Source organism: Haemaphysalis longicornis, unplaced genomic scaffold, assembly GCF_048455015.1.
Source record: "Haemaphysalis longicornis isolate Haplotype H1 unplaced genomic scaffold, Haemaphysalis longicornis Haplotype H1 scaffold_1, whole genome shotgun sequence".
Taxonomy (NCBI): domain Eukaryota; kingdom Metazoa; phylum Arthropoda; class Arachnida; order Ixodida; family Ixodidae; genus Haemaphysalis; species Haemaphysalis longicornis.
The window spans coordinates 405,742,508-405,814,429 of NW_027526203.1; the positions used below are offsets into that span (position 1 = coordinate 405,742,508).

At 46.6% G+C, this 71,922-nt stretch overlaps 2 protein-coding genes across 2 annotated transcripts in view; both read right to left on the reverse strand.

Annotated features, from left to right (window-relative positions):
- Positions 1-14,678: 14,678 nt before the first annotated feature.
- LOC144161257 (uncharacterized) lies at positions 14,679-29,975 on the reverse strand. Its single transcript, XM_077692099.1, has 9 exons — positions 29,915-29,975; positions 28,756-28,861; positions 28,324-28,457; positions 24,886-25,024; positions 19,491-19,639; positions 18,525-18,642; positions 17,421-17,608; positions 15,276-15,387; positions 14,679-15,004 (listed from the first exon to the last, which is right to left on the reverse strand). The coding sequence occupies exons 1-9, from the start codon at positions 29,973-29,975 to the stop codon at positions 14,812-14,814; spliced, it is 1,200 nt and encodes a 399-aa protein (XP_077548225.1). The 3' UTR covers positions 14,679-14,811.
- Positions 29,976-49,499: 19,524 nt separating this feature from the next.
- Positions 49,500-71,922, reverse strand: part of LOC144161273 (uncharacterized) — a 22,501-nt gene continuing 78 nt past the window's right edge. Inside the window, exons 2-11 of the mRNA XM_077692100.1 lie at positions 65,727-65,877; positions 63,962-64,116; positions 59,058-59,283; positions 55,783-55,925; positions 55,537-55,645; positions 54,636-54,778; positions 54,430-54,556; positions 50,783-54,339; positions 50,287-50,428; positions 49,500-49,695 (exon numbers count right to left, since the gene is read on the reverse strand). Coding sequence (XP_077548226.1) covers positions 49,500-49,695; positions 50,287-50,428; positions 50,783-54,339; positions 54,430-54,556; positions 54,636-54,778; positions 55,537-55,645; positions 55,783-55,925; positions 59,058-59,283; positions 63,962-64,116; positions 65,727-65,877 — 4,949 coding nt within the window. The remainder of the gene's footprint in view (positions 49,696-50,286; positions 50,429-50,782; positions 54,340-54,429; positions 54,557-54,635; positions 54,779-55,536; positions 55,646-55,782; positions 55,926-59,057; positions 59,284-63,961; positions 64,117-65,726; positions 65,878-71,922) is intronic.

Below are 71,922 nucleotides of genomic sequence, written 5' to 3' on the forward strand. Positions count from 1 at the left end.
GCTGGGATTCGAACCCACAGCGCTGCATCGTACATCGTACGTCGTGTATCGTACAAGTGACAGATTACACCTATGGAGCGTCGTGGTAATTGCTGCCGTTAGCTGTAATTTTTTAAATGCTTTACGTTCGCCGGACGTAACTCAAAACATTGGCCTAAAGTTCCGTCGGACATAACTCTAGAAACTGGCGTAAAGTTGCGTCAGACGCAGCTCTAGTTTTCAATGTTGGGTTCCGTCGGACGTAACTTTAGTTTTCAATTCTGGGTTCCGTTGGACGTAACTCTAGACACTGCGAAAAAATTAACATACGTGCTAACAAGAGGGCTCGTGCCTACATTTATTCACAGTAAAGAAGCAAAAGCTCGTTGTCATGAAAGCGTTCTGAGCCTTGGTGATAAGTGCATCAGTCAAGCCCGTGTGTGTTTACACAGAAAAGAGTTCTTGTTTCTGGATTGGGAGTAAAAGTAGGCACGAGCACTCTTGTTACTTTTTTTTTTTTATTGAGGTTCTTCCTTTGCATGGTAATGTGTGCAGTCGAGAAAAACTTTGTTGTATAAAAGTGTTCGTCTTTTTTCAACAAAGACCAATTCATATATTCGGCACTCATTCGGTGTTTCTTTTCCTTCTGTTTTTGTTAAAAGCTGCACTGTTTCAACACCATGCAAGTGATGGGATAGCTTGATTTTTTAGCTGAGAAAAACCAAAAAAGCAAGTACAATAATAATTTGCGCATGTGCCGCATTCAGTCAATTCAAAATGCAGACATGAAAAAAAAAATATGCCTGCAAGGTAGGCAACAAAATGCTTTCGCACAGCCAGCCAATGTGAAAAGGAGCATTGTATTTTACATAATAATCAATTTATTATGATCAATCAGGATGCTTTCAATTTCTAAACACTTTTTACTGTTTTACTTGCTGGTGCTACACCTGGGCTATTAGATGGGCCGTACTGGAGGGCTACGTATGAATTTAGTTCACTTGGGGATCTTTAACGTGAGCTGAAATCTCAACACAAGAGCGCTTTCATGTCTTGTCTCCAACATAGAATGGCTGCAGCAACTGGGATAGGACATGCATCCTTTTATTCAGCCTTCTAGCAGCACAGCTGCTTAGCTTTTAGTTCTGCCGTCGAGTGCCATTAGCGAACTCAGCCCATCCGAGCGCACACGAGCGTGTGCCTCATGAGGAGTGCCCGGCGTTGTCCAGGCTTGTGCGTGGGCTTGCACCATGTGAGGAGCTCACACACACACACAAAATACCAAGCAAAAAAACCGAGCACACGTGAGTGTGCGTCTCGTGACGAGTGCCCGGCGTCGGCCAGCTCGACCTTCAAGAGCACTCTGCCCAGCTTTCATGCCTCTCGCATGCTGTTCTTCTTACCAGTTCACATGCGTTCGGGCCTGAAGTGGGGAGCACAGACGCCGAGTTCGCGCTACAGACGCCAAGTTCGCAAAGCCGGTTGCTGCAAGCTCTAGCGCGTGCTAATGCGGTCCACTTTGGGAGAGATGGGAAAGCCTGCGGACAAAACAATCCGGGCCTGCCAGTCATGTAGAACTTTCAACGGCAAGTTCAGCAATCCATGTGAGTTGCAACAGCTGGGTCTCCAATGAAGGGAGAGGGGCTGCCACCTCTGCTGTTTTTGCAGCCTTGCGCCATTAGTCCAAGCTGTGTGATTTTTTTTCCTAGTTTTTTTTTACCAATGATAATGCCTTAAATCTCTTCTGCTAGGTACCGCCTGAGCACCCATCCCTAAAATTAGCAAATCAGCTTAAGCATGAACTAGCACAGGAATGCAATGCCCATACCAATAATAACCCTTCCACTCTGTAGTGCCTTGGTCAATGCACAAAGCCCAAATGAAAGGGCGTGTTTAGTGTATCCATGATTGTCCTGATTTTTTTCAAGTGCAGCAGGCATATTTAGTTTCTTTCACTTTTCAGTAATGCACAGGACTTTATACAGCCAGTGTAAGAAGCTGTAGCAGGCCACTCCTACAACTGTGCAATCATTAATGTGTCAGACATCTGTGGCAGATTGTCTTTATGAATCGCTAATTGGATCACGGGGGGCATACACCATGCTCTGCACTCTGGAAAGGACTGCAATAATGGCAAGACCCACCGCGGTGGCTCAGTGGCTAAAGCATTGCGCTGCTGAGCACAAGGTCACGGGTTCGATTCCCGGCCGCAGCGGCCGCTTTTCTGATGGAGGCGAAAAGCAAAAACGCCCGTGCGTACGAGATTTCGGCACACGTTAAACATCCCCAGGAGGTCAAAATTAATCCGGAGCCCTCCACCACGGCGCGCCTCATCACCTGCATTGCGTCAGCGCGTTAAACCCTACAATCAATCAATCAATAATGGCAGGAAGCAGACTAGTCGCACAGGTCCTTGAAAGCCTTGAAAACCCTTGAATTTGGAAGTGTCATTATCAAGGCCTTGAAAAGTCCTGAAATTTTTTAGCTGTCCTTAAAAACCCTTTGATTTTCACAGACATAATCATTGGCTCTGTCTTTCTGCGATAAATTAAAGTGTTTGCCATGGATTTCAAGTGCTAAACAATGTAAAAAAAACATTGTAACAGACGTTTCAGTGTATTGCATGAAATTAAACAAATATAGCAGATTTTTGTTAGTTCAAGGCAACATTGGGAGCAAGAACATTTTAACTCCATCTATCCAATCCAATGTAATCTGGCCAATCTGGCTTCTGTTCTCCTCCTTCCATCTTCCATCATAGCCAGTAGATGCTCGCTCGTAGCCTGTTTGTTGCACCTAATATGCTCCTTTTGCAATTGCTTTTACGTGACAAATGATGGACGTGGTTATAGTTAAACATCGTCATGCCTGGAAAGTGCACCTCTCAGCAGTCGTGGCTGAGAAAAGAGCCGTACAAGGACAGGGTTTCGCCAGACCAAACGAACGTTAATCGTGGGAAACGCAAACCGTGTGGGAGTACGTTTGACATTTCATCAGTGGGAGAGTTGGCGTTAAAAAGCCATGACAACATAAAGAGCGGAGGTAGTAGGTCCTTCAAAGCACCTGGGGCTGTGCATGAGTACCCGATCCGTCAGTGCGGTCCCAGCCCAGTCACTGTGTGCAAGGCGCAGGAATTGTTGCCAGATTCAGAGATTTTGTGGAAGTGAAACGTGGTAACATCTCGCCCCTACTGTAGTTCTTAGTTGCACACAAATGACCTCTTCACTAAAATGTTCCCAGATGGCAGACTGACGAAGGCCTGATTTTGTGAAGAGTAACATTGCACTTACGATGCATGCCGTGGTCTTGGGCCTTTCTTTATTTTATTTCTTTCATCCATGCAACGGGAGAGAGAGAAATGTGACCATTATGTCATCTTGTTTGATCAGTCTGGAAAGGCTTACTTACATCGAAGCAAATTGATATTCTAAAATACGGAATCTCTGAAAAATCTCAGCTTGCACGTGCAAGGAGGTTGAAAAAATGCATTGTCGAAGAGGAGATTGACAACACGAGAAAAACAAAGGCACAGCTTAGAGCCACAGTTGCTGATTTAGTATTGCCAGCTGATACTTTTGCTGACAAAGCAGAAGATGCAGGCGACATTATGCACGTTTTGAAATCAAACAGCCTGAGGAAAAGCGAAAAAAGAAGAAAAACCTTTAAACACTAACCAAACCAAGAAATAAAAAGTAAAGCTGGCGGAGCTTTCATGAACTTGTAGCTCCTATCGAGATGTCGTACACTAATGTTCTTAGCTATTGCGCGATAGACATCTTTGGCATTGTGTTAAAAAAGTTGTAAGCAATCCCAGATAGAACATTACATGGGGCCCTTGAAAATGTATTTTTTGGTCCCTAAAAGTCCTTGAAAAACCTTGAATTTTTGTTTTTGAAGCCTGTACGAACCCTGCTAGATATTCCTTCCATTTTATTTTGCTAATAAACTTGTCCGATTTTGCCTGAAAATGTCTATGGCTGATAGGGAGACTCAGATTCTCGGTAACCATGTTTAAGGATTTCTAAAACTGCTTTAACACCTTTTTTGAGATTGGTGTTTATTTTTGCTAGTTGCATTAACTGTTGTAGATTGATATTTTATTGTCTCTCAGTCATGTTTCAAACATTTCGCCTAGCCAGAGGTATTATTTTGTGACATGTATTCCCTTAGTACTCTGTTCAGTTTTTCTTTTTCAGTTTTCAGTTTTTCTTTCCTTTTTTGCCGAAAGCAAGGCATCAATAGACTGCTTTGTCACTGGTAATCAGCAGATGATGTGTTCTTTGGTGGGATTCATGTGTAACAAACTAAATTTTCAGGGAACATGCCGTGTTCAGAACAGCCTGCAAATTCCTTATTAAAAAGATGTGCTAGTTTCAGTTCACTTCACTTTATATTAGCTTAAACACCCCCATGTCTGTCATGTAATAAATAAAAATGTTATGACATCATGAAAGTTTTATATCAATAAATAAACTGCAGGGAAACAAATCACCTGTTAGGAAAAACCTTAGCAATTGTTGAATAATGTTTTCCTGGGCTTTTTATTTTACACATAAGGGTGGACTAAAAGTGATGGAGCACAACATTTGTGCCAGTACAGTCACATATGTCTTGTTAATATGGACCCCATTAATATGGACACCCCGCTACATGGACGAAATTTTCGGTGACCAGTCTCTCGCCATGCAATCGTGCCCCGTTAAGATAAAAACCCGCAGCCCGGACTATTTGGGGGATGAAACGGGGACGAAAGATTTTGGGGACGAAACGGGTAAATACAGGAATTTTTGTCTCGTTATTATGGACATGGGTCCACAAAGCAAAAATAGAAAAAAATGACGGGTGACCACCAGAGGCCTCAGTGCGTACCAGAAATTCGCTGTTGGCTGAAGCATGCATTTATCTCAGAACGCTCTTCTTTCCAGTACCATCGAATTAGATCGGGAGCATTCGTGATCAGCGAAAAAAACTTGAGGGTACACTTTTCCTATCAAACAAGATTGCCCGGTGCGGCATACGTCTGAAAGAGCAAACCTGAGGCTCATGACAAGATAAGAGGACGATAATAGCTCGTGCCAATATTCGATGCACATAAAGGGCAAGGCTGTATGCTTCTCTGGTCAGTTCAGCGGAGGCAATGGCTGGTATAAAAGATAAATGGACCGAGCTTTCCACTCAGCTGAAAAAGAAAATATGCTACTGCAAAAGTGAGACGCCTTCAGCATGTGTTCCCTCACATGTTCATGTTTTTGATCTTGATTACTTATTATGAACAATTAATATGATGGGCAAATTTTCTGGGGAACGGAGGCGTCCATGTTAATGAGGCATGACTGCATATCAATTAGTGGAGTCAGTGTGGCGAGCACAGTGGACTACAGATGCATGCAGATGCATCTATGGAGTAAACTGTACATTTTTTTTTCTCTCAGCTGCGGTATTTTTTGCGGCATCCTTTTCCTATCGAAGTATTTGTGACCACCAACAATTTTTCTGTAGGATTGCTTCACCACAATAAACATCTGTTTATGGCAGAGCACTCTCTTCCCAGGCAAACATTATGACGATACTGGCTAAAATGAAGGTGTATTTTCTCACTGTGTGCTGAGGCTAAACTGAGTGGATGCAGGGGCTACGACCTCACTGAAGGGAAATTTGGAAAAGATGTTGAATAACCATTACCTTGTTCTCCACACTACTGATACGGTCATCGCATGTTCTAACGATACTTTGAAGGAGGGCGCAGTTACTTAGCAGCTGACTCTAAGCCTCCAGGGGAAATTTCATCTCATCATACCAGCGCAATGCTTAGGGAATTTGGTACCTCCAGTAATTGCCAGTGTAATGTGGTGAAGTTAGTATAGCTCAGATCACATGCTCACCGGTAGCCTGGTTTGCCACTGTCCATCTTCTGTGAGGATGCAAACCACTCCATGGCTTGTGCTGATTCATGGACAGTTTCAATCAATTATAGACAATTATACCTAGACTTGGGTATGTTAAAAAATGGCCGCATCTCCACTCCTTGGATGATGGCAAGGGTGCTGAGTATAAGGACTCTAAATGACATCCAAGTTGCATCCCGAGCGACATCCGATTTGTGCCCCGACCGTCATTGGATTTGAGCCATGAGTTGCACCTTGATTATTCCCTAAATGAAGCTGCAATTCACGGCTCAAATCGAATTTCGCTTGATTTTCGCTTGATGGTGGTGTGTGCACGGATGGACGCTGACAGACATTGGGAGGTCCTAAGGTACTCCGCACCGTTACAGGCGAGGGAGTAAGCCGTTACAGGCGGGAGTAAGACTCTCGCATACTAACTCGCGGTCGTAGCCCAATGGGTAAGAGGACTGTCTGGTCTACTAGACACTGGCTCGATTCCTGTCAGTGCCTGTGATTTTTCGTGATTGTAAATGCTATGCGTGCGGACGCGGATGGGCATTGTGCGGTCCTAAGGTGCTCCGCACCTAAAACTTCTGGGACACTGGGGTGCAAAAGAAGTGTCTGGAGGTTTAAATTTTAAATTAACTGAAATGATGCGGGGCTGCAGTTTCCCCGCTGATGTGGCTTGATCCTTCATTGCATTAATTCTGTGTAGCGATGTTAAAATTCACGGAGCTCTGTAGAATACGTGCTCTAACTACTTTCCCCACAATAAGTGGAATCAGGACGCGGCATATAAAATTATTTGTTTTCTCTGCCAAAGACGTAGCCCCTGATACGAATTATGACAAACAAGCTACAAAACAGTATATATGCAACGCCGCCTCGTGGGCTTTAGAAGCACTTGCATGTGAATTGTGGGATCATAATTGATGTGCCAGCTACACAAACCCTAACGTAGTAGGTATTAGTTTTGTGTAACAAAATAACATGTTGGCTATAAATTCATTTGATTGACGGAATGCTCTGGATGACGTGTCACTGAAGCTTTATTCAGAGTGCTGTAGGCCCAGGGACACATACATTAGTAGTGTAGTCTTGAGGAAATATTCAGGGGTCACCAAAAGCACCTCCACCCCCCCCCCACACACACACACTTTGCATTTTATTTTTGAGTTATTTTCATTGCACTCATGTTGCCATGATTTATACACTCGCGTGCATATCAGCTGGTAATCTGTGAAGCTAAAACTGAGGCTAGTTGCTAGTATATCTTGGTAAATTGCACTGCTTTTAGCACTAAACAAAAAAGGGGCAACACACACACAAGATAATGCATGTGGATGTGTGCACCGTTGTGCGTGTGTGCAAAGTTGTGCACCACCCTTTTTTGTTTAGTCCCAAATGATGTACCATGATGGCTGGTAGTGCTGGCAGATCAACAGAAATGTATGAGCATATACGTTTCTGCATGTGCCAGCAAGCGCCCAATTTTGGGGCTACTTTATTACCAACAAATGTTGACACAACCTGTACCTAGAGTCATTCGTTTCTCGGATTTATCGTTTTCGATATCAGGGGCGCTATTTTAGGTGTTACTTAGCAAGGAGAAATCGGTTTCCTATAAAGGTATGTAAAAAATTAGTTTTATTTCCTTACTGTAGAAAATAGTATTCAGCACTGTTGTCAAGTCTTAGGGGGAGATTGAGACATATTGGGGGAGATTAGGTATGGGGCTCATTTATGGGCCATTTTAGACCGCAGGCTCCCTGTGTACGCACTTCGCGTCTCGCGGGGGATCAAAATAGTTTGTTTTCATGTGCTCTGCGACTGTCAGCATTGCTTTGACATGTGTTCCACACTTTGTTTTTGCCATTGGGATGTGCTACATTTCTGCAGTAGGCTGTTATTTTATGTGTTGTTTTTATTTTTATTTTGAGGAATGGTGGCTTTTGATGTAAAGTTGAGGCAGGGGAGGGACCGGCCGTGAGCTCTTTGGGTGGCGGCCCACTGACTGCCAAATGGCGTTTAACAGGCCATTTTCCACTTCTGTGGTAGTGCAGGCAAGTCAACTTGGTTACAATAAAAGTTCGTTTTCACAGATGGTCATTGTTGGATAAGCCAGCTTGTTCAATCGTAGCTTCCAGGTTTTGCATCATATGTTACTAAGCTTCGTTATTATATTAACCCGCTGGAATGTGTTGTCCTTTTAGGTGTTTAATGAAAAGGCTTCATTTTAGCTCCACTGCTTTAGTTCATGATAAACCTATTAGGTAGGGGGTCCTGTGAACCAGTGATCAGGCTTTGAAGGGTAGGACACTTCCTTTCACTCAAATGATAGGCTCTGAGGACAGTGCATATCATGCAATAACGCAGTGAATAAAGACACCACAAAGGCCGTAGTTGTTGAATCAATCTATAGGAAGCAGGCAGGTACTACGGCCCTAGTCATTGGTCCATCCATGACCATTCCCGTGCACAGCACTTGGCTTAGCCAATGAGCTGAGACTGCACTGCCTGCTAACATGAAGGAACGAATGGTGTGGCGTTTGACCAATGCCACAAAGGCTAGTAGCAGAACCTGGCTATATTGTCGGGACTGTATCTCATTTCCACTGAGTCCATCGCACTAAAGCAACTAATTATGCAGCAACAAATCATTCTCACAATTTGTTTTTATTGTTATAGACATAGGCACGCTGGTCACAAGATTGCACCTAGGAATAGCGCCAAGGAAAGCAGTAATAAGGAGTAGTGAGTCATCACGGAATTGCTGCAATAACTTATTCCCAGACGAGTGAGCTTTTGCTTGAAGAAGTCCATTATCTCAGCCGTCGCCTCGTAGCAGTGGTATATCACGGATGTATCCATCAGGCACTTTCGATATTCACGAACATGCCTGCAGAGAGAAAAATGAAGCATTAGGGGGCTGCACTAGCTTTGCTGCTATCCTGTACTTGTTCTCACTTGTGGTCGCGTGTGTCGCGCGTTTTCCGAAGAATAATTTTTTTTTAAGTTGTTTTGACGCCAACCACCCAGGATGATCACCCCAAGAACAACGCAGATCATCCCCCGCTCCTTTACCCACTTGGGACAAATAAACGTTTATACTGGTACTACTGTTTTGTGAGCTGGAAAGCTAAAACCACAAGGTGTCTAATTCATTTCCCTAATTTATTTCACACATTTATTCCCTTTTCATAGATACTTTTATCCATAGTCTCTTACGTCTTTCTTTCTTTTATGTGCTCTTCATGCAGCAAACAGTCCACATTTATAATAATATAACCACGGGAAAAAAAAAAAAAAGACATTCTAACATTGTGTCCACCTTGAATTTGTTGTAAAAAACATTTTAGAAAAACTAGTCACCATCCCACCCTGCGAAAGTGGATGTCCAGCAAAGCTGTGGTAAATCATTACAAAGGGTGATCGAGGAGGGTATAAAATGTTTTTCATCATCTCAGCGGGATTGTTGCTTGCACTTGGCTAGTGTCACTAGATAAGGGTACAAAGTATCGGCACGCTTTTCTCCTATTGTTCCATGCCGCCGCCATGATCATTGGTCAGTTCGCATAACGTGACATTTGTTTACACTGCGATGGTTCATGGGCGCTGCCATTTTGTTGTTTATGTGTTTTAGTCAATCAACTCTGGTAGGATTAGCTTGTCCTCCCTGCTCTGTGGCTGCGCGTGACTGACGTCGTTCCGAATGTGAATCAGAGATAACGCGCGTAACAGCATTTCAGCAGCAGAAGTGTGTCTAAAGATGCAGCAAATGCTGGATCCTGTCTAGCCTGACACATGCGCTCAGCGTCTTGGGCAAGAACTGCTCGATTTAGTGGCTAATCCTGCCTAGCCTTCGAAGATAGGTAATCTGCAAACATAATCTTTACCAGGAACACATGGTGGGGGGGTCCCATTGTTCACAGGTGCCTTATCATCCATAATGTGGTTTCGATGCTTGTTTTGTGGTTTCCTTAAACGAATTCTGTGCTCTATGCTGCATGCCTGATTAGCCTGTCGCATGCGCTCGGCGTTTTTTAGGCCTTGGCGCCTTGGCGTTTTTGCCCATGGAGATGTTTTTGCCCGTGGCAATGAAATCGTTTGGGGGGTAGAGGTATACAACTTTGCTGTAAAACAGTTCACTGTTACTCAGCCGATGCGTAGACAGAATTTAGTCAAGAGCAAATGCATGCCTGAACAGTCTTTCGGTATGTCTAGGCAAGGGAGCCTAGAATACCTGACATCACACTCTTGATATGCTCATGATATGGTCTCATATACGTATATGAGACCAGAAGAACAGCGACTCAGATTTATACAGGCTGTTAAAATAAACTCAATTTTCCCAACTTACAGACAGACAATTTCTTTCGCCCTTAGTAAAAATGAGCTTTGAATAGTTGCCATTCGGAAGAGGTTTTCCTTGAGCAGCACAGCGTCGTCTTCAAAAACATGGTCGCACTTCTCGATGGCCTTTAAAAATCCCTTCTCACGGCAGGACTGGTCTGAAATGGTTTGCAATAGGACATTTAACAGTCGGCATGGGAAACATTGCACACGGCCAGCAAGCAATGCTTAACCATTTCATGTGACGAGATGGCTTTTATGCAAAGCGTTATTGAGGGTTCTACTCATAGAGTGGGTATGCCTTTGCACTCAGTGTTTTGCATTTTTCAATGGGGACTGAACTCTTTTATTGTATATGCCTTGGCAAATAAATACTTTCTCTAGTTGCTATTTTCCAAGACCTTCCTATTCCAACATCTTTATGGTAGGGCAACATGTGTAAGTAACCGTGTCACCTTGAAGGACACCCATAAAAGCCTGTGTCTTCTGCTTCTGATGTGCTCATTGCAGATGGCTACAGAACAATTTGAACAGGAGCATAGAACAAAGAATTTAATTTTAAAAACGCTAAAAAAGTTCAAAGCTTGCAGCAGGCGCTACACAAGCGCAAGTTTAAAACAGGTTACTTAAGTGTTTCCCTTGATCAAGGTGACGAAGACCACACAACATATCTGCTAAAAGCCACTGACTGGTAATCTAAGTGGGAAGGATAACTTTTCACCTATCAGACTGCAGTAACAGGCATGTGTCACACATTACTTACGCCTTACTCTCCTGCTGCCTCCCAGTCCCGCACTGGCCTCATTTTGTCCTTCACAGACGATGCCATAGTCCCGCTGTAAGAGCGTGGTCAAGGTGTGCAATCGACTCAAGGCGTGACTCTTGAAATCGCAGTTTGTTTCGCGGGAAGACGTTTCAAGGCACTCTTTGTACTTTATCCGAATCCTGCAAGAGAACAGAATAACATTATTGGCCTGGTTTCTGTCCACACTAGTCTATGCAATCAAAATTATATACGAGTTTTGTTCTGGTAATGGTTTTTACGCACTTTCACAGCAAACTATCAACTATCTTACTAGGATTGCTGTTTTTTTTATATTGACAGACATTATGTCTTTAAATCCCTGTTTGTTTCTTCATGTTGGTTCGATGACACAGCAACACAGTGGCTGACATGGTAGGCTTCTTTGCACTATCTTTGGATTCTGGTCACATTCACCCTGATTTCAATGGAGAAAATGACGTATATACGCCTGCACGGTGCCCTTTTCATTCTCATCAAAGGACTACGACTTTTAAAATCACTCCATTACACACCACTTGAAATTGATGGTATGTTGTCAAGGTAGTGTTTATACGGTAAGCGAAATGCCCCAAACCTCTAATTATGATAGTTGTTAAATTGTGACCAGTAAAGAAATTTAATTTATGATGGTTAAAGGGGCCATGACAAAATGCAAGTTTGGTTTATCAAAACGGGTGCTTCACAATAACAATGATGCCAATTTTATCACAAACTTCAAACAAATAATTGAGATCAGGAAAATATGTCAAACAGTGGCAACTCCAAAGCCTTTTTCTGGCGGCATCTCTACGATGTCACAGAAACTTGTTTCTGTGATAGCCACCACCAACCTAAGCCACGCCTAAGAAACATGAATGCCATTGAATGGGCAATCGTAGTGGGGCCTCTAGTTCTAGATGATCGCATCTCTCGAATGTCAATGTGCAGTTAACAGACTGACAAATATGTTTTTAGGACTGGCCTCTACTACGTCAGTCCTGCACATATTAGTACGTCACTGTAGTGTAAAGTTTAAAAATTTTTCAATATTTATACTGCTTTTTTTTTTGGTTGAAAAAAATACCTTTCGTGGCTGGAATGCAGCAAAGTGAGCTGTCAAAAGCAAAGTCTTTCAAACTAAACAAGGTTGTATTTTGTCTTCGTGGCCCCTTTTAATAGATCTGCATTGCCTGAAACAGTGCTTTTGGACATGGGACGTACTGGCAGATTCGATCGTTGTCCGTGCCGATTTCCATGAGCTGCAGCATGCGCATGAAGTCTCCCGCACAGAATTCGTACTTCTTCTGCGCCCTGTCGGAGTCGCACTCTTTCTCACTGAAGGCACGCTGGTAGGACAGCTTCACCGCAGCTTCTCGGTGCAGCAAATAAAAAATGCAAAGAAACAGTACAGCACCCATCAAGCTTTGCGTCGTAATTCATGCGAACAGAAAAAATAGGTATATATATCATGCCACATTTTGCCACCTCTAGCCACTTTTTACTTGTAATGTTGGAATGGCACCACTTTGAGGTACAGATTTGCAACAGAATGCATGGGGAATTTTAAAAGCGCCTCTTGGTAACAGTCAACTTACACTTTGCAACGAAGCAGTATATATTTGCTCCATAGGTGTATTTGTTGCTCAACTACGGTGGGTGGTGTGGGTTTCATCTTTTATTTTTGCCACCAATACTTTTAGAAATCTTTCCTGCTATTCTCCTGATGGATTGCTGTTCTCAGCATAGATAGAGACGGTAACTTGATTATCATGCCAATCATAACAAAAATGAACTTCAACTTTAGAGAGAAAAAGAAAAAAGAGCATTCACCAGGAAAAATAATGTAGTCCCGACATGAAAAGTAGTCTTTGCTGATATTCCAGTTATGTCAAACTGAGAAAGTCTACACCTTCCAATGATGTTCTTTTCTTTTGCTCTTGATGTCGCCTTTCTGTGAATTCATCCAAAATTTAGAGGGTGAGAACTGCACATAACTTGGCTCCCATGTGCACTAGCCCTCACGCGACTTTCATTGTGTAACTTTTTCTTCTGCTTGATAATTGCTATTCATGGCACCAGAACAATGTATTTCACAGGCCATCACACTGAGAAAATAGTAATAAAATCACCAGATGCTTTCCATTTCTTGTGCTGAAACAAACACTGGGTGCTTGGACTGGGATTTGCAGACGATAATTAAGTCAATATAGTACTGCAGCTCTGAAAACATGAATTGTTTTTAAACACAATGCTTGTGGCCAGGTATAACTGCTACTTTACTTCTCATAGCAATGCATTTCACCAAGTCTACAAGTCGACTATGACAACTAATTCTCCTTCAACCCATGAGACAGCCTAAGCGCCTAAGGAACTATTTAGGCTCGTGTTGTACCTTATGCACATAGGCTGTCTCATGGGTTGAAGAACGTTTCGCAGTGCTATGGCGTTGGCTCTTTTTTGTATTGATTGCCCATTCACACAATATGAACTTAACTAATACAGCTTAAGATATTTTCTAGCTGCGCCATTTTAATCGGCATTATTTGGCAAATTGTGAATGATTCACTACGAAAACATTACAATGATTACAATAATTTCGTTACAATAATTTCATTACAATATATCCCACAAGTCAATACATCTGCATTTTTTTCACCCCTTTTTATTTATAGCAATGAATGTAATGTAATTTTCAACAGAGACCAGCTAGCTGCCTGTGTTAATAAAATATCTCCGAGTCACACGTGGGTCAACTGGCTGTCAACATACGCAGAGAGGCCATGCACAAAAAAATATTTGAAGTTTGTCCATACTGTTTGCCTCTTTTTTTTTTTCGTACTTGTGTGTCCGAGCTTTACAGTTGTTTATTAAAGATTTGCACAAAGGCATGAGCAGGGGTGTTAAAATGTAACAGAGAGCCTTCACCTCACTCCGCAGTCATTACGTTTTTGTAAATGTTGGCTTAATTTTAAGTTTCTTCCTTTGCTCTTTGCCACCCTCATAATTTAACCCATCACTCGGTTGCCTATCCCCCCATGATGTCTTCTGATGTCTCGTATCATGACACACAAAACATGTTACTACCTCTGCACGATTTGATGAAAACAATTTACCAGCACCTTTTCACGTCCTAAGGAAATACTAACTTTATATAGTTAATTTCTGCTCGCATTGTTAGTCAAAGCTAATGTACAGTATCACTCTTTTTACAACAAACTGGTTTTATTTGCTAAGTGCTAGGGTTACACTGGGTTTCTAAATGCCAACTTGAACATTTGTATCATTTCTTAAATACCCTGGCCTGAGCAGGTCCCAGGTGTTTAGTGCTATTAGACGTTTTCTCGTGTTGCCTGTTGCGTCCTTGTATGATTTTTTTCCTGAACTTGAAGTCGTATTGCAAATGATTCTGCTGCCAACATGTTATAAACCTCAACTCATTCCACACCAAGTCCCGTTACTGGTTTTGTTCTCACTGCATAAGCTTCACTCTGCAAGAAGTACTTGCTCATTGGCAATGCTGAAAGTTGTATGAACCTAAATGGTGACGGCTGGCTTTTCTCACCAGCAGTCCTATCTTGAGTCGCAAGTCCGCAGCAACACTTACACACCACTGACGCTTGACATGAGACGCACTTTTTATTCAGCGAAAACACGCGTCTTACATCGGCAGTGCCCCTATGAGTACCGGAAGAACTGTTAGCACAGGGAACAAGTGCGGCAGGCAATCATGCAATCACTTCCCCTGCACTTGTGTGGGGGTCATGTGCATCGTGTTCCAAACTTGCCGCACTGTTGTGAGAAGTGCGCGGTTTAGTGCTCTGTCTTTTCGGATTCGGAGTCGCCCTGCTCTGTTGTCTTGCCTCGTCTCATGGCGCACATGGGCTCGTACTGTTCCAGGATGTAGTTCTGCATGTAGGCGAGGTGTGTGTTCAGCTCCATCCTGGTGTTGCAGTGGGTCGCATGCCGGGCCCCGTTGACGCAGTGTCGGTAGATGCTCACCGCCCTGTTGTGACCCAGAAGGCACACAGTCAGTCTCCCGCTTCCGGCAACCGTCTAGTCTGCACCCACCATGTTCTGCTTTCCGGCACTTTAATTGATATGATGAAAACTGGTCTTATTATGGTTGCGGTGGATTTTTCTAGCTTTTCACGGAAGTTATTACATGCTTTCAAAGGGCACCAAACAGTCTCGTGTATTTGTTTAAATTGACGCGCTTTGCAGGGCACAACGAGTTACCACATTTGTTTTCTATTAGCGCACACGAGGTGGTGTACCTGCAGATGTAGTGGGCGTCATTTGTCAAGTGCCCTGTTGAGTTCACAAACCCCGATGCACACTGGAAGAAGTATCGGATGAACCGGTTTCCATCACAGGTGTATGCAGCACCTGCAGCATGAGAAACCGGACTCGTCTTTACAATCGTAGATGCGTCAACATTTCATGCTGTGTTCATTGAGCTGATAAATGCATTGTGTGTGGGCTGTACACTGGTAAATATTGCAAAAAAAGTTGTAGAAACTGATGCAAATTAAGGTTTAGTATTCAAGTAATACGAGCAAGCAGAACTAGATGCATGTTTCTTAAAGGTGGCTTTGTCCGGTGGCTGCCAATAGTACAAACAACATCCTGTGGCGTCGGAGGGACCCGGAAAAAGTGGCTGGTAAGCCACCGCTACTTATCTGCTTTGCTTAATTAATATCCAAGTTATTTTTTTGACGTTTGCTATAAAATTGACATCGTTGATATTAGGTCGGAGCGGTCTTTTTAATGATTCAAACTTGTGTTTTATCTTCATGTCCCTTTACAACACAGAACCACCGCTCATGTACGAAGGTTGTGTTTGGCTGCATCTGCATCAGAGAGGACAAATGGCAGCTATTGGCTGCCTTCCATTTAGTTTCGACCACACAGTAGGTTAAGACAGGCACTGGTCTGTAGTCCACAAGGACGTAACACGCTCAGCATCGACACTGCCTTCTTTGCTACACATTCTCCTGTTGTCCCATCTTGGTATGTGTGTTATACACATTGCCCTTCCACCTTGAGCCTTCTGCAAGCTCATTCACCATCAATCCACAAAGATCAAAAATTGAAAGATGTCATAAAGAACAGAAAAGAGAGTTGGTTCTTGGCAGAGGTTTGTCTCAGGGTTGTAATTTTCGGAGTAGGTAATTTTTGGAGTAGGATTAGGTATACAAACACCTCGGGTAGCGGAAAATGAGCTAAGTTTTTGCACTTTTCTTGTCTAGAGAGAGGAGCGATTTCTTTTAGCTGGTAATAACCAGCACAAAATACAAATTCAACTGCCCAAAAAAGCAGCATGTTTAGATATCAGCAATTAAGCACCTCCAACAACACATGTAGCTGGTGTTCAGTGAAAGTTTGCAGTGGCAGTTTTATTTTGTTAAAAAGTGCCCTCCGTATAGAGCTGTCTTTCTCGTGGTATTTTGTTTTGTTTTGCTTGTGCATGCAAATGTGCTTTCAAAGGGCAGTCATGGTTGTATTTTAAGGAGCATAGTACATGGTCCTAGTAAATCACAGTTTGAACTTCCAAGGCACACTCTCTCAGAGGCATTTTCTCTGCCTGTTGAACCTGTGTGTACCGCCAACATACCGGTGTGCTCAGCACGTTCACACACATAGTGTGTGGCATGTCCAGTCCTCCAGCTGCCTTTGCAGTGCCACATGTAAAAGCGTGCAAGAGCATGTTTTTAACAACTGCAAGGAGTGCACTTGTAACTTCAAACCACATTCAAAACCAACGCTACAACAGCCTCTTGTTCTTCTTTTGTGCTGTTTTAAAAATACAGTTTAGCAAAAGTTGTTGCTGAGCTAGTTGGTTCATACTTAAAGAAAGAACGTGGGGCGCTAAACAGACAGCGACAACAAAAACAAAAAGCAACAGATACAGGTAACAGATTGGCGCCTGTATCTGTTGTTTCTTGTTTTCTTCATTCTTGTCTATTTAGCGCCACACGTTTCTTACTGTTTTAGAAACAACAGCGCATCATTATGCAAACACTTTTAAAGCGAGAGGTACGTTGATTTCTTGATTCAACAGCACAACTCCTTTGTGTTACTTGTGCTGGGTGACGTCGTGTGTCCACAGGTGTCATGGTGGTTAGGCCTACACTTCAGTTAGGTCAGTTAGGCCTACACCAAGTGAGCGGTGCAGTGAATAGTTGTTTTTCAATCTCAACACCGCCATAGTGGTTCAAGACCACCTGGGCGTCTGTGCACAGCAGGGTTGGGGCCTTCCTTCCCTACCACCAGACCAATCGCATGGCCACTGACGTGGCTGCCTTCGACAGGAACAAATAAAGAATAGAAACAATAGCCTCCTGAACAGGATTTGCAATTCTAAGAATCGCTTTCGTCAATAGAAATGCGTGTTTAAAATGTAGCGTCTCTGCACTCACCCTCTCTCAGCGTAAGGCGTGACGTTCGAAGTATGCTCCGGGCCTGGGATGACGAGCCGCACATGCCAACGTACTTTTTCGTCAGAAGCTCGAAGAATTTTTCCGAATCTTTGTACAGTTGGTCAGGTGGAGCACAGCCATATGCCTCTATAGATTTGTTTTGGCATGTCCTGTACTTTTCAAGATACCTGTCAGTGGTACAGAACATGTTAACGTTACTGATTTACAGTCTCAAATAACTGCTTATATGTGAAGGACATACTGGTGAACACTTGTTGACTGGCTTTTTTCTCTTTGGCACCCCTTTTCTGGGACTGCTTTTTTGAGGCTAAATTCAGTTAATGGATTTTAATAGGGAGCAAGTGCTTGTGGGGAACAGTTTTCCCTCGTGCTGTAGTGCAAACACGCTTAGCAAATTGCATCACGTTTAGCCAATGTTATTTTTATATAGACCAACAAGGTTCCAGTAGAACGGTTACATTAAAGTGCCTCTCATGACAGTTTGCAAAATCTTGATCCTCACTGCGTCTCAGAATCCGTCCACCTATAGCTGCAGAACCAGTTTGGCACCCACTGTAAGACAAATTACTCTACGTTTGGTCACCAGAGCATGCAACAATTGGGCCATCTATGTTTTTTGTAAATATTTTACAGAGAATCTATATATGCCTAATCCCCCCAGTTGTCGCGTCCGTGTGGAACTAAAACTCACTAACTTGGTTCGCCAGCTGGTGGCCATTGCGATTTACTCTTGCTGGCGACCTGCGCTGCTCGTGGGTAGGTTGTGGCTCCGTCTTTGGTGCACCTTAGTTTACTCAGTAGCATGCGTTCAGTGCATGAAAAAAATTAATTAAAAAAAAAACAAAAAGTTCTTACAACCTCCACATTTCGATTAAAGATGTCTTATATTGCCTCTGCAAAAATGTCTTCACCGCAATGCATTTGTGTTTACAGGTGAAGCCGAGTTTAAGGCGATTGGGGTAAGCTTGGTCTTTGTAACGTGGCTCTCCCACAATTGGTGTTGCGCAGTGAAGCATAGCTGTCTTTGGATAGCCTGTGCTGCGTCGGCGCGTTAAACCTTACAATCAATCAATGAAGACATACGGGCACAATGGTTTGTCGTTTCCAAGAACTTCGGCGATATTAGCAAAATGGTAGCCACACAGGAACATGTCATTTATAAATCTCTGCCGGTTGCATATTGTGTTGCCTTTCTGGAACGCTGGAAAAGAAAAAGGAAAGAGCACAATAAGATCACCAAAAAATGAAAGGGGACCGAAATTTTACTTCCGATATTAACATAAAGATTATTGTTGTTTTTGTGCAATAAAACTGCATATATTAGCTTAACATACAGAACTAAAAATGCTGTTGTGTCCTTTAAACCACAAATACAATAAAGATGGCAAAGTGAGGTAATGACGAGACTCACAACATTGATTGAGATATGGATATTCACTTTTGGTCTGTCTGGACGTGTGTGACGACAACAACCTTCGTCCACAGAAACTTCATACATCTAATTATTGTTATCACAATTGAAATTGAAATGTATTCTTGCTCATATATAAAACTGGGAGTTGGGAGTTTCGTAGTAGTCTTATATATCAGTTTCTTTTTATTTAGGAAAACAGCGGTCTTGACAGCTTAAATATTAACTGCATGTATTATATACTTTCCTCATACAAACAAAATAAATAAAAAGTTTTCAGTTCAGTTCGCTACACAAATTGTTACAATACGTACTGGAGGTGTCGCCAGTTGACCTGTCAGAGTAACATAAGTGATAGTGTAACGTTATCTTTGCACTACTATTAACATCCCTGCCAAACTAGTTCTTCCACCTTGGTCTCACATTCTAATATTACAACCAGAAAGCATGGAGGCAATAACTTCAGCTTTTCTTTTGGTTTTCAAAGATAGCCTGTTATGTACGTCCCAATTTGGTTTACGGTTGGAAGAAATGCTCCTACACTCGAGAATCGTTGTCCCGGTTACGTGGAGACTGTGCCCATTGGACATAAGTGTAGTAGAGCGCTTGTACCTGATCATTGGCAGTGGTCAACCTACCTGCCTTTCTGAGGGCGGTGCACAGAAGACGGTACCTGTGGGAGATGCTGTTCGCAATGAACTTTATGTGGGGAACAATCTGGTGTCCCAGTGAACAGTTCGCCTCCTGTTGGATTCTGTGAGCACAGAGTCCGTATTTGTCGACTTCACTGCAACAGATGAGAAGTTGTCAAGTTACTGCGGTCGCTGTCCTGTTGCACTTGTAAACCACAATTGTATTTGTCATACAGCTGCGCAGCTGGGTGGATTGCGGCCGCTCTGACTGGCGTTGTGAATGCGTATGAGTATATCTTTTTTCCAGTCCAGGAAAATAAAACAACTTGTGTAACAATGCAATACTGTTTGGGGCTTTAAAATGAGTCATTTGTTGCAAAGAGACTGCAATGAGCAAGTTATGTCTGGAAAAGAATATTATTTGTCTGTCTTTTTTCACCGAAGGTGTGTTGAATAAAACGTAGACAAAGCTGTGAATATTTTGTGAAAAGCTGTGAATTAAATTCTGCATTACTACAACTGTCATCATCCTTTACAACGTGGTGATTTTTCGATAGGTGACTTTTCTCAGTAGTTTGATGAGCCCAACAATGGAGTAACAAGCAGAGTAAAGAGGGCTGTGATGAACAGGATTTCAATCTTGCTGTGCCCTTGAAGTCTGCTAGGCCTTATATTTTTTTAACATAAACACTGGGTGGTGCCACGAGCTTTCATAAAACAGCGGGACTTTTTACCAGTCAGAATAATTCAAGATAAACTGCTTGAAAGGGGGCCCATGAGGGGATCCTTAGTTTAAATCTATGCTCTGATAAAGTTCTGCTCCTTCACGGTCGAGATAAGGTTAGCACAATGTATCTCCGAAATATATTTCAGTAGTTCCAACGTGCAGTTATAAGAGACTGAAATAGCTCTTCCAATACCACATCCGGTACATTATGGGTACCACTCCGTCTGCATACGCATGTCGTTTTCCATTTGTGGATGAAAGATGGAAAAGAACAGGGCAGGCACACTGCTTTTGCTGGAGTGGGAAGCCCCAGGCTTGGCTTTAAAAGTTGTTTGTTTCCCAGCGGTGCATTCGTTCAGTCAATGTTGTCACCTTAGAATATCACTTCGTGATCTGCCCACTCGAAAATTTGTCTTTTACTTGACCTCCTACAGACTACGCACGTTGCCGAGAAAAAAACTGGTGCGAGCATTCTTCCGCTGCTACTGACGCATGACAGTGTCAGCCAGCACGACTGGCTTGGGAAATTTACGCTCCCAAGCCAGACATAGGCATCGGATAATTTTTGCAATTGAATCCCCACCCCCCTGACGTCCCCTCCTGCCCCGGTATGCCTGACTACGACGGACAATGAGAACGTCCCAAGAATGGGACAGCATAAGGCACTTTCAGTTATAAAAGAAAAAAAAACGTTGGAAAGGTTGTTTTACCAGTGATGTGAAAGTGCTGAAGAACGGGCATTGCTTAGGGAATCTAAACTATTCTCCTTGAGATGCCACGTACATTCCTGTGTATACACATGTTTGCTGGGGGAGAGGGAGGGGCCTCGCCCATGAAATGTAGAAAATCTAGCCACAATCGTGACTACGTAGCTGCAACTTTATGATGTGCCAAAGCTTCACTCAAAAATCGACTACAGATGTGAAGGAGGCCTATGCAGTGCAGGATCATCATTTGAAGGCCCCTCTTCTGATGTAGTAGTGGAGAAGGTACCCACACTGCAAAACAAAATCCCAGTTGTGATGCAGCATTTTACAGCATGGAAGATGGCCCCAGTTGTTTCGGAATGGTGTTGCAACAAAATTAACTGTAACTGGGATTATAGGGGAAGGAGGCAGGGGCAAATGGGCTACTGATGGGGAAGGGGAAAAGGACGTGAGCTGTCAAGGCTGTGTTGACCGACCGCCATGAGGATTGGTACCAACCTGATGAATATAGTGGTTCTGAACAGTCGTCATGTGGTAGTAAAAAAACGGCTACGACTAGCCATTTATGTTGTGCTCCGATAAAAAGAATTATTGGGCCCTCCTGTCAAGCAAGAACGTGCACCAATGTAGACAATGCCACAGCTCTGTACTTTCTTCAAGCAATGTCTATTCTCCCCTCCCTACTCCTCCCCTGCCTCAATGACGTAAAAAAAAAAAAAACTCCGAATCTTACGAGTAGTGAGATTAAAAACACCTGGAGGCATCTGAGAATGATGTGGCGCCGAAAGGATATGGTGGTATTATAGCTGCTGCCAAGGACCGAGAGCGGCAGCAGCGCAAGCAGGGGTTGCGGTGGAGAGCCCCGCAGGGTGCCTGCCCTGGACCTTTGGTGACTGCTGAGCCACTGGGTGAGGCCACACTTACCCCGCAACCCCATTCGCGCTGCATCGCCAACAGTTCGGGCTGGCTAGCTCCTATGCAATGACGACATCATTGTATGTAACGTTAGGCCGACGCATCCCCGTGTCCGCTTCTCTTGCTGCGCCACATGGCACATGTCCGAGTTCGCAGTCGCGGGCTTGTGACAGCCGAGTGCTGCGGATTTTGTGTTTTGGTCGGCTCTGGTTGTTTCGATGTGTTAATCCTAAACCTCAGAAGAGTTGAAGCGTGAGCCGGCTGGTACATAACTTTGAGGGTAAGGGGCAGCGCAACACATGGGACAAAACGGTGACGAGACGAACACATGCGCTCACATAACCCCTTCCATAATCTTAAATATTAACACGTTTGCCCAAATTATAGGCTCATGAAGAAAGGTCAATCGATACGGGATCCGGTTCATACCACTATATGATCAAAATATATCGGCGCTTAAAGGGGCACTGACACAAAAATTTTGCATCTTGTTTTTTTTATTGCGATAAGTAGCTAGTGACCTACTTATCACCTGTAGAAACCTCATTTGCTTCAGCGTGCGACGGTTGTTTAATTAGAGGCATTTTCAATGCGGCCAGTCGCAGTTTCGGTTTCGGCGGGTCCCGCGAACCGATAGATTTTGTGTCAACAAAGCTGACCACGTGACCGTTGGAGGGATATCACAGAGCAGAGCTGCCGTAGCACTGTCGAATCCGCATCGCCGGCAGTTTCTGCGAATGCCCCCTCGTACTGATCTCGTGAGCCGCTTAATTAAAAAGCGACCGTGGACGTGACGCAGGCGCTGCGATTGCAATTGCTACCACGGCTAAAGAACGACGCGCGACGCTCGAGACAGACGCGCGCTGGGAGCAGCCGGCCGGTCTGCCTACAGGTCCGCCTACAGATGTGTTCGGCTTAGCACTGCGGCGGATATTCGATTGCGACTCTCGTAAGCGGTGCAGATGACAATTTTTAATACAACCCGCCATCGCATCATTAATTCACTTCTCATATAAGATGCCATGGTTGGGACCTGGGTTCAATATCGTGCAGCATTAACAAGCTATCACTCAAGCTACTTGCGCCGGCCTCGGCCACATCGCGGCCGTGGCCGCCGCCTGCACAGCGACCGTGCGGCTCGCTCAGTGGGCTTTTCGTGTCTCCGGCGCGTTTTCGCGTCCAATGTAAGTAAAAAGTAATAGAAACAGAGTGCCTGGAATCGCTGTAGAACTTTGGTCGCGGCCAGCTGCCCGATGAGCTGACGAAATCACGGCGCCTCCGCTGCCTCCACCGCCAACGATCGGGTCGTTCGTTCTCGAGAGCAGAGGCTCCGCCCTCCGGCCCTCCGATTGGAGCGGCTATCCCGGGCCAGCCGGCGACAAACGCCGGCAGTGCGGAAGCGGCAAACACAAACTCGTGACGTGTTTGGATGTTGTTTATTTACAAAATAACCGCGGCATGTCGATTGCGCGCGGTCCTCTGCTGGCTGCTCGGTTGCGTTTCGCACACCCTAAAATTGATTTTAAATATATGTTCTAGGCTGTATTCGCCGCTGATATTTTGCAGATGATGTATGTGTGTTCACACCAATCTATCTCCGAACTTATCTCGCCTTCAAAATTTTGTGTCAGTACCCCTTTAAGTTTTCGGCCGCAGCTTCGTAAGTTTTTGGTGTCTCTCGGCCGAGCAGAAGGACGGGACAGGGCGGTGTGGTCCGGAGGCTAACGCATGCTGGAGTATATTAGTTGATGCGCCATTAAAGGCACCATTAAAGCTGGTTATATAAACGTTGCCCTGCAGCAGTGATAATGAACGTTTTTTTCTCTTTCCGTCATGCACTCGGAAAGGTACCGTTATCGCCAGCACAGAGCGGCACTCTTCCATCTTCTACTTTACTTTCGTCGCGTTTAAAAGTGAAGCTTTCTATGCCTCACTGATGGCGTTTGATGTCGCGCCGAAACGCACTGCAGGAAAGCCAACTTTATACAGTGGGTTTCACAAAACGATGGTTATGATAAGCGATGGCACATTATAATAAGCACCTTAAGAAAAAAAAACCCATCCCGTGGTCGGAATCAAACCTGGGTTTCTTGCGTTATGAAACCGGTGTCTATTCGATTGCGGCATTCTGACACGGTCGAAGCAGCTTCGCGTTTTAACCATCTTTCTCTTGAGAAAGGGGTTTGATTTTTTCGTTAAAGATGCATGGCTATGGAATGCATTCATTGGTGCAACTGAAAGGAAGCCATGGTGATATTGTCGATAAACGTCACTTAAGCGCACAAACGCAACACCCATACTTTACAGAACGCCGAGAAAGAAAATATTTCGAGCGAGTTTCAAAGTTATCATCGATGTGCGTAAAACGGTAGAGCAGTTATATTGGGGTCGGATATTTCATGGGTACCTTATCTAAGGACTGAACGCGCTTATTTACCACGTCCTAAAAGCATTGCAGATGTTAAAAATTTTGGGAAAAAGAGTTAAAGGCCCTTTAGTAGCAGCGCCATGCCATGCCAGAGCCAGTATCCGATGTTTATCTTTTTAAACTATTATCCGCTCGCATTTCACAAGGTAACAGCACTTCCCCGACTCGGGGCAACTTTTACGCCTCAAGTTTCAGTGGATTGCATTGGGGAGGGACAACATGTTTTGCCTCTGCCAAACACAGACCATGGCTGGCTAGTGTGCTAAAAATACAAGGATGGCGATGTAAGTACACGCAGGCAAGAGCGAGGAAGCAGTAATGAATAACTAAATTACCACACTCTCGTGGTAACAGCGCAAAAGGAGATGATGCAGCAAGAACAAGCACGGGCTCTTACAATGAGTACTGTTCACCGTAGAGTTAATACTACTGCTGTTAACCAATTGACCCAGTTGACTACTTCGCTGCAATCAGGTATCCTTGCAGGTATTTGTGCTCATAGTTAACGCTAACACCCTAATTAAATTCCATGCTGTGTATTTTCGTTCTGTTCAGATATATTTTGCCCAGATAAATGGCCCCTAAAATCAGTTCAAGGGTATCATGAGAGCAGACGTAACTTACGGGCACAGTGAGGCAAGGGATATGGATGAGCGCTTATCCGAGATGTGCACAGAGCTGTCGTAGAACCGGCTTGCACAGCTGAGGAATTTTCGCAGAGATTTGTCTGGCCGGCACTCCTTCGTATCGGCGCTTGTGTCATCTGCAATCAAGTAGCACCAGTAAAAACAAGAAAGAAATGCTGAAACTTGCAAGTGGGAACTGTCAAAACTTCCTGTTATACACCCAGCACCTATTATAGTCGCTTTCGCTAATACACATACGTGCATTGCTGGGAAAGACTTAAAGGAGCCATGAAGAGAAAACACAAGTTTGGTTCATTCAAAAGATTGTCTCGTTAGAATCATACTGAGACATCACTTTTAACGTAAACTTCGCTCAAATAAGCTACATAATTAGGAAAAACGGGAATGGTCATGCGACCCACCAGCTCATTTCCCGCAACAGAACCTATGATGTCACATGAGCTAAGCTCTGCGATTGGCGGAGGCTGGCAGAAGCAGACGCAAATTAGGTAGAGCTTACAAACTAGACGAACGAGCGATTTGCGCTTAAATTTAGGGCACATTCTTTACAAAGCAATAAGAATGATGGGGCAAACAGTGGAAGTTACGAAAGCACATGTAAACATAGAAGTACTGATGCGTTCTGCTGTTCGTACTGCGCACAGCATGCTTGGTTTAGCTGCACAGCACTACGGGGCTTGGGGTTGTCTCAGACGACACTGGCCGATTGACGCAAGCAACGGTGTCTTACGTGACCCCATTTGTCGAGCGAGCACTGTTTCAGGGAAGGAATATTTTCTCCCAGAACAAAAACAAACCAGGTTTAAATGCGGGCAAAAACAAACCAAACGCTTGCCACGGTATGGTGGCGCCATCTAGGTTACGGAACGTAAAGAAACGCGGGAACAAACCAACACCGCTGTACAGGGTGGAGACAACCTTTGAACGGTCCCGTGCCGCCGCAATTGGGCCAGCGGGCTCAACGCGTTATTCTTTTCGTTTCCCACGAGACCTAGCAACGCGAAACAGACAATATGATTCAAACTTCTTCAGTAAACCGCGTTGCGGCGATAATTTTAGCGCGGTTTTGACACAATGACTTGCTTCGGCGGCGAGCGAGCAACCGAAAATGGCGGCGCCAGCGTATACGTGTCTCTACCCTGTACGGCGGATGCGTGAATGAAGGTGTTCTAGGCTGCAGAGCGGTCGGTTCCTGTGATGTCATTTGGGACCACGAAAACGCACGATTGAGCGGGAAAATCAAAATTTTAACCTAAATCGTTTAATTTCTTAGTGAATAAAGCACCTTTTGTATCCGGACAAGCGCTGGGGCACTATAAAACACGAAATCTTTCGAATAAAACCAACTTGCATTTTCTCTTCATGGCTCCTTTAAATTCATGCGCCATACGAGCAGTTAGATACAAAAGTAGGAAGACACTAGAACTGTTTATGAAATACCTCAATAAAGCCCAATGCATCTCTATGAGCGGAATAGCCTGAGCCTATTTATTTTAAGTTGGCTTTACTACTATACACAAGTGCATTGCTGGCAAGACATTTTTGCAGGGGCAGTATAAGTGGTCTGATGTCAGTTTGATGGCCGAGGGCCTTTTGCTCCTAAATGCCTGTATAAGACTCCATGCATCGCAGTAGGCTTCACCATTAGTAGGCTTCACCATTATACACAAATGCATTGTTAGGAAGGCAATTCCGAGGGACAATTAATGGAATGTGATATGAAAGTGCGGAGGCACTAGAGCCTTTTGTAAATAGCATTTTAGTACGCGGCGAAAGCATGATGCAACACTCGTTACAGACGGACAGACGACTTTTCTCGTTGAGTGCACGCAGCTATTCTCAAGCATTTGCTTCCTACCTAACAGTCAAGTTCATTTCAGGAAGCAATTGTCGGACAGGCTGCAAGGGTATCGCTTGGAGCTGTGCAGCTGCGTCTACAAATGCCCGTTGTTTGCTACTCGGCGTGGAAGCTACACGTAAAAATGTAAAAAAAAACCCTGGTTGATTTCTCTGTCACGTGAATCTGTAAAACACAAAAGTGAAATGTGCAGCAAAATATGAAGCTGAGCATAATTTGTGGATCGGTGGCTGTTTTCTGGGTGTGCCTGACGAGCGACGTCCTGCTGGCGGGTCGCTTCGGCAAAGGTATACTGGAGTCATTTCCGGGACGGATATGACGTCAGCGAAGTCTTGCTGTATACCGGCATAAAGCACTGTCGTGCTAAAATATAAAACCCGAAGGTGAACAACCCTAAGTATATATAACGTACTCTTTAGTACTAAAGGCTGCTTCCCCACAAGAAGACCCTGCCTGCAGGGGTGCACCCTTTACAGGCCGCTTGCTCCGTTGTACTGGCGTCACTTCCGTGACGGATATGACATCGATGATCTTTGTGTATCCGGGAATAAAACACTTTCGTGTTAAAACAGTACGGGAGATCCCTCCCAGCATTGACCAAGGGATGAAAAGTATATATTTATCCAATCACGTAAAGATTCCGTGAGTGATGATCGGTAGTGTCGCTTGACAAAACGAGTTTGGTGCTATGACTACTACGAGTTCATTTCTACAATCCTTAACTTACGTGCAGGTGTACCGCGACCAAACGAATGAAGACGGACGGTTAAGTAGAAAACACTCAAACAATTGGACGACCGGAGTGATTTGAGCGAAATTGCCGGTGTGACGTAGTCGATAGCGGCAGTCGCGTTGTCACGTCAGCAAGGCGCGCGCCATTTCTCTGTCCGTCCGTCCGCCCGTCGGTCTCTCTGTCTTTCCACTCTCTCTCTCTCTCTCTCTCTCTCTCTCTCTCTCTCTCTCTCTCTCTCTCTCTCTCTCTCTCTCTCTCTCTCTCTCTCTCTCTCTCTCCTTCACTCTGCGTGTGCTCAATTAAACGCCAACCGTGCGGACTTGACCGAATCTGGACGGTCGAAGTCATCCAGACGCAGTTATTGGTTCTGCTAGAGCCAAAAGTGCTGCACAACCAATTTATTTTTGTAGAGTTATCTCGCCTCGTTTGAAAACCGTTGTTAACCTTCGTGTGGTGTTCCAAATTTGGTTTCGTAAAAACCAGTGCAATGTTTGTTACCCTCGATTTTACACTGATGTTTCGCCTGAAATGTGACCGATCTTTGCTTTGCCCTGGGGCCTTACTTAACAATGTTGACGTCTATGAACCGTGTCACCAGTGCTAGCAGTTAGGAAAAATATTTGCCGATAGGTGCTTCCTTTTTCTACATATTCGTATGGCAGAAGTGTTTTTTTTTTTTTTTTTTGCCAGGGCGCGGCTCCGTGCACCGAAATCACCTAAAATCCATGCAAAATAGCGACGCCCTAGTATCGACGTCAAAAACAACAGCGGGTGTTCGCCAAGATATTGTTTTCCTGTCAAAGAAGCAAGATTAAGAAACTCACTGAAGCATTTGGGGAAATATTTCCTCTCCATGTCGGTTAGCAGAGTGTCGTTGTTCCGAGCGAGCGCCGTTTCGTTGTCGCAATAGGCGATCCTCCAGCTATCTCTCAGGCAGACTGCGAATTCAGCGAAATCCCTGCGCGGAGCACGTCAAGAGCGTCTTAGATGGAAGGAACGGTACTTAGGCCGGGCTTCGGCAAAGAAAGGGTAAACGACACGATGTATGGCAGGCAAATCTACGAACACTTATTTTCAGAAATGTGTCGAGAAAGGTATTTAAGCTTCACGAAGGTGCCAACATTGCCACGAAGCGGTGTTTGTCTTGTTTCGGTGTTTTGCAAAGGCGTAAAGCGCCGTGTACTGGTCAACAGAACGTAGGCTTGATGCACGCGTTGAGTGCGAGGGCAGCTCGTGACCGTCCCACGCAGGGTTACCTGCAGTTCCTGGTCAGATCACCTCGCATTGCTCTGATCTTTTCCTGTAGAACCTCCGCGCATTGTCTCTTCAGTTTGGGGTAGTTCTCTCCGTTACAAGGCACTCCTGCAACAAGAAACAGCGTGTTAGCGCGGTGCAGCAACGAAGATAAAAATGAGCGAATAACCGCGGAATAATAACCTATGACCTATGAACCTATGGCAACGGGTGCACCAACATTAGAGAGTTTTAGTACTCTGTATGCTCCGTGTTGTACGTGGTTACCGCGTGGATCGGGACCCGTCTGGGCACTTGCGCGTTCGTCGCTGTTAGGGGGATTGATTCCGCGGGCCGGCCCTCGCCGTGCCCGTGCATTCGCCACGGTGGGGTGCGCCTCCTCGCCCTTCCCCCGCGCGCAGGCGCAGTCCGGTCCCGGTCAACACGGTAACTACGTAAACGACGGAACAGACAGACTGCTAAAAATAGAGACTACGTAAACGACGAAACAGACGGATTGCTAAAACTATAGTTTATACCACAAGCTGCATGCAGCACTGTGTAGGCGACATTGTTGTCAATAGGGCGCCCACTGAGGCCACCTAACCCATCGCGAAGGAAAGCGAGAGTAGGCGCCGGGTCTTGCGGTTCCACCTGCCGAGAGGGGAGTCTGAAAGGTCCTTTCTAAACTCCCTTCATGGTGAATTAGGCACCCTCACTGGGCGCTCTAGTGACAACAATGTAGCCTCCACAGTGCTGCATGCAGCTTGTGGTATGAACTATAGGGAATTTTAGCAGTCCGTCTGTTCCCTCGTTGACGTAGTTACCGTGTTGATCGGGACCGGACTGCGCCTGCGCGCGCGGAAGGGCGAGGAGGCGCACCCCACCGTGACGAATGCATGGGCATGGCGAGGGCTGGCCCGCGGAACTAATCCCCCTGCCGCGATGCGCAAGTGCCCAGACGGGTTCCGGTTAACACGGTAACCACGTACAACACGGAACATACGGAGTGCTAAAACTTGACCCTTACGGCCTCATTTTATGGCACGTATATCTCTCGGCCTGCCGTTATGGCGCAGACTATAGATAAGCTTGCGTTTGCGTTATAACGCCGTGGCACAAAGTATTCATCTTCATTAACCCTTTTTTTTTTTGTAGCTAGCGTATTGTTAGATTTCTTACCTGAACAAAGCTTCGTCAAAAGCAGTGCTGAAAGACAGTGTAGCTGCAGAATCTTCTTCATTTTGCGCGTTCAGATTATATGACTGGTACGTCTAGAATCTAAACAAAGAAGGTTGCGGGTACGGAACACAAGCCGCGCAGTGCCCCGAGCCCCTTCAAAGAAAACGACAGTGCTTCCCTCAAGCCAATCTGTGTAGCTTCGTTCTCGTCTTCTTTTCATCAGTTTTTGGTGAAAAGCCTGTGGCGCCGCTAAGAAATGGCTGGAAGGAGGTTTGTGGTTATTCGTTTTTGATACACACAAGACAAAATTGCACGAGAAAGCGTAAAATCACACGCAACGACTTTTATTGCACCCACAAATAGCGCGGATTCGAGAAGGGGGCATTCACCTGCCACGTTGTCGAATCAGCAACGTAACGAGAACACAAATGCACGTGTGAAATACGTAGGGTGGCAGGGGGATAGTGCTGACACAGGGCACACCAGCCGTGGTTGGTTTGTTTGGGCTTACATGATCCAGTGGCCCCCGTTCCGTAGTGTTAATTATTAACTGTTGCGAAAGTATTTCCCCGCATGCCTCTTTGCAGGACGTTCTTTTCCCAAACGGACACTGGATGACTAGGCGAGACATCTTGCGCCTCTTCCAGGTTTGAAAGGACACAAAAGTGTCTGGTGGCGATAGGCCTCAGGTAGCTATGAGCTGCTAGGGCGGAGCAATTCACGGCACTCCCTGCAAGGCTAGGTCCGCCGGTGCACTCACTCACTCACTCGCTCACTATTTTATAGAGGAGAGGGTTGTGACTGAGGTTAAAGACGGGGAAGAATGTGAGAGACGGGATGGTCGCCGTTGCACCACCACCACCATCATCATCATCATCATCATTACGTCCACTGCAGGACAAAAGCCTCTTCATCTTGAAGGTGGAAGCGCTCACAAAACGGACGAAATCAGAAAAAAACATAGACGACACGGTGGTTTTTTCTACTTTCGTCCCCGTTTTGTGAGCGCTTCCACCTTCAAGATGAACAGCTACCAACTAGCCCAATTGTCCGTTCTACAAAAGCCTCTCGCGAAGATTTCCACGTATGGCGAGTTTGCCGAGTACATTCTTCTCTCCCAAACTTTCCCAGTTATTCTCCCCATTTAAATCCCTGGTCCTCTCCTGCTCCGCTCACCATCCCTTGGCAACCATTCCGTCAATCGGACGGCCCACCTACTGTCTTTCATCGGCATCACATGACCTGCCAAACCCCGTGAGTTGGGTTGGACTTGAACAGGTCATTGCCCCTTGATTTGCCAATTTTGGTATTATTCCGCCGTAAAATGAGTGTTCGGCTACTCTGGACCGCCATTAAGCGAGAAATCGGCGTGAACTTTTTTGTTGTCACAGAATGTAATGTATTCCTTGCTCGAGCAAACCATTTGTCCGTACGTACGTACGTCACGAAGTCCCTCGACCACGATCTCATCCTGTTCGACGCGCATTCTCCTCCATTAATCCCAGGAGTGCTGGGCCGCTCCCCCGCCGGGCCTTCGCCCCGTCACCTGGATTCATGCACGTCGCCTTGCACGATGCTACGTGCAGGTCCCTCATCCACTCGCGACACCGGCTCCTGCCCGGTGCACGAGAAAGGTGATTTCGGCTTCCCTTGGCATTTTTGGAGCGGTTAACACGTAGCAGCCGTGGCCAACAAGCATTGAAGGCTGTTCAGGTGTGTGCTGTTGCACCAGTATCTGACGCATTTGGGTTGCGCTGCGGGTATGTACGCTCATGAGCAGGAATTGAGAAGATGAATGACGAGCATGTAAAAGTGGCGGGTTCTCTCGTTCGTCATTACCGTGAGTAGCGGAAAGAAGGCCTCGTGTGAGGCAACACTGGGTCAACCCGCTCCTCACTCTGCTCAGGAGCGGAATGTTGTAGAGGACAATTCTGCGCCTCAACACAAATAGTCGCCTCAATTCCTTCTCCCCGCAGTAGCGTGAGAACCGGAACGACCATCTTGGGTGTTGTCCCACTCATCACAACAGACGACAACAACAACAACAAACGAACATTTATTGAAAGGGATGGCTCAAGGCCGAATGGGCCGATGCCACACACGTAGACGGCCATCTGTGCTTTCTTTAACTAGTGCAATAACGCGTGCAGGTTTCCCAAGGCATCTTAACGTTACTTCGGGCTCGTCCTCCTACTAGGACGAGCCATCGAATGGAGTAGTTGGTATGAGGGTTAAAGATTTTGTCGAAAGCGCACCGGTTTAGCCGCTTCCGGCAAAGTAAGTAATAGCAAAGAAAATAACATCTCAAATGAGTTACGATGTGGGAACTTAGTGGAAAGTGGTCTTAAAGTTAGCGCTAGGCACTGCAGACCAGGCGCTCAGAGTGCACGTGCAATGCAACCTTTCAGCGTGTAGGTGGCGATTTTGTGAGGAATACCAGGATCCAGATTGCGGGGGTGGTATTCATTGGCGTGCGCCGCCATATCTGTGGCCAAGCGTCGGTTGCTAAGGCGACGTTGTGCGCACGGCCCGCACGGCCTTCAGATGAGGCACACCTCTTCTCCTCCATGCGTCCATGTCTTCATGGCGGCCAGGCAGGCCGCGGGCCGTGACGTGAGCTTGGGTTTTCGTGCAAGGCGTGGGCGAGTGATTCGATAGTCAGTTGCACCGCGATAGCGTTTTTTACGCGAAAAGTCATGGTTCCGCTCACGAGTGTGACAACCTTATCTGCAACTACAACCCCAGCCTCCGCGCATACCTACGAGCGAGTGCGCGTTGGTCGCGGCACAAAGGTTGCAACGTGAACGCATGGTTCGTTTGACAGCAGGAACTGCATCATTTCCAAACTGTTGCCCAGCTAGTGAGCGCAAATTAATACCTCGACGCCTAGTACTGTTGAGTGCAGCACAGTACGATCTACTTATCGCCAGACGCATATGAAGTCGCCGCCGCAGATCAATGTCAGAGGTGAGTTGTTTTGCTGAGTGTGAAACATTTAGCGCACGAGAAAGCCAGCGCTAAATCGGCGTACGCGTCAAACATTTCTACAAAGAAATTATTCGGTTTGTGTACTCAACCACGTATTAGAGGGAACTTGCCGGACATAAAGTTGTGGATACGGCGTGGGTACACTTGCGTCGACATCCGCGGCGGCATCCGCGGCGGCAGCCAACTGCAGCGTCGGACTCCGGTCATACGAAGTGCTCGAGGGCAGGTGGAGCGCCACCACATAATGTGAGTGCGATTAATAATATATCTGTTGACGCCACTACCGATAATCGGGTTGAGACGCAGCAGACTATGGACGCTGGTGCTTTTTTTCCCCTTCGAGATGCGGGCGCAAAGCGCATGCGCTGGCACAGTGGCCACGGACATGGCGGTTTTCATTGCTGTCAAGCGAAGAAATCGTCCGCTAAACTTTTCAATGAATACCACCTATAGGTGGATTCGATAGGGGTTGGGATCAAGTATTACGATACGGGGGTAAAGACAGCACACTTCCATAGTATTGTCACGTAGTCAGGAACGACGCAAGGGTCTTATTGTGGGAAATGAAGTTTATTGGAGGTAACTTGTGCTCCACAACAGACTAAAAGAAAAATATGAACGTCGAAGAAGCAGTCGAGCAAAGCGACGTGCATAGTGGAACGTCGGCGAATTGAAAGCCGCGGTGTTTGGTCTTTCCGGAAGCACCAAATGAAATCGAGGAACAGCCATAACTGCTGCATAACGTCTCCGTCACGCAGCAAGGTCAAAAATATGTGAGGTACGTTAGCGTCCACGGGCCTTAGCTTGAACTACGCATACTCCTACGTTGCCTGGACGCAAGGGCCCCATCGTCGTTCGTTTTTGGCCTTCATTCGAGAAGCCGACCTTTTCGTCTTCATATCCGATCACCTTTCCTCACCATCATTTGACCGTGAGCCTTTCAAGTATTCCATGCGGCAAAATAAACGTTAAAAAAGCGTACCTTCCACTTCCTTGCTATCACCCCAATGTCACGATGTGGGAAGTTAGTGGTACGACACGTACCAGTTTACACTTGTATGTCGTATCAATTGGTACGACATACCATTTGTACCAATTGGTATGACACGTCGTATTAATTGTCGTACCAGTTGTCGTGCCAAGCGTCGTACCAATTGGTATGACACGTACCTGTAAATTAGCTCGACACCTGCCACGCACTAGGCTGTAGTCAAAAACGGCTGGGGAATGCAAATGTATTTTCTCTTCATTACACCATCTCTTGCACGTCCCATTGGACTAATTTCGGCAGTGCTATTGGCGGTGAGATGTTTGAGTGGCGTCCCCTGGCTCTGACGTCGGCTTAGGGACTCGCGCCGTTGTCGTCTGCTACACTCCGCTTGTGGGAGGCAGCAGTGCCTGCGCTAGAAATATCCCCGGTTTGATGCTTTTGTCCATTGAAAAGCGTATTTCTAGTAATTCAGTATTTTTGCCGGCTTCTGAGACATCTGAATAATTTCAAGCTGTATCGATCCCCACAAGTTTGCAACACACGAAGAGGGAGACAGCAACTTTCTTCAGAGTATCGGTCAGAAGGTCGGGTGTAACTCGTTCTTTCTAGCTTATTCGCGAGGTTCAACTCTCACAGCTCCTCGATAAGTATTCAAAATGCGTACGCTTCCCTACAGTATTTTTGAAGTGCTCTTATGGAGACTCAACAGTCTGTAATGCTGCGCACCAAGCAGCGGGCCCCTATTCGCACATCGCACATCAGCAAATAAAGCGGCTGTCTTCTATTTCTTTCGTTACTTGTATAAGGTGAATGCTTTTTTTTTTTTTTCTGTGCGCAACGTATTGATTTTTCTGCACCGTCACGAATGTCTTACTAGTAGGTTTGGGGTTGTTTGGGCGGCTCACAAATATCGTGTGGATATTTTCTTCAGGCTGTATGGCATACATTCCCTTCTTCACAAATTGGCTTTCCTTATGGCTGCGTGCAAGAAGGTGTATATTTGCAGCGTGAGTTGTTTATTCACATCCAAATACAAAGAGAAGGTTTGTGCTACGCCACCGCGATCGCGCCTCAGACAACGTTGTCCAGAGCTGAAGGCGGTTTTTGGGCTCCAAATTTCTATCGTAGCCATCGTTATCATAACCAACTGACTCTCAACCTGAGCAGTTACAACATGATTACGGTGTTCAAGGCTTGATATAGTCGCAACGAACGCAATAAATAGTATACGTGCATATATAACGAGAAACTAAACCAACGAATATTTCCGAGCAGCTCTTTATTGTTTTTCAACTTATATTTGCAGGCGTAAAGAACAAAATTAATCTTACTCTCTTATCCAGGACTGTGGACCCGGCGCACTAATCATCTCGATTTTACGGTTAAATAAAGTTTTCTCCTCCTCCTTGTAACGAAATATGTAACGAAATATTCCTCCAGCTCTGAACAAACATAGTGTTGCTGTATTTTTACCGTAGACGTGACTCGTTTTGCTGAATAAACCTCCATACTAGTTAGACGCCTGTATAAAACCAGCACGCGCCTATACACACAGTGGGTTTTTTGGAACTCAGCCTACAGTTTTTGTAGTCTATAGTGCATGTCGGCAAACTTTCATGCCTTGATAACACATTTTGGGTCTACACATTACGAAAGCAGGCTTTCCCATCTTCTCATACAAGGCGAACGGACTCCCCACGCGCGGGAGTTTTGCGGCTGCCACTTTCGTGCGGTTTCAATCTGCAGTCAGAGTGAGGAACGTTTTTTTGGTCTCCATAACAACTCAACGTCGTCAATAATTATCGGGCCCGCAACGAACGTATCAATGAAAGCATGCGCCCGTCTTTTTGTGAGAGTTTTTACCACTGTTACACCTAGGCGAAAGAGTTTCGTATCATCAGAGGGTGCTATGGCCTTCCCTGTGCAACGCCGCCTGTTGCCCTGTGTAACGAGGAAAATCGAGCGCAAGGCCACCGGGGATGCCACGACGAAGTTGTTCAGTCTAGTTGCTTCGGTTTGGTAGGGAGGTGCTGTTGGAAGGCGCGCTTTCCCGCGTTCGCAATTGTCCTCAAGCGAGCCCGTAGGAAAAATTTATCTTGTAAAGAATTAAGCAGTTATTTCATGATTTAAAATATTTGTTGTGATTCCCTGACTCACAAAACCATACCAAGAACTTCAATTGGAGCGCTGTTATGAGAAAACACAATAGTCAAAATACTAATATGTTCGTGGTCCTTATCCCTTTTGACTCAGGGCAGGCGCATCAAGCGCCACGGGAAGTTCGATCATATGTTTGCACTTAAAAAATTGTTGCCACCTCACCCCTCGGTCACTGGAGGCCGCTATTTGCGTTTAGTTCTTAGTGCACTTTCTGCTGGACAGGCGGCGCCACCACTAGGATATAACGTCGACTTCGATCCCGTCTCGCAAATGCGCCACATTTGAACGACGCTAAACGCTCTTTCACGTTGGTTATTTTTAGGTGTTAGCCTGAAAGCTGTATTTTACTCCCCCTAACTAGAAAAAAAAATATTTCATTGCAATTTCAGTGCTGAAACACGAGGGCTGAAACATGGTTTAAGTCGCTAAAAGCATTCGTGTGAAAAATTTTGTTGGCCGAGAGGATGTTGTTCATCGGTTTCTAGAGAAACCACTGCTCGACGACTTAGTTTCTTTTATTGTTTTCCTGGAAAAAAGAAAGAAGGCCCGTGAAATTGAAAAAAAAAAAAAAGAATTGTCCGGGCCCAATGGCGACGTGATGCGAATGGACAGCATCGCACAGCATATTACAGTCGAGCGCACCTTCGCATATGCAGTAAGCACCACAGAAGAAAAAGGGTGGAGTGTGGGAGATAGCGTGAAAGAATTAGCAAACGAATAGCAGTTTGCACGATGAGGTTAATACGTAATGGCCACATGACCCTCTGTCTCCATAAAGAAGAATTTCAGTGAATTATCAAAGGAATGTCAACGATTTAGTAAGTAATTGAAGGCGCAGTATCAACGCTCTGTGAAATGAAATCACGAGGCAACCGCGATTTATACTGCAGCTTACGCTGTCCGTTCACATCTCCTCGCCATAATCTCTCGACATTTCTTACCTACGTGGCGTCCATCAGAAATACAGCCCTCGTTACAGCAACTTTATGGGTGAGCTTCAACGTGTTTCGTGTGAGTGCACAAGTGAAGCACGCTTGGGTGTTTCCTGGTCGAGGCAGACTCCGGGCGGCGGCTTTTTTGTTCAGTGGGCCATTTAATGATTTCGCATTAAAAATCCGAAGCTAATTTCTGTTCTTCGCGAATATCCGCCGCGGTGGCTGTGCGGCTATAAGGCATTGTGCCGCTGAGCCCAAAGACGCGGGCGCTATCCCGGTCGCGGCGGCGGCATTTCAGACGGAGGCGAAAAGCGTAAACTCCAGTGCGTCGAGGTTTCAGCACACAATAAAGATCCCCAGGTGGTCAAAATTAATTCCAAGCCCTCCACTACTGTGTGCCTCACAGCCCCTTTGGCGCGTTGAACGCGAAATTTGAAAGATTTTTGCTCCTTGTAAATAAGCTAGCTGTGACAGTATAGCGTGTCTCCTTGAATGATTGAGTCTGAGCGTGCAATTCGTGGCGACTTCTTTGCAGTCGAGTTTAGGTTGTCTTGCAGCAGACTGCCGCATTGCCTTAGATCACCATCGAAGTGATTATAGCAAGGACGAAGGGCTTGGTGCTCAGTTATGCAGGGATGCTTCACTGAACAGCACTTGCCAAACTCTGTGAAGAGTTGGGGCCTTAGACATATTTTTTTTTCTTCTGATAACATGTTATGAGCAAACCTCGTACGCGTTGCGATAAAGCCGGCCGCTTGTCTTTCAGCTGGTTCAATATAAGTTTAGTACCGACTGTATGTCTACCATTCTTCTTCCCTGCATTATTTCCCCTTTTCCCTGCGGTTTTTCGTACAAAAAAAAAGGGAGGGGGGGGGGGGCATGATTTTGTCATTTGATATATGCTGCGCCGCTAAATGACTTTTAGCGAAAATAGCCCCTGGGGTGGGGTCGCTTGGGTACAGGCTAATCTTATATCTAGGCTGACCATATTCCTGGAGGTAGAAAACGCGACACCCCAGCGGTGGCGGGGGGAGGGGGGGGGGGGGGGAAGGCGGAGGGCGGAGGGGAGCGTACAAAAGACAGACGGTTTTTTTAATGCGAGAACTGCCCTTATATTAAACGCTACCTATTGCACTAAGCCCTCATTCTGGCCGAGGAAACAATCCCACACAGTTTAATTACGGGCGTTTATTTCGAAGGTTCCGCTTGCACGTCCTTCGCGTTGGTGTATTTTGCCGACGATTGAATTTTTTCCAGCAAGACTTAATGACTTTATCCAGCAAGGCTCGGTTGTAAAATACTCCGCACTTTTAGAGAAAGTTCAGCCACACAAATAACATGTCCATGTCCAGTGCACAATGAAAAAAAAAGAAAGAGAAAAAAAAAACGCGCTCCACTATAGCCGTGGTTCCAGGCAAACGTAGGGCCAGTTCCGCGATGCGAGAAATCTCAGCGCAACGTGCATCCCCTGTTGTCATCTCTTTAATGACTTGCACCCATCTCTCATAGCCGAAATACCTGCCGAGTTCCTATATTGTAGTTTTATTTAAATGTTTTGCTTGACAATGGTTCACTGGTGAAATAATGCCTCTTCAAGGTTGTCTTCGGGAAGACACTTCAAAGCGTTTTTCGATAAGAATATATCTAAATTGTTTTCTCTTCGTAAATATTTTGGAGTACTCAACGTCATATCTGTAAAATATGTTTGTAACGGTCGGCATCCTTTTGGTTTGATAAACTTGCATGGCACCATTTTCGAAACTATGCAGTCCTGCGAAAACGGGACATACTCTTTATTTGGGCAACAAGACGGCACGCTAGAAGCGGGCCTCAAAAACGGGAATGTACCCCGGCCGAAACGGCACGTCTGGTCACCCTACAGGCCCGTTCACACTGCGACGAAAGCGACGGGAATTCTGCGGCGTTGTCGCGCGGCGACAAAAATTGGTCCCGACCATTCGCCAAAAACGATTGTCGCGCGACAAAGCGACGGAATTCCCAGCGCTTTCGCTCGCTTTCGTCGCTAGTGTGAACGGACCTTACCTATATCGTACGCGCACACATTCGGACGTCACCGGCTGTCCACAAGGCAGCGCTATTACAGCTGTGCTGGCATAACTTATGACGTCATTCTCGTGTATAGGCAATTCAGGCCAATGACTTCTCTTCATTCTTATAACATATCCTTACAAGGTCTCTACGCGCGCTTGGTGCGTTCACATCCACGCCTTCGCATCGTCGTTTCATTCCGGCAGGGCTGTCCGAATAGGCTGTCCGAATGAGGGACATGTACCCTCAGCCAAGATGTTTAGTGAGAAGAAATTTTACTCACAGCCTGTCTATACCAATTCAACTTTAGCTTTGTGCCCATGCTGAGAGGAGCTTTGGCAACCAGTGGTGTTGTCAGGATGCACATATTTCCAACCACAAATGATGTGCGAAGGAAAAAACACGAAGCCGGGAATACACATTTAAAGGGGCTTTGCAGACAAAACACAAGTTTGTTTTATTCGAAAGATTTCGTGTTTTACAGTGCCCCCAGCGCTTGTCGGGCAGCAAATGATGCCGTCTCGACTGAGACATTAATCAATTTAGGTGAAAATTTTGATTCTTCCGCCAAATCGTGTGTTCTCGTGACGCCTGTTATATAGTCACAAGGGCGGGTATTCAAACGTACTCCAATGCGTCGTTAGGCTCTGCAGCCTTGCTTACCGTCAGCCCTCCCATACGGCGCTACCACACTGAGCGGCGGACCGTTGTCCGCCGTTGCTTTGTTTTTGACCGTATTTGCACCTGGCTTGTTTTTTTTTACGGCAGAAAGAAATCATTTCGTGAAACGTGGGGTATGCTCCACAAACAAAGTCACGTAAGACATAGTCGCTTACGCTAATCGGCCAGTGTGGGGTAAGACAACTCCAAAGCGGCGGCATGCTGCGCAGCTAAAACAAGCATAGTGCGCCCTCTACCAACAGCAGTGCGCATCGGCACTTTATGTTTACGTGTATTTTCGTAACCTTCATTGTTTACCCCACCATTCTTACTGCTGTAAAATGAATATGCAATACAGTTAAGCACAAATAGCTCGTTCGGCAAGCTTATAAGCTGCTTGCCTAATTTGCGTTGGCTTTTGCCAGCCTCACCCAATCGCACAGCTGAACATGTGGCATCATAGGTTCTGTTGCGTGAAATGAGCTAGTGGATCGCATGGCCATTCCCTTATTTCCTAATTATATAGCTTACTCGAGCGAAGTGTGCATTAAAAGTGGTGTCAGTATATGGTTTTAACGAGGTAATCTTTCGAACGAACCAAACTTGTGTTTTGTCTGCATGGCCTCTTCAAAGATTGCGGTTCGTGAAAGCAAAGTAATTGCGTGGTCCGCATATATCTGCAAAACCAAATGATGCAGCACCAGTGCTCTACATTAGCCATACCTTTACCCTTCCTTCTTTTATGTAATTGTAGTATTATTCGCCCGAAGATAAGTGTGCGCTCGGTGGCATACTAGGCAAAGCAAAGAAAAAAAAAAACAGTTGCGCACGAGCGCCTGTCACGGAGGGAAGCAAACAAAAAGGAACAAATAAAAATATTCAATCTGAGGCCAGGAGCATGTTCATGACCAAGTGAATGTGGAGGGAGAGAAGGAAATGACAGAGTTAGAAGGAAAGGGCGATACTAATAGCGTGGTGGTTCCGGCTAGCTAGTAATCCATACTGCTTCACAGCGCAAAAAAAAAAAAAAAAAAATCAACGGACGAAGTGAAGAGCCACAAACAAGCGCTGGCCTGCTTGTGGCTTTTACTTTATCCGTTGTATCTTTTTTTGCGCTGATAAGCAGTACGGCGATGCTAATGGTTAGAAGTGCGAGGGGTTAAGATTGTGTAGAATAATTGCAACGAGTATGATGAAGGAAATTCACCATGCTCGATTATCCTTCAGGGCTCACGTTTCATTTTTGCAGTTGCTTTGTTTTTTCCTCTGTCATGCATTACCCACTGCCCCCACGTACGTGCACCGATAGTTTAGTTCGATTCAACATGGCTTACATTCTGTCATATTTCATGTACCCCGCCAATTACGGTGGAAGCGCTATCACACTTACGCGTCCTTTTTGGAACGTATAACCACACTTCAACTACCTTTCACCCACCAAAAATGGACAAAAGAGCTGTAAACTATCTAGAGTAAGAGGATTGTTTTTCAGGAATTGTGACTTATTTTTAACTAAAACCAAACTTGATTGATTGATTGTAGAATTTAACGCGCCGACGCAACGTAGGCGATGAGGCGCGCCGTAGTGGAGGGCTCCGGATTAATTTTGACCACCTGGGGATCTTTAACGTGCGGCGAAATCTCGTACACACGGGCGTTTTTGCTTTTCGCCTCCATCAGGAAAGCGGCCGCCGTGGCCGGGAATCGAACCCGCGACCTCGTGCTCAGCAGCGCAACGCCTTAGCCACTGAGCCACCGCGGCGGGTAACTAAAACCAAACTACTCATTTACTACTCGCTGTTTGTGTCTTCCGTAATCTCTTCATCTTTTGTCTGAGCACAATAACCCTCACAAATATATCCAATATATCATGGTAACAGCATAGGATTTAGTGATACACTAATATCTACTGTCGCGGCAGATCACTCAAGTTGCCCTTTATTTAAATCATTCGCCTTAATATTAACAAGGCGTTGGTTGGTGAGCTGATTACAAAAAAAAAACAAACATTTACCCTGCGTATTACGTCTAACCTAACAATTATGAACCACGCGTACTACACATGTGGACATGAGTACTGGCGTCTCCGACCCACTATGAGGAATTACGGAGATCGATTGACAAAAAACATCGTCTCTAAAATTTGAATCGTCCTCATTAACGCTGGCGTTGTTTTGGATAATTTTTTTAATAAGCTGTGGTTGATTCCTCTGTCATAAGAATCAGTAAAACGCAAAAATGAAATGTGCAGCGAAATCTGCAGCTGAGCATGATTTGCGGGTCGGCGGCTGTCTTGTGGGTGTGCTTGTCTAGCGACGTCCTGCTGGCGGGTCGCTTCGGCAAAGGTGTACTGGCGTCATTGCCGTGACGGATGTGACGTCAGTGAAAACTTGGGGTATCCCGTCATAAAACACTGTCATGTTAAAGTATAATACCTGGAAACAAACAACCCTAAGTATAACGCACTCTTTAGTACAACAAATTGCTTCCCCGCAAGAAGAGCCTGTGTGCAGGGGTGCACCCTTTACAGGCCGCTTGCTTCGTTGTACTGGCGTCACTTCCGTGACGGATATGACGTCAGCGAAATCTTCGTGTTTCCGGGAATAAAACACCTTCGTGTTAAGATATTCTTCATTTATATTCATGCTGTAGGATAATTTCTGCGACATTTTAGACAAAAATTGCTAGATGCCAGTGTTGTCCCGTTGTTTTTTCACTCTTGCATTTACTTTACTTCTTGCTTTTAATTATTCGTAGTCGTTCAGTCTGAATGCAAAACGTTCTACAGCTGCTTGTGCCAGATCACTGTTTTTCTCTGCTACGTATAAACCTGACTTGCACGATTTTGTATGTGCGTGCGTGTGTGTGCGTGTGCGTGTGCGTGTGAACTCGCTTTGAACTTTTCCGTTTCAACCATGGTAGTATCCTGGGCTTTATTTTCACGCCATAGAAGTTTTTAAATGTCCACCTATTCTTGCGCTGTAGCCCGTCCCTATAGGTTTCTCGTCGTTCCTCGCCATGATTACTCTCAAGGCTTCTTTTGCTCGTGCTATTGCTCTTGCAAAGTGCGCCATTAATTTTGTGGAACGTCGCTCGTAAAACAGGCGAAAAAAAGACGACAGAAGACTTGCGCAGGTTAAGCAGGGCACGAAGGGTAAATTTTCAAACGGAAATTGTCGAGTGGCGTGCGTACACAGCAGAGAGATTGGCGCCACCGGAAGCGGGTTTCCAGGGCTGTTGCACTGTTGCTCAAGTCCTACACCACTGGGGCATACCCCGTAGGGTTATGGTTTACGAGCAATCTTGCAGCCTTATTTACGCAATCGAACTTTCGTCGGGTATGTAGACCAAATACAAACGAATGGAAGAAAAGACCTTTTTTCAGCAAAAAAAAAAAAAATACCTGCGACTGTCTTAAAAGTACCGCCTGTCGACAAAAGCGCGCGCTTTACGTTACGCTTAGTTTATTTTTGAGGCGCAATAAAGTATCATACGTATTGTGAGCTGCGTGGTGTCGATCACATTTCATACTTCTGAGTAGTCGCGCCCCCTTCATCATACAGTGGTGTGGTAGAGGGAGCGAAAACGGGCGGGGTCCTGTCTTGGCTGCCATGACGAAAGTAAACACATTCACGTTCGTGTTGGCGGTTCTTTCAACGATCGTGTGAGTTGTCCTCATTTTTCGCCGTGCGCGTTTATACTCGTGAATCGACCCGTGCGAAAAGCTTTGCTCTCAACGGCGCACACGTGCGCAGCCACCGGCAACGATCGTTGCCACCTTATTGTCGACATGGCGCCGTGTTTTCTTTCAGGAATCTGGGGTGGAAGGCGAGGACGAGGGGTGACCATGGACGGTGCGGTTTTAAGAAAAAAGCGCATAGTAACTCTGCGGTAGATTTAACGTGAAGTGATCATCCTATGATGCAGTTGCGAACGCTAGCTTGAATCTGCATTCAAACATCTTCAGTGCTCGATTGCGCGAACACCTCTGGGTGTGGTGCAATGCAGAGCGTATAAGTTCATATTGAAGCCAAGACGCGGCTTTAACCGAAGTACGGCAGTAATGGACGAACTTTGAAGGTTCCTCTTGTTTGATAGTCCTCGCATATATATCGTATGCATTTTCAAACTGCGTGATGCCACCACCCAGCGGGGAAAAAAGGAATGCCTGATTTCGTACGATACGATTACTGCTGATTGCTTGGTTGAACTTGGCCGTACTTGGCAAACCTGCGCGTTGGAGAGTGTGAAATTGAAAAATAAAAAAGTAAGCAAACCGCGAGGTAACGTGTCATTAAAAGGTTCTGCCTATCACAAAACAAAGGCTACCGACAATTGTTTTTCTTTTGCACGTGATGCACCAGTTAAGCTCAGGTGTCTTCGGTGTCTGGTGCCGCTCCAACTACGAGCCAATGCGAAACTATCCTGTTTTTATATCTTTCCTTCCTGATTGTTTCTTCCCTCTGTTCTTTGTCGGTGTTTTCTAAACCCTGCTTTCTAATCCTTTTCTAAACCCTGCTTGTTCTCTTGGTTGTTAGAAATTTAACCGAGGCTGTCGCTTATGCGGTTTACTATTATCTTGGTAAACAACTTGTACGCCATTACAACAAACACGGCCTCACAGAAAAAAAAAACTATAAAAACTATCACAATTATGCTGGCCCTCCTTTTCAGTGGAATCGCGTATGGTACGCCTTATGTAGACACGAAGAAAGAGGAAAAGGAGAAGGTTAACACGGCCATTTTTTTTAACGTTTCAGGCTAGCCATGGAATTATTGTTCACGACATCCACAAAAAAGTTACTCAAAATAAGGTCCACTATGCCAAGGAGGACTAGTGGACGCACAAAGCGTCAATCAACTGAAAAGACCACACTAACCACCACGGGCCGCGCCCTATGGTATATCTAGGATATTGTATTGAAGTGGACGTTAACCACCCGATAGGGCACACCCTTTCGAATAAAACGTGAGATGTATGTCTCGAACATTTCCAGGAACATGCAAAAGAGCTTTGGTAAGCCAGGGAGCGCCGGTGTTCATTTGCAAAGGCAGTGCAGAAAATGCGGGGGGCGAAGAAGCTAAAGTGAGACCATCGGATACACGGATGCGGCGAGATACGATAGCCAGCACAAAAACACGGCAGCAGTGCAATTCCAAGAACAGTGCAAGGTTGAAATGTCACAAGAGCGGCAGAAACGACAATATCTGCTGATCACCCGCTGTAAAGGGGTGTGCGCTATCGCGGCAGTCTCACAAGGTTCTTTTTTTTTTTTTTTGCAGAGCATTTCAGACAGGTAGTATCAGCCACACAGCCCTAAAGCTCCACAACAAAGCATGATACCATGCGTCCATATATTGTGGACACCGGTGCAGGCAACACTGCAAAGCTTCCCAGCGTGGCAAGGATCACGACACACTCCGCAGCTCCAGAACATATAAACCAGGAATTCCTTCGGGATCACACCCCACCCGCGGACGAAGACGAGACCATCGCACAAAAACATACGGGTATACTGAAGCACTACACAGAGAGATGAAAGTATACCCAGGGCACCATAATGGCGGTACCAGAGAAGCATCGATCATAGGGCTAATACTTCAAACAGGAACCTACATCTATTGCTGCATACTATGTATCTGAACACCTATCCATATGTTGCTAACCCCATTTACCACATGATATGAGAACGCGAGAACCACTTAAAAACTTAAGCACCCACTACGAAGTGAAAACCATGGGAGGCCTGCTGACTGGTCGCGATCCAGACAACGAGCTTATGCTGGTAATCCGGGTTTGGTAACCATCGGAGGGCCATGGTTTCGTAGAGTTAGAAAACCACCTATCTACGGCTAAAAAGACAGCCATGTCATTTAGTAAAGTGATTCCTTCTTCCCTCCTACCTTCCACTTCTCAGGGGTTACACCTAGGTAAGCCTATCCTTTGTGCAGGGTTACCTCTCTCACCGCACAATTCCTCTGGCTGATCTGTTCAAGCCTGGTAGCGCATAAACGGCCCACTGCTGTTTTTCATTTCGCAGTTATCCGGATACAGAATTAAAGCGTCAGGGCAAGTTTTTTTTTATTCGGTAATATTTTATTGGTCATCACCATCATTTCGTTCGAGCGACGATACCTTCCGACGTCTGACGGTTGTTGCTCCCCGCGAGAGGGTATGTTCCATTGCAGACGAGGTCAGCACCAGAGAAGCCTGTCGCGCGACATCCTCAGGCTGGTTTCAGAGAAGCCTGTCGTGTGAAATACTCAAAAAGAAGAAGAGGAGGAAGAAGGAGAAGAAGAAAGGGCTTCACGCAGCCGCTGCGGTAAGGTGAAGGAAAATGAGATAGGGAAATCTCGCCACTGCTATCAGTGCCTTCCCTCCCACCGCCTCTCCTTCACCAACTTCTCCTCTTGTTTTATTTCTTTACATACTTTTCATGGGTTTTTTTCTCTTCCTCAATTTTTCTGTTTTGATTTTGTATTGGTTTTAACCCTTCCTGGTGCTACATCTCATGTTCGAGCAGTTTTTTTTTTTCTTTTTATATCTCCTCCCTAAACGCCTATTTTTAATCCATTCGTTAAATAGTATTTCTATAATTACTGAGTATATAGTTCCTCTCCGTGAGCGCCCTTTTCCTGGTCAATTCCCCTGAGTGGGTATGAGCCATATTTTCTGGCACCACCACCACCACCACTTCCTCGTCTCGTTGGGCTGACAGATTCGTGGGACGCCGCCCGCCCTATACGGCCGCCCCGCAAGACAGTGACGACAGCGATGTCCGCGACGACGATTACGGCGAGAATCCTCAGCGCTACCACAAGAGAAGGAGCCTGGCAGCGACCACCAACCGAATGGGCAATGCCCCATCCTCACAGTCACCCTTCGGTCGAAAACAGGCTGCCGTTATGTGGGCGACCCCGGCAACGGCAGCCATATTTTTCCGTGGAACGCGCATCTGCCCCATCACCTCTGTCGGCGCCTCACCGGCCAAGCAGTCGGGTAACACGCAGCGCATGCGCCACGCACTGGACGGGGAGGCCTGCTCGGCATGCACCTCGTCCAATCGTGACCTTCGCGTTATCAAGCGAGCCCTCGTACCGTGCGCCGGCATCACAAGCCTCGCGACCTGCTGGCTGATCGCGAGACCTACCGAATGCGACCGGCCCTTGGCCACGAGTGCTGAGAGCTTTGGTGCCGACGACAGCGACGCCGCAAAGACGCCACCGTTTGGCTATCCCGAGCACACCCCAGGCACGCCACCCGAAAAGTCTTTCCGACAAGATGTCTGTGAACTCCTTGTACCCAGCGACGGGCGGGGAAGCGTGTTTTGTTTACACTTTGGCTCGCCTCGACGTTCCCTTCCCGGAGTGCTGCCGTCTATAATAAATACTGCGAGCACAGACACATCGTGCGGGAGTTGTTTTTGTTCTGAAGCCCAGATGCTGCCGCGTGGCTCTGAACGAGTTTTACGGCCTGAACAGGGGCACATACACTTAGTTGCTATTGTCTCAAGGCCTGACTAGTTAATGCAATGCATACAAGTGGTATGTATAATGTAAATGCCCCTTTATTTCGCCGGTTTTAATGTGTTCAGGTCAGAATTGCATGTATGCACGCGACGAGTTCATGTCGGTATATGCACCTTTGAGTACACGCTTGGTGAAATAGCGTTTATATTCTGCAGCCATTGTGCTGGAAGGTTGCGAGCGCAACTTTCGACTAAAAATCCACTTGTGTGCGTTTTTGTTCAGATAGCCAGATGTCGCCGTGTGCGTCTGAGCCGGAAGGGTGCAGCCGGGTGTAATTACACTGTTCATGTGAGTGCAGGTTTGGACGCAAGGAGCCCACAAATGAAAGCCGCGCTTGTCGTGACATCTAAATACTAAATCCGCAAAACAAAAGAAATGTATACTCCTTGGTCTGCACCGCTGCCTCGCGTTACAAGCAGTCCGTCAATGCGGGAAAATCTGACCAAGATGCCCGACAAGCGATTTGACGCTTAAGTGCGACTTGCGCTGTTCACACAACGCACTGGAAACATCACATTCTGCATTGCAGAACGTAACAGAGACTGCGTAAGTGGGAAAAGGCGTCAAAAGGGCCGCGCTTCCCATTCTCCGAATTTATTTTAACGGAGGGATTCTGCGGGGAAGGGGGGGGGGGGGGGGGGTTGCGGATAAAATGGCCGTGGCCGCCAGCTCGCCCAATCAAAAAGAAAGGGTAGTATAAAAACACGCGTGATTTGTGTTTTTATTGATCTACTCTTAACACATTCCCACGTGGGGGATTGGCCTGGGATTCGGAGCTTTTTGCGGTCGCCAGTAAGCTAGGCGCCAACGTTAACCGCTTCGATGTCTGCTTTCATCACTACGAGTATCAGCCATTCTGCAATGCCCATGAAAGAGAAAATGAACAAAACAGTTGCACGTTCACGTAAAGTACGCCCGTGGCATCTCGAAGCTTTATATAATTGTAAAGTTGTGCCTTTATAATAAAGTTTACGACTACTACTACTACTACTACTACTACTACTACTACTACTACTACTACTACTACTACTACTACTACTTGTTCTGGGTTTTCTCTCTGTTTTCACTCTACGTTCATGTTCTCCCTATCCTTTTTTTCGAGATCCAGCGTCACCCTTTCCCTCCCTCAAAATATAAACCTGCATACTCCTCAGGCCCTTTTGGTCACAGTTGAAACCTTGCGCTAGACTTCGTTTAAGATTCCTATGTTAAATTCTTACCTCGCACAGAGTTAACTTCTTCCAACCAAGGCGTCTCCTATAAAAAAACAAGAGGGTATTTATTGAGCACTTAACTTTGTTGTGCCGCCATTCCGCACTTGATTCTTTCTTGAGGGGATGTAGTTCTGGGGTTTTGCTACTGGGTATCATGCCCGCTGAGCGCACTTGTGTTGTGGCGTCAGGCCGGTTATCCCCTTAGGCGGGCTTGAAGGGTGCAAATTTAGTTTTTGCCTGCCTTTCTCTCTGTTGCTTTTTTTTTTTTTCATTCCCCTCATTTAAGAGGTATAGGTCGCTCATGCAGCCTGCTATGACACCATAGCCTCTTGGTCAATTTCCTTCAAAGCAGCGCCGCTTTACCAGTGCGCAGAAGTTCCACGTCAGCACGCACTCCCTTTACCAAAGACGTCAAAAGAATGCTGCACGGGCGCCCCAATGCGCGCCGTTGTCGCCTTCTCCTGACCCAGGGCAATCTTTGACCAGCATCCGTGCGACTGCGTGCAATGCGTATTGGCATGACGCGTTGGCCCACCGTAGCCGTCGATGCGTGAACCCGCGAAAGCAGCGCTCGCGACGCTACAAAGTCCTGGGCAAGCCTGGTGATGGTGCCAACGTAGAAATGGCTGCGTAACCAGACTGCGTCGTGCAGTTGGGCAGGGCGCTGATGGGAGACGGCGATAAACTGTACGCCATCAGCCAGGCCACCAACCCAGGCTTCAACAGCAATCAGGGCGACATGTTAAGGGGCATACAGGAAGCCACAGTATGCGTACAAGAGCAGAGGAAGCCGGAAGAGTTGTTGGAACCGTGGGGCGTTTTCCGCTCGTTTCCGATGGATAACATCATGCCATATGCTGCAAGAAACGTCAGGAATACCCTGGAATTCGAGACAAATGTTTTTAAACCGTTCAACCATGACTTGAAAGCAAACCAGCTTAGTGCACGTGTGGGCATTAAGTGAAGCACTTGAAAATTAAACTTCCAAGATTTATTATATATATTCCCAGAGATTTTTATTACTGGCACCCCATTATTTTCGGGCATTGGTGGCGTCTTCAGTGGCGCAAAACGTGCAACAACAGTGCCGTCAACACGAGCTTGATGCAAACGCACGCCGAGCTGGAACAGCAGAACATGACGCCGGCTTCCTGTAGGTGACGCTCTGTCAGGTTGCCGATCAACTCGTGGCTGTCCACGCAGCGGTACTTCTGTGCGAAGAGGTTGACGCACTGGTGGAAATCACGTACATGCCTGAGGAGCAAACGAATACCACGCAATATTGATTAGGGAAACTGCAAGTAGCTCGCAGTGCCCGGGGGAAAATGTTCCCAATAGATCGACATTGCAGGGAAAGCCGTCGATACGTTTACAGGGATGCGCATGCCCGTTTTAATGAGCTTGCCATGAAGGCATGCAAGGAAGCAGCACTTGCATCAAGCACTAGCTTCGTGGTTTTGCAGATTCATGCCATCGAATTCTTACCACTTCGCCTTCCTAATGACCTATAGTAGCAGCGTGTATGTGACGAAGTCGATTTTCTGGCTGACTGCGCATTTCAGTCTGCATGTAACGTATTTCATATGCCTGATAACACAGCTACCTGTTTCTATCTACAGTTACCCGCACAACGCGTAATGTGCATAATGGCGAGAAAACCGAACAGAAATTACTTAACAGGCTGACGCTGTCTTTGTTAGATATAATTTCTACGGCTGTTCTGATTTTATGGGCTCTATAGTGAACGAAAATTCCTCTTTGCTGTTAAACATGCGGGTGCAGGAGGATTGCCTAGGCGGGATTTTGTGTTCTTTCATCCGGAAAGCTTAGAGCGGTGTCACTTACGAGCACACGGACTTTCGGAGCTGCGGTGTCAAGGGGTGGCCACTGAATTGACGTACGGTCCCGTTACCAATGGCCTTGAAGTCGTCTTCAAACACGCGGGCACAGGCGTCGGTCCTTTTTTGGAGATTGTGAAGCTGGCATTCTAACATTGAGAGACGTGTGAGAAAAAGCTGTTGTAACTTGAAGTTATTCAAAATCATATCGCACAAACGGTTCAAAGGAACAACTTTATAGTCTTTAAAGCATCCGGAAGATACTGGGTCAACTATCACAAACCTGTTCGCACGCAAGATATGCCGAGAACAATTAGGGATTAGCCGCACCTAGCTTATTGCAGTAACCCTTCACGCCGGCCTATCCCAAATTATTCTTACGGTATCTTTCGGGTGAACGGCTTTGTGAACGGATTCGCCGTAGGTTTTTCGGGAGAGCCACTTTAAAGTACACGATTCTGGTTGGTTTGTAAGTTTAAATCGCTATGAAGGGAAAAACTCACGAGCCATCTCGTCTTCATCTGTAACGTTAGCGGCGATCTCTCGTCGCTGGTCGGACAGCAGCCTCTCCATGCCAAACAGATCATTGCTGTCACTCCAAATGTCGTCGGTGTACCAGGCGTTCCGTCGGCTTAGTTCCCCCATCGGCGACTCGAGCTTTTTTTCCGCTCCTTCAAGGTGCTTTCTCAGCAGTTCTTCCTTCGTGTTATCTCCTATGGCGCTCCACATAGAAGACCGGTCTCCGCCATCGCTTTCCAACTTTGTGTCCAGCTCCGAGTAGTCCTTGCTGTCTTGCAAAGCCTTGGCGTCAAAGTCTCTCACCACGCGATCGTCGTGACCGACCCTGTCGCTGGGAAAAAGCATCATGTCCGCTTTGCTGTCGATTTCCTCCTTGTGATTGCTAACAAACTCGTCCAGGTCGTCTCTCATTAGCTTCTTCTTTTGTCTTCTCTCCGCTTCATACTGACTGAGCTGCCGGTGGTTGTTCTGTGGTTTCGCGATGGCGCCCCCAGAAGCCTCGTCTTTTTTTTCGAGTAGCAATCCAGGAGCATTGTTGATGTGCCTTAGGTACGGAAATCCTAGTCGCGGTTCGTATCCTCTCTTTTTGACGTCAAAAAACCGCTTTTGGGGATTTGCGGCTTGTTGAACAAAACTCTCGGAGTGGCTTCCTCTGCCCTCCTCAAAGTTCCTGCTGGATTCCGCATTTCCTACGTGACTTCCCGGTGGATGAGCTGACCTTTCCTGGGGGGAGCCGTCTTTTCGTGAGCGTGGTTCTGGCCCCATGGCACGGGGTTTAGTTTCTCCGAGAAAATCGGGGAGTACTTTTTCTTTTGGCGATCGTAAGCCTGGCTCTGGTAGAAAGCTGTTTGGCCCAACGTAGGTGGAGTCATTAGCATGACGGCGTGGAGACTCCTGGAATGGTCGAAGCTCGTCCGGGTAAGAGTCCATTCCGTGGGGCTCGAGTTCCTTGTAGGCTGGTCTTTTAAATTGGGTTTTGCGCTGAAAAGATCGGATGTTTTGAGAACTTTCACCCTGATGGTAGTAATTTGAATTTTTCAGCGGCATAATTCGATCGTGTGCGTCCAAACGCTTGACAGAACCGCCAGATAATGGACCTTCCTCGTCTTCAAGGGCGGAAGTCTCTTCGCTGATTTTTGATGGCACTTTCTTGTAGTCCCTGGAGCCCATGCTAAAGTCCCCTTGCCTAATTCCGACAGCTGATCTGGGTTCGTTAGGCAGGCCTGTCCTAAGGCGGAACTTGTTGGAGGCCAAGCGACGAGGATAATATTGGAGTCCGTCCTCTTGGCGATTATATTGAGGTAGGGACGGCTCTTTTTCGTCTACAAAAGTATCCATAACTTCCGCTCCGGGTGCCTTCTCGCCATTTAGGCCATCAGATAGAGCGACCATTCCGCCATGTCTGTAATTTATGTCCCCAGTGCCGCCGCCGGCCTCAAGGTCCTGGGAAGCATCTACAAAAACTTTCCTCTCGCGTCGCCGCATGGGCATGGCCTTGCGGTAGCTTGGCGGTAGGGCTTCTTGGCCGAATGGTTGATCAGAGAGAGCTGGGCCATCATCGTCCGGAAATATCACATCTCTGGACCCAATTTCATCCTCGCCACCTGTGTGCGACAGATGAGCCGGATGAGGTTTACCGTATTCCGTAAGGTAGTCGCTGCCCCTAAATGCCCTCCCGCGGCGCTGCAAGCCAATTACCCGTCTCTCAGGACGCGGAACTGTTCCATCATTACCCACAATTTCATTTGCTGCGTAAGCGGCTCGGTACGGGTAGCGCTCGATGCGGCGCATTCCGTATTGGCTTCTGAAGGGCATGTTATCAGAGGGGTCGTCATGATAGTCTAAGTAAGAGCGGCTTTTGTTGAACGAACTTCTTGCCCGGTTGTAGCCGGGAGGAGGTCCTTCGTCGCCTAAGGCGTAGCTGTGGGCCACATCTTTCTCCACCCTGCGCATGTCGGACTTGAGCCCGACTTTGTCTCCGCCCTTGTAGAGACCGTAGTGTCTCTTCCTCTGCTTTCGCAGAAGCTCCGCCATGCCCCTTGTGTCCTCGTACATTTCCAACTCCTCTTCGCGCGTCATTGGCGGCCCCCTTCGCAAGTCATACGTTCCAACACCACGCTCTCCTTGCCTTGCAGCGCGCGGCACGTTTCGCAGTGACGTGTATACGGGCCAGTTGGCCTCCGAGTTTTTTAAATGACCAGGGACGCCCCCTGCAAGGTCGCTGATTTCATCATCGCTGTGGGGGTCTCTTCTTGCGTATGGATCAGCATCAGGGTCCGGATTACTCAGTTGGTCAATAAAGTATGTTCCAGGTCGCGCGAAGTCCAGGTTACCATGATTATTGGAAAAGTCCTGAAGAAGTTCAAGAGATCCAGGCTCGTATCTGTGCTGGGACCTGATCTTTCGCGCCCTCTCAACGCCCGCCCAGAACTCCTGGCTTTTTTTCTGCTCCAAATGTTCCTCCTGTTTCGTCTGCGTTTCGGGCTTATTACTCGTCATTACTTCCTTTGCCGACTGAGCGCTTTTTTCGGCTTCCTGCTTTTTTGGTTTTTGCGTCGCCGCACGATCGGGGTAATCGTATGCTGGCTTGACATCTAGACTGTCCGGTACTTTGTCCTCCTCTTCGACGTACTCGTCGTAATCGGGACCGTAGTAGTCCTCCATAACCTGACCTAATATTTGCTGGTTGACGTTGGGAGTGGCGTTCAGACCCCGCCATAGCTCCTGCTTCATAACCTTCACGTTTCCGAGTATATCTCGGCTGATGTTCTCATGAATTCCGCTTACTCTGCGCAGCCTCTCAGTGCGTAGCACAGCCCGTGCCCTACGATTTTTGATGCAGGCTTCGTAATACTGCCTGTGCAGTATTTTCCCGAAGCTTCGTACGTGCCCCTTCATGACTGGGTCATCTCTGCACCCGAGCTCGGTAGCCGAATCCGGAACACACGTCTCGTACTTCTTTAGCAACGGGCACAGAACTTCGGCCTTTTGGTGGACCAGCTCCATTTCTTCCAATATTCGGCTAAAACTGAGGCCGCAGTGAAATATTCGCTTCAAGGCTGGCAGCCGTCGACAGGCAGGTGCGCTTGAAGGCAGCATTGGAGCGGACTGGTTTGACGACGCGACCCTTTCGCACCTCTCCGCGTAGTCGATGGTGAAGGGCTGAAGCAAGGGGGCCACGTGGGCGTGCAGTTCGGACATGGCGCACCGCGTGTGGCTCTTCACTTCAGCGATGCAGCTGTTCATCTCTTCGAGGCGCCTGCATACCTCGGGGGACATCTCCATCGGGGAGTACTTCACCTCGCGCACGGCTGTCTGGAAGTTGAGGCCGCAGAGGAAGACCTTGCGCACAGCCGTGCCCGTCAGGCACTCGGCTTGCGATCCTTTCGAGGGCGGCACGTTCAAATCGCTGCACTCCTTGGCGTGCTCTTTCTTCCATGTGTCCAGCAAGGCGCTCATAATGCTCGTGGCCTCGTCGGCCAGTAAGCATCCCGACTGCTCCTTGGCGTTGATGAAGCACTTTTCAAAGTTTTCTGAGATCCTTGAAGAGAAAAATATTCCCATTAAAATCCGTCTCCGGATTGGCATTGCCATGGCCCCGCACTAAACAATGGCAACAGAGCTCTCTTACCTGCACCTTTCCTTGTCTCCTTTATTCAGCCCTTCAAGACGGGCCTGGACCTCCATGCCACAGGAAAAGTAATTATTGAACAGGGTTGTTCGTTTGCAGGACTCTTTGTAAACGGAAGTCTCCATGTCTGCAGCGAGAAAATAGCTTTCACTAGCTGCTAACGCTGTGCGTACCTAAACCTTGTATTTGCAAATTCGTGAGCTTACTTCTGACAGCGCTGCAGCTGGCATTAACCGAAGTCATCACGTTGTCAAGGTATGTCAGGTGGTAGCTCAGGGACAGGTTGCGCATATTGCAGTGTGTAACTCGCTCGGCCGCTTGAACGCATTCTTTGTAGGAGAGTACCTGACTACGGAGAGAAAAAATATAGCGGTCACTTGTGTTTTTGCGGGCAATAATTAGCAAGAGAATGAGTATAAACATTTCTCTGGCCAAATATCAAAAGGAGTTTTGTTTGCTATGGACAGTGAATTACATTACAATTCTGAAATTAGATTTCAACCACAAGGAATATTATATTGTGCTAACTGTAAAAATACGCATCACTTTTGTGCTAACTGTCAAAATACGCATCACTTGCAATGTTTAATGCCTGACATAAGTGTTAATTTTTCTTAAAGCTTTTAAAGTAACCTATTTGTTTATTCATGAATGTGCGGCTTTTATTTTTCTTTGGTTTTACTGAATAAGGTGCAGCGTGCATAACCAAAAAATAGTATATCAGTGTAAGAGAACGAGACTTAGAAGGCCTGTCAAAAATAACGGTAATTTTCGCGCCCTGAAAAAGAAAATATTCTGCGTTTCTGCTTCACTACATGCACCCGAATTCACCTTTTGACGTGCCCAATGAATATGAATGGACTAATAACGAGCCAGTATATTACATTTGACTCAAAAATGTGTTCTTCGCTCTGAAACCACACAATGCATAATGTCATTCTTTTAATCTGTAATGTCAAGAACACTAGCTAATAAAGTGCTGTGTGCAAATAAAGCCAAGCAAATAAAAGCCAAGGAAACTAACGGGGGTGCTAAGAACTCAGCGATGTGGGCCTAGAGTGGTCTTTAGTATGCCGCTGAGCGAATGGAATACAGGAAAATGCATACGTGCAGGCGTCTTGATCAACTCGGTCCCCAGGGGCTTCGTATCTGTTGACTCCGCATCGAAGAAACTTCCTCAGAAACGGCAGCAGCTGGCAGTCCAGCTCGGCTAGCTCTGCGCCAGAAAGTGAGAAACCGAAACTGGCCCCAGGATTCAGGTGAAGCCAAACTGTTGTGGAATTGGGAAGCAAGAAAGCTGAATGAATCTGAGAATCTGAGAAATATAAATCTGCGAAACATCAATGCCCTCACGTGACTGATGACTGCATTTCCGGGCAAACTTGCGTGTCACGATGTTCGCCAGGTACTTTAGATGCGAGTGCACTTCCGTGCCGATGCCGCACTCCGAGTAGAGGTGGATGTTTTCGATGCAGTTCTTGAATTTGGCGTTTCGTCTGCGAAATGAAAAGCGATGGAAAAAAAAACAAGCTCAATAACAGTTGTGTTTCTGTCAACCAAGGTAGCGTAAAAGTTTCACAAAACGGATTTCTCCTTTCAAAACCTTTCAAAAATTATGACAAAGAAGCTTTTGTCAGTTATACCTTTACAAAAATAAAATAACGTTAACTAGTGTTTTAAGATCAATAATTACGGTTTATGCAGCCACAGGCAACTTTTGGGCTTGTTGGCGGGCCATGCCAAGCTACGGCAGAACGCTTTTTCGCGGTACATGACGAAATGCTCGTTGAAACACGCCTTTTGAAGACACTATACTCGGGGACAACTTTAAGAACGACAGCAAAAGGGTCCCTTGCGCTTCATCACCGCAGTCGGCTGTTACTCCGCGTGCCGCAAAAAGTTCCTTACTGCGAGTATTTTGAGATGAATTCCTGCAGCGGCGACAAAAAAAAAAAAAGCTTGGTGTGTAAAAGAAGGCAATGTTACGCATTAGCGCTATCTCGTTTCAAAACGAGCGCGCGCGTTGATATCCGGGTCCGTCGCTACGGCGGAGTGGTACACTACTAGTACCCGAGTATACTTACTTATACTTATAAAGGTTACTTATGAAGGCGATGATCTAGCCCCTTCATCGAGACTAGGGGTAACATACTGACCTTTCAATTTTCAATATAGGAATTACTACTGCCTTTATGGCGGGAAAGGCTTCTGATCGCAGTCTTGGTGCTCTTGATGTCACCAAACCAAAGCGTCTCTTCAGTACCACTTTGAATGTGTTACGTCATTTCATAATGTGCGCTTCTGTCTGCTACGGAACTCCTGTGAGCATTGACTTACATTTGGAATCGGAAGAAACAAAAATTCTCGGAAATAATACGACCGTTTGTGCACCCTACTTCAAGAAAAGTGACAGCTGTATGCAAAAACAAGAACCTTTGACGTCATTCTACGTGTTTGATACCCATTTACACCATGTATTACACCTCCAGCCCACACCACAGCCACACACCTTCGGCCAACCTGAACATAAGGAAATATGCGGGGAGAATTTCTACTCTGCCGCCACTCCGAGCCTCGAACGGAACTCCTGGACCCCGCCCGACAGGCTGCTCGCGCACACAATTCTTCCACAAACCGGCCCGAACCCACCTCTGCTCAAATGATCACGGCTCCATTCCTTCAATCATTTGGAGCTGCCGAGGCTGCGGCATAAAGTGGAACTCGGTCTCATAATGTAAAGTCATGCACCCGCAGCTAGTTACTAACAAAAAATATCAAGTTATACACAACCAAAATAGTTAAATGTTGATGCTTGTCCTCTTCTTTTCGGTGAAAATTAAAGCCTTCGGGACAAAAATAGAATTGAGCGAGTTATGAAAAGCCAGTTCTTTCCAATAAAAAAAGGCTTTATGGTGTGCTGATGGTTCCTTTAGTACAAGCTCGCTTGTATGCGGCAGGAAACTAATATTCACCGCATGGGAACGTGTCCGCCAGGAATCGAGAATCTTTCGTGGCTGCTGTGCATGAGCAAGTTACAGATAGGAGACTGACTCCGCAAATGCTCTGAAGCGGGCGCAATGCGAGAGTCTTCACCGCGTGATATTTAGGCATGCAATTCGTCCCCGAAGCAATGCACTGCAGAAATTTTGAATAATCTTGTATTTCTTCCGGTGAATTGTCACTTCGGAAGGACTGAAATTCCTGTGAGGGTGTAAAACTAGTTCGGTTTTCATTAAGGCTGCTCTTTAATACGCAGCTCGTGCTAAAAACAGCTGAATAGCTGAGCTGAATATGTAGCTAGACGGGGCCCCTCCTGAATTGCATGATGCTATCAGGGGATACACAGATTTTAACATCGCCACATTGACCGCCTCTTCATTTAGTCCCGTTTAAATTATTGCGCGCGAGGCGAAAAAAAAAAAAAAATCAGCAGCCGTAAAAAAATGGCAGCCAACCTGCCCTGAGAAAGCGGATACCCAGCGAAGCTTCTGTAAACCACTAGACATGTTGATGTGGGAAAGTATGAAATGTTCCTCGTCGGCTCGGCGGGCTTGTCACTTGCGCTCGGCTTCTCTGGCGGCGGAGCCTGATGCACGCACTCGCCCTCGAAGGACGTCAACTCCCCTCTTCGTGAGCAGCTGCAAACCAAGTCTTTACCAGAAATCCACAGGGGGACCCATTGTTCACAGGCGCCTTATCTATCGTGCGGTTTCGGTGCTTGTTTTGTGTTTTTTAACAAATACTGAACTCTATGCTGTATGCCTCATTGCAAAGAAAGATTGCGCTGGGCTTCTCTATAGAGGCAAATGCTGGGTCCCGCCTAGCCTGACGCATGCTCTCGGCGTCTTGGGCGAAATCTTCTGGATCCTGCCAGGGTTTTTTGTTTACGACACGAACTTTTCCGACAAAAGAGAGGCTGACAGCTTCGCTGTAAAACGCGCTCTTGGCTTGGATGACGTGCGAAACTCTACCAAGGTAACGAGAACTCCCACAGGGAAGTTCATGCTTTGGAGACACCTGTACGTGCTTCATGCGAGGGCAGAGGCGGATACGGACGGACCGTTTCGAAAGAATGGTCCGTGTGACTCTGCATACGCGCCTGCATATGTCTGCCGTGCCTGCTTCGTCTACGTCCGTTTAGCGCCCTTTTCTGCTTTCCAGTGAAACAATGAACCAACTAGCTCAACAAGCTTTGTTATGTTGGACCATTCGGGTCGAGTGATTGCGGCTGGGAAATTTTTTGGAGCACGGAAATGGGGTGGAATGACATCGCTGTTGGTTTTAGAGGGTTATCAGAAAAGTCGTTTTAATGCGTAAGCATTCCAAGGATACTTCATTCGAATAATCGTGCGTCCATCCGTAACGTGACGCGTTGCATGCGCTCCGTGGGGCAAATGGGGTCTCTAGGAAACAATCATGACACTGCCTCATAGCTACGCATCACTACTGAGACTTATAATGATTAATTATTACTACATTTCGACTACGTCAGAGTCATTAAAAATAATGAGGTCAATTAAGGCCACTTCAAGAAAAATTTATGTGATTCTCGATAGAGGTCATAGCAGTAGGTGTCGAGATGCGCGACGCGTCATGCTTGGCTAGTGTCAGTGGCGTGGCTTCCGTACCTGCATTCGATGGGCGAGATGCGGTTGTATTTGTCCATGACCCCGCCAACACCCGGCGCATTGAACATGACTCCGAACTGCACACTGGCGTTTGTGGCAGCGCCAAGGTGTGTCTGATTTTGCGCCACGGCCGAGAGCTGCTCCCCCAGGTAGTAAGAGCTTGTGCACTCGAGAAACCGCACCACCGCCACCCGGATGTCGCACACCGTGCTCATGTCGGTCAGTACTGCAAATTGGTAACGGCACTGTGAGACCTCGATGTCACAGACGGAAGTACTCACGACACAGGCTGCTCAGACACCGCAGGGGGCTTATACACGTCCCGTTACGTGCCAATCGATGCCCCGCGCTGCAGTGTTCCCGTTGACCGCTATGAATGTAGCATGTGCGAATAAATCATTTTTGCGCCAGGCAGTATGCTTCGCCTCGAAATTCGCTGGCCCTCCGCCGTTGACCATGGCGATTCGTCAATGGTGCTGGCTGTGTACACGCAGAGAACTGCTGGCCGGGCGCATATACGTATATACGCAGTTCCTTCGGCAACCCAAGTTAACATGCTGGGATGTCGCGCCCTCACGGACTGTGGTGCCAGTTGTTCGAGCTTTGAGCTTTAGAAACTTATGAACAAGCCACTTCGGTCCCGAATTCCCAGAATTTCATTTTCTGGCTAGGACATTTTCTGCTTGGTGTATTACAAATGTGGCCAAGGTTTGCGAATGACACCCCACTGGCGTACGCAGAGTCAACGAGTCCACTGACTTTGCCTATTATAATTATAATGACGGCCCATAATTATTTTTCTATCGTTGGCGAGGCGCCTAGCTGAAGTAGATTTGCAGTCCCTCTCCATGCGAGTATCAGCCATTGTTGAATGTCCCTAACGAAATACAAAATAAGTTCTTTTTATTTTTCGGGGGGCAGTCCTCACCGCCCCCGAAATGAAATCCTGCGCATGCCGCTGTGTCGTTCACAGCCGTCTTCCGCAACTGCACACATTTAACTACATTTCATCGTTATCTATATATTTAGGGAACTTTGTATGGAGCTTTTGATGTGAACGTTAATGGTGCAATTTTTTTTTTTTGAAGTCTGTTCTCCCATGGAAGCCGTTGAACGGTTGGAGCTGCCCAGCCACCCATTCTTGAAGTTGCGGAACATTGTAAAACGGGAAAAAGATTAAAAAAAGAAAAACAATGTCGCGTTGTATTTCTAGCATGGTTTGTAGCAGCCTAACGGCCCTGCACTTATCCAACATGCAAGCGCATCCCTAATACGACAAGATATCTACACCGCGTCAATTGCACGATTCCAGGTTATGTAGCCACACTTCCTCGCTGAGGCGCTAAGCTACTATGATAGTAGGGGAAGCCTCGTGGTTCCCATTACCGCTAACCGCGATTGAGGTAGGGAAAACACATGCCCGATACGTAAGCATTTTTACGAATACACAAATTTATGCCGTATTTAACATTTGTCAAGGCTGGAATGGTACTGCGACCATTGGGGACAGGACGATATTTAAACTAATTTCGAGTAGTAGCACACAATTTGCATGAAAAATTTTCCCACCTTTGATCCTATAGTGATTTGTGACTGCGGAGTGTTGTGGAGGAAGCAAACAGAGTTTCTCAGTGCGCGTGTTAAAATAAGCAAATGCGGCACTCGGCAAAGTTAATCTATACACTTGGTAATTATCTGGATCACTCGATACACCATACACATTTCGTACAAGGCTAGTTTGACTCTATTCTGTTGACTGCATCTGCGAGGAATCCACTAATTCTTTTTCAAATTTTTTTTTTCGGGTAGCTCAACCTTTTGTCTAGCTCTATAGAAAGTCCCCTACTCAAAAAATGTCCGCCTGTCTGCTTCCTCACAACGCATAAATAATGCCATCACTTCAATCAAAGCTGCAAAGTCAAGAATTGCAAAATGACGGTATCCACCGTAAGATTTGGCTAAAACAGACCAGCAGCGGTCCTTGTGTTCCACTTCCTTTGTCTTTAAGTTCGCCCTGGTTCCATGGAAGAAAAAGCCTATGTCCCCTGCCGCCTATCTCTCCCCGCGGTATGGTTCGACCTCTAGCTCTCAAGGTCAAAACTGGTCACCACGTGAAGACTGCCCGAGGTAGCGTAGTGTAGCTTTCGCTACAAAAATTCCGCGTTGTGAAGTGGCGAAATGGAGGCATGACAATTTGCATTGCGCGGTGTCGCAGCACAGACCACATTTCTGAGGCCGGGTTCATACTGTTGCCGCAACTGTCGTAATGAATTGCGTCATTTCACGTGTCAGCCAACCGAACTGCGTGGCACGCTGTTTTTTTGCGTCCATAGCTCACGAAATGGCTGTTACGTCGGTAGTCTGAACATTGCCTCAGGCTATGTTCAAAAGCTATGTTCAGGCAAAGCAGATCCAAAGACATTTCTTAAAGTGTTTACTCCTATTCCACATGACCCCGCACCACCAAAAAAAGAAAAAAAAGTCAAGAAAACTAACAAGGCATGTGGAATATCTTTTATACCTTGCTGGAGCGATTAGACTAACGGCGGCTGAGGAGGATTTATCGAGTAAATCCTAATCATATTCTAAAAAAGTATATGGCCGCTGGCAATTTTGAGATGGCTGAGTGGTTAATGGAGATTGAGGAAGAACACAGAGCTTTGGTACGTCAACAAAGGTCAGCATTGTTGCTTGTTAGTTATTTGTTTTGGTTGGAAGCTTCTTCCTTGACACAAATCTTCAGTACAAAAGGAGGCAATCATCGCAGCAATTCAGAGCCAAGTAATGTGCTTAAAGTAATGTGCTTATGTACTAACGGAAATTTAAATTCACTGGCTTTTCTAGAAGCAAAAGCTCTTTAGCCACCTGAGACCGAAGAAAACTTTTTTTCGAAAGAGTGCAAGCTGATATGCTTGTTACAAAACAAGCTTTCACTGTCACGATTTTGTATGCGTGCCGTTTTTTTTCAACTTAAGGCCCACGCGGTATAAGGGAGGGCCATGTAGAGAGCTACCGATTAGTATAAATGTCCAGGGGGCATTCAACGTGCGCCGCCATCGCGTATCAACGGATTATTTTTTTTTTCTGCCAGGCGCATGCAGGGCCGGGGAATGAACCCAGGCGCTCGGTCTGAGGAACCCGAGCTCGGCGTTTTTTAAAGTACGACCGGTTTATTGAAAACATTTGCCACATTTTTCGTGCTAAATCTCTTCAAAACTTGAAATTTTCTTATAGTTTCAGAATTACAGGGTAAACTTAATTGTACTGCTCAGAGACCGGCCCGCGGGTTCGATTCCCGGCCGCGGTGGCCGCTTTTCTGATGGAGGCGAAAAGCAAAAACCCCCTGTGTACGACATTTCGGCGCATGTTAAAGATCCCCAGGTGGTCAAAATTAATCCGGAGCCCTCCACTACGGCGCGCCTCATCGCCTGCGTTGCGTCGGTGCGTTAAGCCCTACAATCAATCAATCAATCAATCAATCAATCAATCAATCAATCAATCAATCAATCAATCAATCAATCAATCAATCAATCAATCAATCAATCAATAAATAAATAAATAAATAAATAAATAAATCAGAGACCGGCCTTCAGACAGGTATAGCCCGCTGAAGATGAGACTCGTGCAATAACATTATCGAGGATTTTTTTATTTTTACCTTTTCTTTGCTGGCATTAAAAATGTCTAAATAAGACTCAAACAGTCATACCAAATACCAGTCATACCAGTCATACAGTCCTACCAAACAGTCATACCAAGTCATACCAAGACTCAAACAGCCGATAGACCTTGAGAAATTTGGTATCGGCTGTTTGATTTAGTTTCCCTTCATACCCGCCGTGGTGGTTCAGTTGCTAAGGCGTTGTATGGCTGAGCCCAGGGACGCGGGTTTTATTCCCAGCCGGGGCGACCGCTTTTCTGATGGAAGCGAAAAGCGAGAACGCCCGTGTGTACGAGATTTGGGCGCACGTTAAAGATCGCCAGGAGGTTAAAAATAATCCGGAGCCCTCCACTACGGCGCGCCTCATCTCCTGTGTAGCGTCAGCGTGTTAAACCTCATAATCAAAATCAGCTTCCCTTCATGGCGGCTCACACACACACAAAAAAAATCAAGCCTGTGTTTAAACTATGCTTGTCATCAAGCGATGTACAGGTGCCGTAAAAAGTAATTGAAACACGGTGTAGAAAATTTACAGACATTTATTCTTCTGGAAACTGCCTGGCTGCATTGGTGTGCGTTTAGAGGAGTCCTCCCTAATAGAAAAAGCTTCATGCAAACCGGTAATGGTTGTCATAAAGCCAGCAAGATAAATATATTGTGATATTCACAAATCCTTGTTCCAAATACTTATGACCTGCACATTCCATGCTTCTTGGGACCTACAAAAGGGGGATGTTTAGTTCGATGCAAGCTGAATTTGAGGGAAAGTGGAATACTAAGCTACATGCGCACGTCGTATTGTAATCTACTTTCATTGCGTGCGTGCGCTATAAGAAATCGCCGCAGGTGGGCTCCACGACAACGCCCCAAAAGCATCTATCAGCGTGAGCGAACATGCGAATGCGCGAATATATGCGAACATGGCGAATGATGAAGCCCAGCATGCCATTAGAGTGAAAAATAGAATCTGCGCTGAGGCAACAGCGCAAGGCGTGCATATGCGCTGTTGTCTCTGCGCAGACCTTTTCGCATCTTGGCCTGATCAGTCAACAACTTTGCACATTCGGTTACGCTGATTGGTCGTTCTGTACCGTTGTGGGGGGGCCCACCTGTGGTCATTTCTTAGTTGGCAGTGTGAAAGGGTGTCAACACTGAGGGTACACTGCCCCCTTCCCCCCTCTTTTTTTTTCTTCATCCTCGGCGGCGTGCACGGAAAACTTTGTTGATGTTGTTAGTAACTTACCTGAACTGGTTTCGCCACTTGAACTGCAGCTTTCCTTGTACATTTCGTTCACGAGGGATGAAATGTGCTGTAGGTGAAAGTTGAACTCCGAGCTTCGCACGCACCGCGTCAACCTCATAGAGTCCTGGAAGCATTTCTCGAAGCCTTGTGCTTTTCTGGAATGAAAGGATCAGGCTGAGCGTGCCACATACGCTGGTTTTGTAAGACGTTTCGTCGTCTAGGACAGCTGAAACCACAATGACAAGAAGCGTATGGGCTACAGTTGGAGAATCCTCTGACATTATTAAGATAAACGGAAAACAATATTGCACTCGTGGCGTTCCCGTTATTGGAAGCTCGGTGCGGCCAACAATCGACCAGTTATTGTTTTCCTCGACCAGAAAACGGGGATTCCGAGAGAAGTTAGTTCAACAGGCTAGTTTCTTATTAGCCGCGGCATTGTCTACTGCAGTGTGGACGAGTTGCGCGATGATAATACGGCGCTGTGCAACAACCATTGGTTATCCAGAAGTTTTTGAAACGATTACGGTGAAACAGAATGACAAATTATCTTTCGAAGGAATGGGTACGAACACAAAATATGACAGGTGCATTTATAAACATGTAAACACGCACACGCACACGCACACGCACACGCACACGCACACACACACACACACACACACACACACACACACACACACACACACACGCACGCACACACACACACACACACACACACACACACACACACACACACACACACACACACACACACACACACACACACACACACACACACACACACACACACACACACACACACCTCAACCCTCTCTCTTCACCTAAGTGAGTGAGGGAGTGAGCGAGGGAACACTATGCGTGATGCGTTAGCATGCACGCCACTACTCTGAAACCCCTCTGCCTCTTTACACCTAGGCTTAACAGCGGTACGCGGTAAAAACAAGCACAAGTGACAGAAGCACAAACATGGGAGAACGGAAGGATGTGGCAGCTATTACAAGATACTCTTACAAGGTGAAAGAAGTTGTAAATATGGATTCTACGTATGGTTCTCAGTATGAGCAGAAAAAAAAAGTGCAGCGGCTCGTACAGTTACTCAACTTGAACTTGTTCCTTTAGACATAGGGTTTAATTTAGTGAATGACAGAGCTTTTAGAAGATTCAAGGATACGAGGTCTACTACGGCTACAATTAACTTGGCATTTGTGAAGAATGCTGGTTCATGTCTAGTTCAGGGTACATAATTTTTTTTTGTGTGAAAGGACTAATATTAGTCACGGCTCATGAACTTTAATACCTACTGATCGCGACCATGATAGCGCGGTGCGTATTCCTCTACCTTCCGATTTATCATTGGCACTAAAGCCTCTTTCTTGAGAGACCCCCTCAGGTGTACATTATTCCTTCAGGATATTCATAACTCGCATAAATTTTCTCCCAAGCATCATTCGCGAATTTGGCAGCATCGCTGTCACGTTGTATTTAGATCGATGTCGGCCTATTTCGATTAAGCGGTATCAATGTAATCTTCCAGTAGTCGTTGAAGATTATGAACGAAGGCTGTGCATTAGCTTTGCGCACCTTTTTTTCGTGAATGCAGTGCTGTGGAGCAATAGGTCCGCGGAAGGGTCCCCGAACGACAGGGGGCCATAGTGCGGATGCGCAAGGAACCACGAAATTGCATGGGGTTGTGTAACGTGGCGGCACTGAGCTGAGCGATGCATGCGAAACGTAGCAGTAGTCTAGAAGGGCGTAAACTCACTGGCAGGTTTCGTTCTGGTTGGGGTTTTCGAGGAGGCTTTTCTCGCGCACCGCGTGGCCGACCGATGTCCCGCAGGCGCTGAACCGTTTAAGGGCGTGGTAGCGCTGGCACCTGGTCTTGATTCCGACCACGGCTTTTGTCTTGGGATATGCTGCAGGTGGTCGCTCATGGTTAGGGGAGGAAACGAGGCATTTCAGATACAACGCCATCCTTACCCAGTCCATGGGTTGATGCCCACAGGAGACAGGCGAAGACAAAAAGGCTACGCGTGAGCGCCATTGCCTCCGTCCTCTCGCTGTCTGGGGTCAGTCGAAGCAGGCGCAACCCTGCTCGCGTTCAGCAAGGAAGTCAGCGTCAGGGCTACGAGCTATCCGCCGCGGTAGCCGCTGTTCCTGGCAACGCTACTCACGTTTTGCAGATCCTGGCTTCGAAGGCCGGGCAGTAGGAACCGCATGTCTCAATTTAGTCCATCCCCCATCGTCTTTTGCCGACACTACACACCTGAAATAGGGGCCCCCGTCACCCGCGCACGGCTTCCAGCCACGAAGCGCTCGAATACGCGGCCGACGAGCTTTATCTTCCTCGCCGCATATTGCTCGACAAAAGACGGCGGTCTATATAGGCGCTGCGCGAAAATAAACTTAGCGCACTTAGCGCGTATTGAGCATTTCGCGCTGCTAGAATAGCGTACATGCGTTCATTGGCGTCACGGCGAAATTGCTGAAAAACTTGACATTTCGGTTGTATTTTTTCTTTGTCGCATCGGAAGTGAAAGAAGAAGAATAAGCGACGCATGTCATGGGCGCCAGCATGGCCATTCCTCCAACCAAGGTCGTGTCCGAAACATCATCGGCTTTTCTCTGCCGAAGAAAGTTTAACGACCTCGCATATAGGAAAGAAGAGTCGTTCACCCCTTTCCTGTCCTTTGTTGAACGTACGCTGCATTGGTTACGTCATTTATAAACAAAATTCATACGAAAATCTTGTGTCAAGGCTACTACTACTCCGGAACCGGGCTGTTGCCAAACATAAAAAATGAAGTGACATCCAAGGGCGCCGTTTCTATATTGTTTCTTTCATTTTTCTGAAGTTCATTCTTTTTTTGATCGTTTGTGGTCTCTGTATCTCTTTATCGGACTTTCAAATTCTCAGTATGATGCTCCTTCAAGCTTTCTGCCCGCCATTATTTTAAAACCCCGCTTATTTGCCAATATTAAGATGGGATATGTCCCATTGCATGATCAGCATAATCATCAATCTTATCATCGTTAAAATGATCTCTGACGCATAATAAGTGCGTGTTGAAAAAAATCATGGCTATTAAGTATTGTCAGGGTTAAAATGTTGCGCAGAAACTCCCCTGGGAGTTATCTAAATAATGGGCAAACCTTTGGTGATGCTATCCATGATGTCGCGCGGAAACGAAGGAACCATCTCGTTTGAGTTGACAGCAATGCAGACTATTTGGAAAGTGATCCCAAACTATCCCCTTCGCATTAGCCGCTTTATGGACACGCGGGGAATTCGAGGAGAAAAGAGGCACTCGATGATTTTGTTCAACGGCCGGACATGCGCACGCTGGGGCGGATAGCGGAACCCCTTGCTGCAGGAGAGACGAGAAATTTCGCCGTCCTGTGGGTAATCCCTGAGCCTGGAGCTCGGAGGTGGTGGTGGTGGCGGCCCATAAATTGGTGCATACCCAGTCAGGGGGATTGGCCAAGGAGATTTTTTTTCCATTAAAAATAAGCAGATAAGGCAAAACAGTACATCCAAAGAAAGAATTTAGTATGTAGGTTCAAGAGAGAAAGGGAAAAAAGAAAGAGGAACGAGAAAGCCTGATCAGAATAACTTTAGCACGGCAGACGAGCCGTCTCCGAAATGAAGGAATGGATGGCGTGACGAACATCCCCATGGCAGTGACCTAGCTCCGTGCCCCCAAAAGACAAAAGCACTGGCAGAATTAATGGCAGTTCAAGACGTCGCAGGGGCGCCTCCAGCAACCTTCTCCGATGATTAGAAAATCGGCGGCAAAAAAAGGAAGTAATGTTCACCCGATTCAATTTCATGGCAGAAGTGGCACAAGGGTGGAGTTGTCAGATCTGCCCGATATAGGTACCGATTAAGTGGGGGAACACCACAACGAAACGAGGTCAGTGAAACTTCGCCCAAGCGAGTTTGGCAGAGGCTTCTTTTCCAACGGAGCCCGAGATGTTCGAGTTCCGGAGAAGTGGGCAGCCCGTGATCAGACCCGTCCTGGGCCAACAAGTATCCGCGATAACTGGCTAGCAACACGCAAGCGAACGGGGACTGGATTGATTGGATTGAATAAACATTATTTAAGCCGGCAGAACGACGTTTTTACGCGCCGCGACGCGGGCCTCAGCGTCGTCCTGGTGGCTACTCATCCGAGACGTGAGCTCACCTCCACAATTCGTAAAGCCAATGCCATTTTTGCTAACTTATCAGTGGCTTCATTAAGGTCTAATTCGCATTGGCCAGGCAGCCAAACAAGCCTAACTACCAGCACATGAGTGGAAACGCAGGAATGAAAAGTTTTAAGCATGGGACTGACAGTTTCCGAGGAAAGGACCATGCACACGGGAAGGGAATCAGTGAGTACCATCGCTGAAGATTGCGCTGAATCGAGTTTCAGGACGGCGAGAAGAATAGCAAGAAATTATGCATAAATACGGGAATATAATCTAGTAAACGCAATGAAAAAGCTCTGAGGAAAGTCAGTCACGTAGCTTCACAACTGGTCTTCTTTTTTTTTTTTTTTTTTGCGACGACGGGAACTGTCCCAACAGGGTAACTCATGGGATCACGCACTCACATCCCACTTTTTCCCCAACTCCTCGCTACAGCCATACACTGGCGCATTTTTGCCACGAACCAAAAGATTATTACCTCCTCCCACCGACCTCACACGTGCCGACGCGATAAGCTTTCGTCGGCTCCAAAGTAATTCCTACCCTCATGCCTCCTTAATATGCAAGCTATGCATCCCACTTCCGACTCCTCGACCTCCGATTTCTGCCAACACACTCGTCTTAGCCCCTAGCCCCACACGACCTACGCGCAGTGGGGGAGCGAGCTGACCAGCCCTGATGATGATGATTACGATTATGATTATGATGATTGATCATGATGATTAGGTGCCCTCCCTTTGTATCGAGACGTCAGTTGTGTTATTCAACTTGTTTGCCCTACACTTCCATAACTTAATGGGTCACCCCCCCCCCCCCCAGGTTTTAAACTCCCATCGCTTCCCCCCTTCCTGCCCTTGCACTCCTGTTTACCTCCCCCCCGCCCTTCTGATTCTTTTTCGGTATATTACTCATCCTACGCCCCACTCTGTTCCCTACGTTTCTTGCACAACCACTCCAGCCGCCTCTTCGTCACCTCTATGGCCCTGAAGTTGAGGCTCCCCCTCACACCAAATCCCAAAGCCTCCGTCAACGTCGCTTCCCCATGCGGAGCTCCGAGGTTTCGGACCAGGTGCTAGTCACCTCCCGAGGCCTCCAGGTAGCTGCGGCCCTGTGGGCAGCCGCCACAGCCCCATACGGGGGAGCTCTTTCAATAAATGTTATTTCTCTCTCTCTCCCCATCGCCCCGTCGCGGTCGTATCTCTGTGCAACCTATGACAATACGCCGTACGGTTTTTCGGTCCCTTCCGCAGCATACACAAGTTTCGTCCTGTTGCCTGTAGTTAGCCGTGTATGCCCGTATTCTCAGACACCCCGCCAGTGCTTCAAAAAGCAATGCACAGCCTCGCGTATTGCCATAGAAACCTTCCTTCCTTATTTAGTTTCTCTGTTCTGTAAGTCTCCAGGGTTTTTTCCCTTCCATTCTCTGCACCCAATTCGTCGCCTCTGCTGCTTTTACCTGCTTTTTAACTGTTGTGTATACCACACCTTCCCCTACCGAATTTCTGTACCGCTTGGTCAGCTGTCTAGTCCTTCGTCTCCACCGCGTGTCCATGCTCCTAATGTACAGGTACCTAAACACTCTCGCGGCCCATTTTTACTCCTCCATGTCACGCAGTCTCTCTAATTTTATCTCGCTCTGCGCCTCCCTTGCCTCAAAGGACGACCAGCCCATATCCCCCTGTACCGCTTCATTCGTAGCTTTGCTATGGGCCCCTAGGGCCAGCCTACCTACTGCCCTCTGATTTACCTCCAGGCCCGCTTGGGCCTCTGGTTTCATACACAGAACCGAATTTCCGAAAGTTAATCCTGGTACCATGACCCCCTTCCAGACTCCCCTTACCACCTCGTATTTGTTGTAGCCCCACAGTGTTCTATGTTTCATTATAGCGGCGTTCAATCTTCCTTTTGTTTTGAGGTGAGCCTCATGCACATGCGTGTAATCTGTGCCGTCGTTAAGCCATACTCCTAAATATTTATACCCCTTTACCCGTGGTATTTCTGCTTGTTGAACTGATATCGATTTGTGCTCCGTGTCGTCGTTGAAAACCATGATCCCTGATTTTTCTCTGCGAAAAGATATCCCAAGGTGCGTCGCTTCCTCTCCGAATATATCCATCAGGCCGTGCATACCTATCCGGTCATCCGCCATCAACAATATGTCGTCTGCATACATTAATCCTGGAATTCGCTGTTCCACCACCTGTCTGTTTTTAATGTATGATAAATCGAATCCAAGCCTACTGCCCTCTAACTACCTTTCTAAACCCTTCATGTAGATCATGAACAGCAGTGTAGAAAGAGGACATCCTTGTTTCAAACCCTTGTAGGTGTGTACAGGCCTATTGCATGTTATCCCCTCCCACACTATTTGCACTTGGTTCTCCCGGTATAGCTCCCTGAGTAAGTTAATGAATTCTGCCCCCACTCCCTCGTCCTCCAGGATACTCCACAGCCGCTCCCTGTCTGCATTATCATAAGCCGCTTTAATGTCAAGAAAGGCTAACCACAAAGGTCTGTTTTGCATCATAGCCACCTCTATGCATTGGCTTACTACAAATAGGTTGTCATCTAGCCTTCTGTCCTTCTGTCCTTTCGAAACCCATTTTCATTCTCTTCTACCCATTGCTCTGGTTCAAATTTCACTGCCTGCATTCCCAACCTGTATAGCACGGACGTGACGGTGACTGGCCTATACGAGCTTGGCGTAGTCTTGTCTCCTTTGCCCTTATAGATTAAGCTCATCCTGCTAGTACGCCATGTGTCCGGCATTGCCTTCTTTTCTATCCCCGTGATAATGGCTTGTAGTAACCTTCCCTTGCTCTTTGGTCCTAATTGGTTGACCAACTCCATTGGTATTCCATCCGTGCCCACAGCGGTATTTTTAGGGACCTTTCCCTCTGCTTTTCTCCACTTGAGCTTGTCCCCTCTTATCTCCAGACCTTTCGGCCTCCCCGTCGTGACATCGCTGTGGCGCTGCGGGGCCGCTCTATCAACAACCTTACGGAATTCCTCAGTGATAATTTCATGAAGGTATGCCAATGGCTGCTCTCCCTTGAATATCCGGCCCGCTCCATTTTCTATAGTAGCACCTTCTGTATGTCCCGTGCGTTTCCCTAATGTCCGCACATGGTTCCAAAACTTTTTCGGCGCGTCTCTACGCCTCCCTCTTATTTGCGCCACCCGTAGCTCGCTGTCGCCCTTTATCTTCGCCTGCACCAACAGTTTCACTTCCACTTTTCGTTGCTTATATTGCTCCCATTTTGTGTCCACCTCTTCCTGCTGCCTCCCTGCCCTCCTGGCCTGCCTCTGTTCTCTAGACGTCTGTTTGCGCCTCTCTATAGCCTCCTTGATTTCTGCGTTCCACCATCTTCTTGGCGTTTTCTTTCTTTCCATTGATTTGCCCTTTCTGCCTTGACTATTTTTTCTGCATAGTTTTGATGAGCCTGTCATATTTCCATATTTCTCCAGGGTTTCTTTCTATGTCGGCTTTTATACTTTTAGCTATAGCCGCAATTTGTTTACTGCTTAACTTTGTGTACTGCCCCACTCGGTCCTGTTTCGTACACTCCGGTTTCCCAAAATTGAGTTGTATACGCTTGCGGTCACTGCCCAGACTGTTACCCCCTTCCTCATCTATGCTAATCCCATCCAACCATTCATAAAGTCCCTCCGAGAGGAGGCAGTAGTCGATACTCGACTGTCTCCTACCACACTCCCACGTGATTTGACCCTCGCATTTTTGTTCCCTATTTACTATGATACGGTTA

Coding starts and splice junctions, on each gene's coding strand:
- LOC144161257 (XM_077692099.1), bottom strand. CDS start 29,975: ATGAAGAAGATTCTGCAGCTACACTGTCTTTCAGCACTGCTTTTGACG. Junction 28,862..29,914: donor TTTGACGAAGCTTTGTTCAG/GTAAGAAATCTA, acceptor TTCTTGTTGCAG/GAGTGCCTTGTAACGGAGAG. Junction 15,005..15,275: donor GACGCCCACTACATCTGCAG/GTACACCACCTC, acceptor GGGTCACAACAG/GGCGGTGAGCATCTACCGAC.